General features: G+C 34.2%; 1 pseudogene; it reads left to right on the top strand.

The window, feature by feature from the left end:
• Positions 1-50,212: 50,212 nt before the first annotated feature.
• Positions 50,213-54,295, top strand: LOC123775911 (uncharacterized; annotated as a pseudogene).
• The last annotated feature ends 17,794 nt before the right edge of the window (positions 54,296-72,089 follow it).

Genomic DNA, 72,089 nt, shown 5'->3' with positions numbered 1-72,089 from the left:
TTTCTCTGAAGAATGAGAACGTATTAGTTTTTCTTCACATTTTGAAGTAGTTTAGGATGCACACTGGAGATTGTCAATGTTATGTTTTAGAGATTATGGATTCCACAATGCTCTGAAATACTTTTTTCCCCCATTTAGTCTACAGTTTACTTAATTGAAATCACACTGCAAAATCTGCCTTTGAATGGTAGCTCAATTCTTGGTTGAGTTATTTCATCTTCAGAGGAAATGCTTGGAGTCTACCTCATAAAGTCCTTGTTCAAGAAACCTGGATCATAGTTTATAACCTCAATTTGGATGTCCTCTCCCTTTCTTGCATTTTCTTGTACAGTATGTGCTCTCACTTACTAGCAAGTGTAGCTGTCCCAAACTCTTTCCTCTGGTCTGTCTTTCAAATCAGTAAGAAAATGCATTTTCTATTGAAGTTTTGGCTACCAGTCATGCAACTGTCTTGAGCTGCCTTCAGTCTAACAGCCAGAGTAAATGAGAAACGTTATTCATGTTATTTCATTCTTCCTACTGTAGACGACCCTTCAGAATCTGTCCATTTGGGGTCTTTGGGTAGTCTTTTTTTTTTTTTTCTCTCTCTCTCTCTCTCTTTCTCTTTTACATTTGGCCAAGAGTTTATATTTTCATCTGTAGTGGATCATTCAGAGAGGAGCTAGCTTGGACATTACCAGAAGTTAAATCTCTTTGGGAATTTAGGATTTTAGATGATGAATAATCTATTTAGATGGCCACGTTTTTGTTTTTTTTCCTTTTTAGTAAAAATTTCTGTATATGTCTTGGAAGTGACACTGCATAATCTGTATTACTGAGGTTTAAAATACATTCCAGTAAATCTTATTCTTAAAAAAGGTAGTTCAGTGGTTCTTACAAGCACTTGATACCCAATCCCACTGAAAAACCCATTAAAATGGCAGTACATGATTAAATTACATCATCATGCATAAATACAATTTCCTGTATACAATGTACTTAAAACTATTTATCAGTTTAAGTGTGGAAATTCTCTATCCTCTGCCTTATTCATCTAGCTAATCAAAGATTTTCCAAATGCCAGGACATTAGTCACAATGTATATAAAGAATAAAAGGTTGTAATGAAAAAGTAAAAGTTGGATTAAGCAAAAACCTACAGTCTAACAGGCAAGAATTCCAGCTTTCTTACCATTGTTAGCTCTCAGAATGCTAGATGTCAGGTGAGCTATCAGGATCAGATTGAAATCAGACTCATACAAATCACAGATCTTACCTAATATCAAGTTTTACTAAATAATTTGAATGATACAAGCAGTAAAAGAGCTCAGACATTAAAAAATCTCAGCAATAAAATAGGCAGTGAGATTTCTGGGGTATTAAGAGTAGCACCTAGAGTCCTTTTCCGTTTGGTCCACAACACTCAGGTGCAGAATAAATGAGACCACTATATGAGATTCACAGGCTCACCCACAGAGGGGTCATTAAAATTATCACAAATCTCCACATTTTGCCTCAAATTTATAACCCATGTGACATTCTCCAGAGAGCAACGCATCATAGACCCTTGGTTATTATTTATTCTAGGTAATATTTACCTGGAAACATCCTATGAAGGACATTTCACGGTTCTCTTATTCCTAGCAAATATCATTTGTCTGTTTACTCAGAGTTCAGATTAATAAGGATATGCACCAGGTCACTTGCCCCCTTTTCTTTCCTTCAGGGACATTCCTTTAGTAAAGGATGTCAAAAGATTGCAGGCCTGCTGCTTTTATAGGGTTTTCTCAGGAACTCGGCAAGAAGTCACATCTTCCATAGGGAAGCGACAAATTCACAAGCCCAACCTATGTCCATGAGCTTCTAACCAGATTCAAATAGATTTATCTTAAATATAAATAGAGGTTTTCAGATCATCAGACATTTGAGAGAAGTCTCTAATATAAGACAGCAGCAGCAGCAACAACTACAACAACAAGAAGTAAGACAGCAACACCAAAGCAATCAAAAAGAAAAATTGAACTGAATGTAAACAGACACTATCAAGGGAGTCAGAAAAAAAAGGCTTAGAAAAATACTCAGAGATGAATGGAGATGTTTCAACTGAGAACCAATGCCAGAAGGAAATGAAAAGGAAATATTCAGAAAATAAGAAATGTCTATTAAAAATAAAAATGTTATTATTGTAACTAAAAATATCAATAGAAAAATTTGAAGATAAGGTTTAGGAAATTATTCAAAAGACAGAAGAAAAAAAATATTGGACAATATTACATGAAGTGTACTGATCCAACTCAATAAGCTGCCCTGAAATTAAGATCACAAGAAAAGGAGGGGCGCCTGGGTGGCTCAGTCGTTAAGCGTCTGCCTTCGCCTCAGGGCATGATCCCGGCGTTATGGGATCGAGCCCCACATCAGTCTCTTCCGCTATGAGCCTGCTTCTTCCTCTCCCACTCCCCCTGCTTGTGTTCCCTCTCTCGCTGGCTGTCTCTATCTCTGTTGAATAAATAAATAAAATCTTAAAAAAAAACCACACACACACGAGAAAAGGAAGGTGATGATTAAATAAATAACCCACCAAAAAATTTCCCCAAATAATATAAATCACCTAGAGAACAAAGAAAATGAATGAAAAGAATCCTTAATCGGTATTCCTTAAACATTTTCTTAAATGTTTAGAATATTAAGATTAATAAATAGACCTTAACAACTCTCCAGAAGATAAAGATAGGACAAACATAAAGGGTCAGTGTCATAGAACATTAATAAGGCATTGGGTAGAATAATCACATTTCAATTACTAATGCATAAAAACCAACTTTAACAAGTTACATAACTAGAGTATATATAATCTACATAAAGAAAGGTGTGAACTGGGGCACCTGGCTGGCTTAGTTGGTGGAACATGCCATTCTTGATCTTGCGGTCGTGAGTTCAAACCCACACTGGGCCTAGAGCTTACTTAAAAAAAAAAAAAATAAAGCAACATCAGATAAGACTGTTAAATACCATGTTTATGTAAAAATCCAACGTTCTCTAAAAAAAAAGGGGGGCATTAACCAAAACTTAAAAATGTGGAACCCAGAAACTTTGTGTCCAGTCAGGATAGAGATGAAAGAATTTCAAGGACAATGATGAGGGAGGTTCCAGGATAAAAATGAGTAGTAAACAGTAGTAGACATAGGTAGTAGAAACTCTAGTATAAACTGAAATAAGATGTGAAATATTTCAGTGTTTGGGTGAGGGTTCTGTGGAGATCTGAAGAAATGACCCTATAAAAAACAATTGGGTAAGAAATAATGATAAGTAGGTAGAAATTAAGAAGCAAAGAGAAAAGCAGCAAATAACTTCAGAAGAAACAAAACATTGTAAAAGGATGAAATGAAAGCATAGTACGATATGTAGCTATTATTTGAATTAATATTTATACATAGTCATTATATTTTTTCACACTCCTGTTCTTAACACAATGTCTATAGAATCTCAGGGACAAGATGCAACAATCCAATCTTCAATGATTGCCTCAATCAATTAGTATTTCTTTTTTTTTAAATTTCAATATAAATAACATATGGTGTTATATTAGTTTCAGGTGTACAATATAGCGATTCAACAATTCTGTACATTACTCAGTGTTCATCAAGATAAGTGTACTCTTAGTCCCTTTCTATTTCTATTTCTATTTCTATTTCTATTTCTATTTCTATTTCTATTTCTATTTCTATTTCTCCCCACCTACTTCCCCTCTGGTAACCACCAGTTTGTTCTTTATATTTAAGAGTCTGTTTTTTGGTCTCCTTTTTTCTTTGTTGTTTTGTTTTGTTTCTTAGGTTCTGCATATCAGTGAAATCATATGGTGTTTGTCTTTCTCTGACTGGCTTATTCCATTTAACATTATACTCTCTAGATCTATCCATGTTGTTGCAAATGATAAGATTTCATTCTTTCTTTTTTTGTGGCTGATTAATATTCCATTCTGTGTGTGTGTGTGTGTGTGTGTGTGTGTGTGTGTGTGTGTGTATACCACTTCTCCCTTATCCATTCATCTATCAGCGGGCACTTGTGTTGCTTCTGTAATTTGGCTATTGTAAATAATGCTACAATAAACATAGGGGAGCATGTATCTTTTAAAATTAACATTTTTGTATTCTTTGGGTAAATACCCAGTAGTGGAATTATGGAATCATATGGTAATTCTATTTTTAGTTTTTTGAGGAACCTCCGTACTGTCTTCCGGTGGCTGTATCAGTTTGCATTTCCACCAACAATGCACAAGGGTTCCTTTTTCTCCTCATTCTTGTCAACACTTACTTGTTTCTTCTGCTTTTGATTTTAGCCATTTTGACATGTGTGAGGTGATATCTCACTGTGGATTTGATTTGCATTTCCCTGATGATTAGTGATTTTGAGCATGTTTTCATGTGCCAGTTGGATATCTGTGTCTTCTTTGGAGAAATGTCTGTTCATATCTGCTGCCCATTTTTTAATTGGATTTTTTGGTTTTTTGGTGTTGAGTTGTATAAGTTCTTTATATATATATAAATTTAATTTAAATCCAATTTATTATTAATTTCAAGGGAAAGGTCAGTGATTCATCATTCTTATGTAATACCCAGTACTCATTACATCATGTGCCCTCCTTTATGTGCATCACCCAGTTACCCCATCCACCCACACCCCAACCCTCAGTTTGTTTCCTGTGATTAAGAGTCTCTTATGGTTTGTCTCCCTCTCTGATTTTGTCTTGTTTTATTTTTCCTTCCTTTCCCCTATGATCCTCTGTTTTGTTTCTTAAATTCCACATATGAGTGAGAGCATATGATAATTGCCTTTCTCTGATTGACTTATTTCACTTAGCATAGTACCCTCTAGTTCCGTCCACATCATTGCAAATGGCAAGATCTCATTTTTTTTTGATGGCTGAGTAGTATTCCATTGTGTGTTGGACATTTGAGCTCTTTTCGTAGTTTGGATAGTGTGGACATTGCTGCTATAAACATTGGGGTGCAGGTGCCCTTTCGGATCACTACATTTGTATCTTTGGGGTAAGTCCCTAGTAGTGCAATTGCTGGGTCTTAGGGTAGCTTTATTTTCAACTTTTTGAGGAACCTCCATACTGTTTTCCAGAGTGGCTGTACCAGCTTGCATTCCCACCAACAGTGTAGGAGGGTTCCCCTTTCTCCACATCCTCGCCAACATCTGTTGTTTCCTGACTTGTTAATTTTAGCCATTCTAACTGGTGTGAGGTTGTAGGTATCCATAATGATTTGGTTCTGATTTATATTTCCCTGATTTTGAGTAACGTTGAGCGTTTTTTCATGTGTCTGTTGCCCATTTGTATGTCTTCTTTGGAGAAATGTCTGTTCGTGTCTTCTGCCCATTTCTTAATTGGATTATTTGTTCTTTGGGTGTTGAGTTTGGAAAGTTCTTTATAGATTTTGGATACTAGCCCTTTATCTGATAAAACATTTGCAGATATCTTCTCCAATTCTGTTGGTTTTCTTTTGGTTTTGTTGACTGTTTCCTTTGCTGTGCAAAAGCTTTTTATCTTGATTAAGTCCCAATAGTTCATTTTTGCCTTTATTTCCTTTGCCTTGGAGACCTGTCTAGCAAGATGTTACTGTGGCTGAGGTCACAGAGATTGTTGCCTGTGTTTTCCTCTAGAATTTTGATGGATTCTGTCTCACATTTAGGTCTTTCATCCATTTTGAGTCTATTTTTGTGTATGCTGTAATAAAATAGTCCAGTTTCATTCTTTCCTTGTTCTCTGGTTGAGTTAGCATGTGGTCAGAATGATTTGATTGCTATCCATCTGAATTCTTGGGACCAGACAAAACTAAGGTCTCCTACTCCTCTGCCATCTTTGACTGAAAGCAGTTCTTTATATATTTTTGATGCTAAATCCTTATCAGATATATCATTTGCAAATATCTTCTCCCAATCAGTAGGTTGTCTTTTTGTTTTGTTGATTGTTTCCTTTGCTGTGCAGAAGCTTTTTATCTTGATATAATGATATAGGCCCAATAGTTGGGTTTTTGTTTGTTTGTTTGTTTATTTACTTTGCTTTTGTTTCCCTTGCCTCAGGAGACAAAAAAAATGTGCTACAGTTGATATCAAAGAAATTACTTCCTGTGCTTTCATCTAGGATTTTTGTGGCTTCAGATCTCACATTTAACTCTTTAATATAGAGTCATAAAATTAGAATGTCCATCTTTCTCACCATATTGACTAAACAGAAATTAGAATATGATTAGACAATCATGGTATTGCAAATTGGAAAGAATATATGTGTGTGTTGCTTCCATCCCCATCTTGACTCATAGAAGTCTGATTTAATTGTTCCTTAAAGTACATGATTTTCTTCACCACAGTTTCTGTATCAGCAGTTGTTACACCCAACTATAGGTACATATTTATGGGTCTATATTCCTTAGGAAGTTATAAGCCCTTTGAAAGGCATATTGTTAATTATCTTTGTGTCTGCCCTGTGTACAGGATTACCTTTGGTACAATGGACCTGGATAAATACCTAAAGAATCTGTAAGTGAATGAATATATTAATGTTTTCTAATAAGGTTTGCTTCTTTATTATTTTTTCAAAACAAAAATGGAATTATATTCTGAAATTTAAAAATATTCTATAATGAAATACATATAATTAACGTTCACTTCTAAACAGTGTCATGAATTTGTACATATGTAAAAATAACAATCATTTGGGCAATTAAAAAACCCTGAATAAAACTGACCATGCAATTAAAAATAGAAAATTAAATTTTTTCTTTTTCTTTTAAAACGATTTTAATGTTATCTTCCCTCTTCCGTCCCTAACAGAAAGATATATAGATGATAAATGGGTAGATGATTTGATAGATAGATGATAGAGAGATCATATATAGATAGAAAAAAAATAAAGCAAATTTGGGAAAGTTTGAAAGCACATTGCTTCTAACTTTTGTTCCATAGCTCCACCTATTCCAACATATCCACATTCTGATCTCATTCTTTCATTTTTACTGAGAAAATGAATTGATATAGTGGAGCCAGTCAATGAGCTGCTCAGGAAGACATATTATTAATTTTCTTAAATGAAGCTGCTAAAGCTAATAAGATCAATCATTTTATATAAAGTAACTTTATACTTTCTGTGAGTCATTAAAATTGTATCAAGAAAGAAAAATGGAATGGGATAAATTAATAGAACAAATACTGTTTAGAAGAAAGTGCTAGAAAATGAATTTTATCTGATTTACAGATGGAATATTGTCACAAGTTGGTTTCTTCAGAAGCAGACGTTGAGGTGGAGCATGAGGTGCAGAAATATTTTATAGAATCCAATACCGTGAAAGGAAGCTGGACAGATTACTGAAAAAAATAAACAAATAGTAAAATCATTCAAAAGCAAAGTGGAGAAAATAATTTAAATTTTGAATTATAATAAAAAATAAAATTTGACTTATTTTATTAATTCCACGCTATATTCTTTTTGAAAGCTTATAGTTTTGAAATTAAATATCAAAATGTTTTGGTGAAAACCTAACTTACCTTACTATTGAATATTAACTAATTAATAGAAATAATTAATTAATTAATATTCATTCCAAAGAAATGCACTGTTTATAGCTTACACTAACCATTTACCAACATAATTTTGTCATTATAATTAACAACATGTAATTTAGTTTAGAGGATTAATAAATTATAAATCTTTTTAAGTAGGCATTTCTTAATACATGTATCAAAAAGTAAATAGTTTTACTTTATATATGAAAATGATAAGTGGAATTGAGTTCAATAGATATATATAATTAAAATAGCAACAATAAAAAAACCTCTGAAGAACACTGTAACATAATTAAACTTTTTAGTGTAAAAATAGGAGCTCAAACTTCTCAATTATGTTCACAGATAATTTACTTCCTACGCTGTGTCAGTGTTTTCACTTCAGGACCCGAGGGCTGTGACTAATTCTTGTTAATACATAAGAAGTAGCACACAAGAGACACCTTTAAACTCATCTTTGCATAAGTTATACTTTAGTTGGCTTGATTCCTTACATTTTGTTTTTCTCTTCCTGAAATCATGTCTTCCTTTGCTCCTGGGTTATTTCCAACTGTGTTCTGCAGCTGTTGGTTCAATTCATGATAAACAATTGATTACACAGATCATAGAACAAGTTAATCAGTCTGGGACTTTGGTAATGAAAAATAAAGCTTCAGCAAGTTAATATATCAGTCTTAAGTAGAGACAATATCTAAAACTAATTAAACACTGGTCCCAGTGACAGTGATTTAAGCTCTACTCCTGAAACCTTTATATGCCTTAGAACCACAGCTTTCATAATAGTAGTGTCAAATTACAATTTCATCTTTAGAATCAGTATAATTGATCAGTATGAGACAACCAACTTATAAAAATGACCTTGAAATCAAAGTTTATAAAAAGTATAGAATATCATATAAGGACCCACAATATCTGACTCAATACTTCCCTTTGTCCTAGGATTGCTAATTACTAATAATTTCCTTGGGAAGATAAGTTCTTTTCTTAAAAAGATTTATTTATTTATTTTAGAGAGAGAGAGCACGAGCAGGGGAAGTAGCAGAGGGAGAGAGAGAATCTCAAGCAGATTCCCCAGTAAACTGGACGTGGGGCCCGATTCCAGGACCCCAGTCCCTGGACCCTGAGTTCATGACCTGAGCCAGAAATAAGAGTCGGACACTTAACCAACTGAGCCACTCAGGCACCCCAGGAAGATAAGTTCTAAGAAATATTCAACTCAGTTCTAGGGAATGTTTGGTACCAGTTTTATCTGTCATTTTTATGAGAAAAACAAAACTTTTATAGAAGCCTCAGGTAGATTTTGACTTCTGTAATGCATAACTTCCAGGAGAACTGAAGAGGTAAATATTTAACTCTTCCTACAGTAGAGACAAACAAGGAAGAAAGAACATGGAAATTTGTGTTAACTAAATTTGTATCTGCTATAGGCAGAATTATTTCTATAATAAATTATTTGTTTTGAGATACCTATATCTAACTTAAGTACTCTATAGGTACAAGAAATCCAAAGTTATAAATTCAGCTCAAACTAAACCTTGAACTCAGCCACAAAAAGTCTTCCAATGTATTATTTATGCTCTGATTTGATTATTTTCATTCTTCTCCATACATTTCATATTTTTCTAATCTTCCTAACAGAAGGTCAAATATTGTATAGTGTCTAAGATACATGGAGATAGTGAATATCTAAGTCCAAATTTTAAATTCTGAAAAAATGGAATCTGATAAATCCACTTATGTGTCAAAATATTTAGCTCTGGTTATTCAGTTGTGGTTAGAGTCAAGAAAATATGTTAACATGGGTGAAAGGTTACAAGCCTATTAGATTGGGTGTTATTTTCCTGTTAGGGTTTACTAGGATAATTTCCCATACCCCTATATCTCCTTTAAGTTCAAAATCAATTGAGAAATCAAACACTGGGAGCAAAGAGAAGTGTTATCAAAGTGTTGTTATTAATGCCAATAAAGACTGGATTGGAAATTGTGGATTAGAGATAGGTCATAGTCAAATATTCTTATAATCTCCATAAGTAATTAACTAATTGAAACTTGGGCAATCCAACCCAAAGAGATTTTACATCCAAAGAGAAGATACACTCATTATTATTATTGTGCAGTCTTCTCTTCCATTACTCAGAATAGATTGGAAAATGGACTTCCAGATTTACCTCTAGAAGGGACCAGAATGTGGCATGCAAGTCTTGTAGAAGAAATAACAGAGTAGATCCACCAGTTTTTCAGATGCGAGGATACACAGAGAACAGAGAAAGAGCAAGAGGGGCGAAAAAGAAGAGAGGGAGAAATTTTCTAAATCTTAATCAGGCAACACATTCTTTCTTTGGAGCAGACTCAGTAAGACAATGTAAAAAATCATTCTTTCTAACACCAGTGTTGGGCCAGAAGACTAACCAAACTACACCAATTAAAATAAAATTAGATAAGGCCAAGTTTAAACTGACTCAGGCCAGTAAACTTGCCTGTCAAGAATTGTGTGAGTCATAGGAGGAGGGATTATGTAAAAAGTAACTATTCAACTTTAATAGTGTTTGTGAAGGGAGGACAGCTTTCTTTGTAAACTCATAGGATGCCAGTCAAGGTGTTCAGCACATTCTTTTACTCAAATCAATGAGGTTAAATATTATTGTCCCCTTGAAATAAAGTTTCTATAGCACTTTTAGTGATATGTTGAAAACAAGAGCATGTTTAAGGTTGGGAAGTTGTAGTAACAGTGAAACCAGAAATGAAAGAGTAGCTTTAAGAGATAAGAAGAAAATTTTAAAACAAATGTAAACCTATACTAATCTTCCAAATTTGAAACAAAAATTTTTCATAATCACCTGCAAAATCCTCCAGAAAATATTTTCAAAATAACATTTACTAATATTAATCATTTTTAATTTGCTTATTTGCCAGGGACTTATTCAGATCATTAAATTACCAAATTCCTCAGGACTTTTAGATTTCTAGGAATTGCCCTTGAATTATTGAAACTAGAAATTTTAGAAATTCGAACTTTGGAACAGTGAAGATAATTTAAAAATAGAAGAAGGAAGGGGAAGAGGTTTTTCTCCTTGTAAATCATTTGGACATTAATGAATGAATGGTTATTAGTACAAGAACCAGGATCAATCATGTCACATTCATCTAGTGACTGCCAATCTGCATTAAGGATGTCTCCAATATAGTTTGTTATCTTGAATGTTGATTCAGCATTTATATGTAGTCCTGATCCCAAATCAATTTTGTTAAAGCAGAATTGATTTTGGATTTGCCTTTATATAAAAGAAACATGAGATTAGTTTCAGTGAATAATCCTGCCTTTCCACATGTCATTCTGAACTGGAGGCAGGTCTCTTATTAAAACCAAGCCAAATCTTAGAGCAGCCAATGTTTAATTTTTAAGGTTTTACTTTAACCAAAGTTGAAAATAAGATTTTATTATTTTATTTTCTTTTTTTAAAGATATGTTTGTTTGATTGTTTATTCCTAACAGCATCGTTTAATTTATTTCAGCTTTTCTTACTTTGAACCTCTAAATTCTCCAGTCAAGATTACACCTGAAAACATACAGATTTACCTATTAGCTAAATATAATGTGCGTTCAGTCCTACCATATTTTAAATATCCGAGTAACACAATGTATGAAGTTAAAATGATAAACCAGAAAAATGCAACATATGTAACAAAGATTAACAACTTTAACATAGATATGGATTTAATAAGTAGTAAAAAAGAATAAACACATTAATTGAAAATTGGAAAAAGGGACCAAACAGAAAATTCACTAGAGAAATAATAATTGCAACAAAGTATTGAGCTCTTACTACGCGACAGAAGCTGTACTAATTACTTAATCTGAATTGTTTCATGTAGTCCTCAAATAATCTATTATTAGTATTAGTAATAATATGATACATTGTTGATATTATTACTGTCACTGGTATTCATAATAGTATAAATCATATGAATACAAATAGGTAATATATTTTGATCCTCATGAGTTAATTTTAAAAGGGACACAAATATTTTAAAATAAGGCTCAATTTTTTTCACACGTCCAATTGACAAAACACAAAAGTACCAAATCTCATTTACAGGTAAATTCCACATATGAGGAAAATAGCCCTTCATAATTATTGTTTCTGAAAATATACAAACTTTCTGGAGTCCAATTTGAATAAATAGCAAAAGATGGGCAGAGAGTGTGCATATAATACTCATAAAATATTTGTCAAAGCAAGGGACTATATTTGCAGGCAAAAGTATAGTACCTATGAAAATGTTAAAGCTGAGATATTTACATATTTTAACATGAAAAATATGAAACTTGAGATATCCTCTACTTAGTAGAATCTTCTCTGAGCTTACCAAGGAGTTTACCAAGAGCTTACCAGGAGAGATGTTATCCATCTTTATACAGAGAATATTTAATTGATTAAAATATCATGATCTACAGAGAAGAGTCAATTACCCATAAAATGAAAGTTTGAAGACTATTGCTGCCAATTTTATAAAGAAATAATTAGACTATGTAATAGACTAATAAAATATAGAGACCAATAATAATTAGACCACATTAAAAAAAAAGCATTTTTCAGAGAAATAACTGTGACATAATTTTAAAGACATCTATGGCTAAGGAAATGCTTCAAGTGAATTACTATGTGCCAAGAATAATTATTTTGCTTGTATTTTTTTGATGATCAGAAAATAAATATAAAGAATCATTACAAATTTGTTTCACCAAACATATGGATGCATGATATTACTATTTTTGAGAAGAATTTAAAAAAAGTAAAAACTCAAAAACGAATTTGAGTAGGAATATTATATAAGTACACTAGAATGAGAAGACAATCATTGATAACTAAAATAAATATCTAAAATATAATTTATGTTTAATGCTATCTTTCACTCTCAGAAGTATTTTGGGTTGGATAATTAGTTATAGTTATAGTTACCATTTCACCCAATAATGGTGATATGCTTCTGTCAGTCTGGGGTAAATTAGATGGGAGGGTTGATACACGCAACATGGCATGAGGAGTACATAATGAACCTTTGTAAGATTATACAAACTATCATCATAGTTCTTTTACAAGTGTGTTTAAAAAACATGTTCATATGTAAACTAGTTATTGGATAGCACACTGTAAAATTGTTTTATTTTTGGGTTGAGTCAACCTATTCTAGGAGAACAACTGATGTTCATTGACCAATAGAAAACATTAATTATTCATGTTTTCTAAATTACAGTAATTATCCTAGAAACAGATTGAGGTCAGGTATGTTATATATAACAATAATAACTTGTATCTGTAGGACATTTTACAGTTTACACATTTTACATTCACACTCTTTGATTTGATTCTTACAATTCTGTAGAAGGCAGAATATGTTTGATTCATCTTCCTTTACAAAAAGGGAAATTGACATGGAGTTTAAGTGACTTCGTCAAAATCAGCCTTGAACTGTATTTTAGCTTAGGTCTTTTTCCAAATTCATTGCTTATGTCTTTATAACACATAATTTCTCATTGTTCCCTAACAGTTAAATAGAGGAAGTTTTCAAAATTTCTAACACCTAAGTTATAGTCTTTGAATTTGTGATTGATGGTTTCATCATGCAGGCAGTAATTTCCCATTAGAACATGGATGGGTAACAACTACAATTAAAATTCTTTTTCTGGTCTCTTGAGATTCCCTGGGTGTCTCATTTCATTAGTATATTTACAGCTACCTAAAACACTTACAACAATGGAATTTTGAGTTATACATCACTGGGATTGACATAAAAATATGTTTTCACAGTTTGACATTTATAACATAATTTCTTTAATGATATTGCCATTATATTTAAGAATAAATTAATGAATGTCACAACTATTGTTATCAAGATGAATTATTGTTTCAAAAGCCCTGTCCTTTATTTATCCTTTGTCTATCTTTAGGAAAACTTGAACTATACCTGCAGGGTCAGCCCAGTCATGGTCTCCAGGACCAACTTCATGAACTGCAGAAGAGATTTAGCAATGTACAACATTCTGGAACTTGATTTTAAAACATTATTTTTAGCATCATAATGCCCTGCTTATAGTTTGCCTTGAATTGCATGACTTAGGTCTGATTATGTGGTTTTCACTGCATTTGACTGTTCTGGATCTAGAAGTTGTTGTTTCTGTTGACTTTTCTCCTTTGTAACCTAATTTTTCAGAATTCTCTTGTTATTTAAGTTACCCTGCTAGAGGGTTATATTAAGTTCTGGGAGAGAATATCTCTTCAGACTATACAGATAAAGATATAGATATAGATGATATAGATAGATGAATAAAACTGACATGTGCTTGTGTGAAGTATGTGTAATATAAACCATTTAAATGATATAGATAATGGCAGAACGCTCCATTTCAAGGATGAGAGTGGTAAATTGTTCATCATCTGACTTGCCGCCTTACATGGCAGGTATTGTTCTACATACTTCACACGGAGCAGATATTTTAGTATTCCCAGTAACCTGACAAAGATAAGTGCTATGATTCTGAATTTACAGAAAAGAAAATGGAGGTTAAGTATACCAGCGGTGTTACATTTCTAGTAAGTTGCAGAGCTGTGATTTGGAGTCAAGCAGTCTGACTCAGAGTCAATGAGCTCTTAATTCCTATTCTATATAAATTCTAACCTGAAAGCAGCTGTTTATTTTCTCTGTAAAGTGTTTCCTATCAATAAGGATCAAAATTAGTACTCATTATCATAGAGTCTAGTTGTGCCTACCATGTTCTATAGGTTGCCTTTCCTTTCTTCAGTTAGGAGATTATTGATTCATTCATTTATTTATTAATTTGTATCTTCCCAAACTGAAACCTGCAAGTAATCAGATTTACCTTCCTTTTAAAAAAATACTGGTATGTTTACATTTATTAAATGACATTTTTTAAAGTGTCATACTCCTTTTATTAACACAACCCAAATTAAACCTAACAAAACCACGTGATAGACAAATTAGAAACTAATCTATGCATTCATCCTGATTCAGGTTTAAGTGTAAATTATGACTTTCCCCCCTTTATTGCTGTGTTTAAACAATATTATTTTACAAATTTATGGGTACATTCTATCTTATTACACATGGAATAACTTTTCTAACATCTTTTCTTTTTTTCTGGCTTCTATCATGACTACCTTGAATGATGATTTATGAACATTGAGAAATTCTACACCATGCATATAGAAGTCATGTTCTCTCCATAGCACATCATTGCAATCTATAATTATTCATTATGACACCTTCATTATCCAGAATTATTTCAGTGAAGAGTGTTGTGTTATGGATACTTGACATCCTCAGTCGACTTTGAAGGTCAATCTCCTTTGTTTTTGATAGGACACTTTATAACAAGTATTACAAAGTTTACTAAACATAATTTTATCTTTCTGTGATAACTAAGAATCAATAACAGTAGTATCTGATATTATCCATGATGCTATGTTGTGATGTCTTCAGATATACTGAGTGGCTGGCTCTGTGATCAGCTTTGCATTTCATTCAAAGCCTCAGGTCATTTGAGTAACTTTAACAGTGGTTTCTCCTTGGGACTCCTTGAGATCTCTAGTGTTTTCTGCCCTTCTTGGCACTGTGGTTTGGTCTTCTGTTCAAGAACCCTGATTATTCTAATAGTCAGCACCCTTCACTTTTTCTTCTCTATTGTATTCTCTTTTCTTTTTACTAATTTCCAAGTCCTTCTGTACTAAATGTGAATCTAATGGACAAATTTTGAGTCTGCGTGTCTAACTCGACATTTAATAAAGGTGAAATGATGAGCAGGTTTTGAAGTTTCAGAGCTTTGAGCTACATAAAATTACTAAGTAGTGATTCAGCTGCTTTCCCTGCTGCCCCCCACCCCGGCCCCCTCTTCTTACTTTACTACAAATAGCATCTAACCCACTGCCTTGATTTGGAAACTTTTTTCTCCAAACCACTAGTTTTTCTCTGTAAGTGTGGAGACAACATAGGGCGATGTTTAGATCCATAAACTCTGGAGCAACAAGTGCCTTGAGTTTGAAGCTCAATTTTCCCACTCATTGTGTGGCTTCAGAAAAAATGTCCTTTGTCCCAGTTTCCCAAGTCTATAAATGAGATGATGATTAGGATAATGTTAACTAACTTATATTGTGGCTGGGTTTAAAATAGTTTAATAATGGTAAGGAATTTTAAGAATCATTAGCACAATTAAGGACTATGAGTATTGTGGATTATTGATAGTTCTGTATTCATTCCTCATTCTCCTTTGCTGCATATTCTCTGTCCTTCATCTAAATGTTTATAGTATTTCAGAGTTACATTGGTGGATTCTTTTCTCTTAATTTGTACACTCTTCCCTAGAAGACTTCATTAAGTCTGATGAGTTTAAATCACATCTATGTATTTATGACTCTCAATGTTATTTTTAATACTTGGTAACACAGTTTATGGCAATTGTTATCTTTGTCTGTTCAAGGATCTTTTTCCTTCTCTACCCCATTTCCCTCCCCAACAATAAGCAATCATACAATTGTGTTTAATACGCATTTTTATATTTTACAAAATGTTTATATACATGTATTTCTAAATAAATTGTATTATGTTATACATCTCATTGTTTCTTATTTTTCCTTTTTCCCCCCGACAAATACTGTGCTTAAGAGCTATGCTTATTACTCTGTGTACATCTAGTTTGTTACTTCACATTGCTCCAATGTGTGTATCTACCACTTGCATCTACCACGTTTTTACTTATTTTTTTCTCCCTGTGATGAACATTCACATCACCTCTAATTCACTGAACCACTGAATAAAGATGCAGTCAACATGCATGCATATATCTCTATGGATCTCTGAAATAATTTATTTGGAATATGTAGGAGAAGAATTTCTGAGACATCACTTTGCAAATATGACTATATCATTTACATTCCCAAGATTAACATATGTTCGGAACAGCATCTGGCAATAGCCAGCTTTTCAACTTTTGCCAGTCTAATAGCTATAAAGTGATATTTAGTCTTAATTTACATTCTCTAGTTGTTAAAGAGTTTGAGAATCTCTACATATGCTTCTGTGTCTTCTTTTAAGATGTAATAGAAGTGTTAAAATATAAAATTATCTATTAAGGAAAAGGACAGTGTTCCAACTTAGTAGATGATTTGAACATCAATACTAAACATTTAATAATACCATATGTATGTAAATGTAATATTAAGGGGTGCTGGGTGGCTTAGTCGGCCTTGGGCTCGGGTCATGATCTCAGGGTCCCAGGATCCAGCCTGGTGTCAGACTCTCTGCTCAGGAGGGAGTCTGCTTCTCCCTCTCCCTTTCCCTTTCACTTCTCTCTCTCTCTGTTTCTCTCAAATAAATAAATAAATCTTTAAAAAATAAGTGTAATATTAGCTGTAAAAATTCTGCAAGCCTATCATTCTCAAAAAAATGCTCAGAAAAAGACTCCTTGCCATAGGTCTCAGTTACCAGTAGGAAAATGTGACTATTTCAGTGAAAACTGATGCATGTCTAGATATTCTCTGCAAATTACTTTCTATCACTCTTCTTCTTCCTCCATGGCTCAATAGTGCAGTTATAGAAGTATATATTGCATCCAACTTAACAAGTTAGATAACATTTCTAACTTCTACTGTAAAACATAATTCATTTTCCAGTAACTTTTTCATTCTTGTTATTACAAAATGAGAAGGAACCCCTAAACACTGTTCATCTTTACATCAAAATATTTCATGAGTTATTTGCAAAAAGAAAATAATAAAGGAAACTGTGATCTGCAAGAAACTAAGTGCTTGAGGTACTCACTGAAATGCAAATGAGTAGGTAAATAAATTGGTCCCATAAATTCCTTCTGTTTTTTTTCCCCTTACCACCAGTTCTGCACTGATTCTTATTTTCTTTTTTTCTTCCAATTTTATTTTCCAGCTCTAAAATAGTTCCCATTCTATGCCATGAGGTTTAGCAATAAGAGACACACATGAAATAAAATTAACTTTCAATTCAGTTTCAAGTTATCAACAAATCAATTTTTCTTAAAATGTATTGTCTTAATAAATGTATAGCATATTGAGTACTGTCTCAAAGGATAATGAAAAAAAAAGTTTTCTTTATCAATTTTAACTCCCCAGGTTATTTCATTAAAGCCTCATGACTTTATATATCATCCATATGCTGAATAATCCCAAATTTTTGTGCCAGTCCCGATGGGTTCCCAGACCTTCACATTCATACACTCAGCTGCCAAGTCCACATACTTTCTTTCCATAGTGACTGCCTTCTCAAACATAAGACATAAAAAAGAAATCTTGGTTTCTTCTCTGCAGCTCTGAACATCTTCCAGTCTTTAGCATTTCAGGAATTGACATTATCATCACCAATTTACTCAGGTAAAAAATTCTAAGAGCCATCCTGGATTTTCCTCATCCGTTCACCCACTTCATCCTGTCTTTAGGAAGTCTGTCCTCCAGTAGTGTATGGAGTGAAGGAGTGAGCCATGCCAAGACCCCAGGAAGAGCAAGTGCATAGTCAAGGCTTATTTTTTTATATATATTATGTTTACATAATGTAGTATAGTAAGTGTCAAACAATATCGAACAATAAGTAATTGTTGAATGAATGAATTAGTTGATCAAACAAAATGTGAAAATATTTTCTTAGCTTATTTAAAGCTGGGCCTTTGAAGATTGCTTTGCTCTCATGTAAAAAATATACAAAATATTTTAAAAATTAATTTAGTGATTAGTATAGTTCTGATTTAGACTGAATGAATACTCTCTAGTTATACTATCTAACTATATTTAGGCTTCGTCATGACACTAACTGGGTTGCTCATTCTGCTCTATACTCAAGAGAATATCTGCCATTAACATGTTACATGTTTAATAGATGTTTATTGAATAAATTAATGGGCCAATGAATTATACTAGGTTTATTTAAAGGCTTTGTTCACAATCACACTTTTGTTTAAATTATACTTTTATTTGGATAAGTAATTATAATAAATAGAATCATGGAATTATAGAACACAAAAGAATTTTAGGACTACATAATTCAACATCCTTACTTTAGGGATAAGAAAACAGAGTTTCCTAAAATTTGTTTCATTCTTAAGGCTTCATATTTAGTTATTATCAGACCAGAAGAAAAGTGAGGCCTCCTGATTTCTAGACAAGAGTTCTTGCCAATATTTTGCAAATTTTTACAAAGCTAAAAACAAAGATGTATGAATATTCAGGAATCTCTTCTGAATATTTGAAAATAGAGATCGGTGGTAACATGTAAACTGCAGTGGGGGTGATTTGTTTGAAGCTGCTAAGAGATGCTAATTGTCTGAAATTATTATTGCCTGTATTCATTATATTGAAAATGAATGCAGAAGATAAAAATGGATATAAAATTGAGCATCTGGGAGGATAGTAATGGATGTTAGGCAGCTGAAAATAAATGAGTGCTTCAATGACCAAACTGATTCATTTTCATAGCGTGTACTAGAAAATAAAATGTTAGCAATTTAAAAGCATAACCAGTATATAACAAGAGAGTTTAAATGGTTAAATGTGGGAAGCAGTTAGAATGTAGGAATTGTAGGATATACCATTTTGAATTTGTCATTGTTCTTCATGCCATAGCTCTGGAAATGGGGAACAGGAAGAAGCCACAGTAGTGCACCATAATGCACTCAAAATGGTTTTCTTCTTGTTAACCTTCTTGTTAGCCTTCTTCTTAGAAGTGATTTCTTCCAGAACTTTTCATCTAACTTTTCCTTCTCAAAACAATGGTTCCAGCATATGTAGCACCAGCTCTTGTTCTGAGGAAAAACGAAATAATTTTCTGGAATGTAATCATTCAGACATAAACCTATGACTGTCGAAATAAGGAAGTCTAATCAGTGTTAAGTGAGACTGTTGGCCAACCATGGTGGTCCTGAATTTAAATCCAGAAAACTAAGATATAATAAATAATTAGTTGCAAGTAGGGTAATAATTAGAGATACAGTGACATCCTTTCTCATTTGCATTTTTCCTGAAGGTGACATTTTTCATAGTCAAAGTAAGATACAGAGCTAAGTTTGAAATGATGGGGGATTTGGATCATCACCATAGAAGTATAAAATGAAAAATATATTAATAATATTCAAGTTCTGACGTTCTATATAAGATTTTGCTGTAAGGCAATGTGGTTGAAAGATAGACTGTGTAGAGAACAAGAGAAAGCAAAGATTTTCTAAGTTGCTTTAAACAGTAGGAATCAGGGCAGGAGAACTCAAATAGCATCGGTGATAGATATAGATGATACATAGAGAGATAGAGAGATAGACATATAGATGATACACTTTTAGCATATGAAGGTGTTTGAAAGTTGAAACATAAAGCCTGACTCTTCTGTTCCTCGTGCATTGTTGGGAAAGGAGTTGAGGACAAAAGCATAGAGTCTGATCTCCCTTTCTTGTCTTCATCTGTATGAGAGGAAATGTGTTAGGTAGGTTAAGTACAACCCAGAAATAAAGGGTTCTTGTTCATGTTTGCATGTGGATTCTATGATGAGATTACCGCACAAACTTCTGCTACTCCAGCATGGGGCAGTGGCCATGCCAAAGTCAACAAAGAAATACAGCATGCTTGAGCAGAAAGAGAGCTGAAATTTCACTTTCCAGTGCTTAAATGGGATTTGATGGGATGGTACTTAGTTGAGTTAATGGGCTTGCCTTGGGGTCCATGTAGCAAGGCACACAGTAAATCTGTAGCAGAGGCTTGGAAAACCAGCTAAACCGAGAGCTCAGTGCAATGTATAGTAAATTCTCAAATGGCCTAAATTGCTATCAAGACCTGTTTAAACAAATTGGACAATAATATCCATACCTACCAGTTGGGGGCAATTCTCCATGGTATTTTAATAGGTTTTGTTCATGGATGTTTGTGCAGCAAACAGCTTTGGAGGTTGGAGATAGTGTCTCCTTTTTGTGGCAGACAGTAAAATTGTTTCCTAATCAGCATAATAAAGATAGAGAATGCCTCCCTGCCTGCTTTGCTCACATTCCAGAGTTGTAAAAATATCTCTCTTTGGATGGAAGGAGGACAAGTTTGCTGGCAATTCTCCTACAAGATTGGAGGTTTTCTGATCTCAGAGATCCTCAGCTATGAAACAGAGTCCCAAGTGCACAGATATGATTGAGACCACATCTGTATCACACCCATGTGACTTGAGGAAGGAAAAGAACAGACACAGACATGAAGCTCAAGCTGCTTACTGTGCTTTGAGTAATGCATGTCTAAATCCATTTGAGATCATTGTTTCTTTACTGACTGAAGTTATGGAAGTGGTGAGTCGACCTAACAGCTACCTGTGTCTTAGGGACTATTTAACTGTTTGACACCCAAGCCAAAAGACCAAGCCTAGAAATATAGAAGCTGCAAAATTTATCTACAAATATTAATTCAACTAGTACCAATCATGCAGATATGGCATATTATCATGGAGACAAAGAGTTAGCAGAAGTTTTACAGATCTCAGGATCCCCTTTTCTGCTACCTTGAGCTCTGCTACTGTCACATCCTTCTCTAATCATGCTGTCACTGTGTAGTTTAGTAAAAGGTTGTTGAGAAGGCATGAATTTTTGGGGGTGCCTGGGTGGTGCAGTCGTTAAGCGTCTGCCTTCGGCTCAGGGCGTGATCCCGGCGTTATGGGATCGAGCCCCACATCAGGCTCTTCTGCTAGGAGCCTGCTTCTTCCTCTCCCACTCCTCCTGCTTGTGTTCCCTCTCTTGCTGTCTCTCTCTCTCTGTCAAATAAATAAATAAAATCTTTAAAAAAAAAAGAGAGAAGGCATGAATCGTTGTATCTGAAAGACATGGATTCAGAGGTCAGTTCTGGACTCTAATTACATTGGCAAGTTGTTTGATTTCTTGGAGACTCACTTTTTTCATGTGTAAAATGGGGTTAAATAATACATAGCTCACAGCATTATTGTGAAGACCAGATTTTTAAAAAGATTTTGTTTATTTATTTGAGAGAGAAAGGGGGTGTGGAGAGAGAGAGAGAAAGAGAGAGAGAGAGAATGAGCTGGGGGAAGGGAGAGGGAGAAGCAGACTGAGAGGGGAGCCAGCCCATCCTGGGGCTCAATCCCAGGGCCCTGAGATCATGACCTGAGCAGAAGACAGCCACTTAACCAACTGAGCCTCTCAGGTGCCCTGTGAAGAGCAAATTTTTAAAAACAGCTGTGGTCTTCACTAGTAGCCTTAGAGATGTTCTCTAAAGTACGTTTCAATTTTTTAAAAGTGATTTGCTTTTTTAAATGAATTTTTAACTTATTGTTAATTTAGCTACCATTCTGCCGTATATGCTAAATTAAAGAGTTTTCAAAATTATATCATTGGTCTTCACTGTAATTCTATGAGATTGGTGTTCTTAACTCCTATTTTACAGATTCAAGAAAATTGAATTTTTAAAAGGTTAACTAGCTTGTCAAATATCATCCAGTTAATAACCCTTGGAGTTGAGTTTAAACACAAGTCTCTGTTATTGTGAAATCTATGCTTTCTCCACAAAATGATAAAGAAAAATCACCCAAAATCGCACCAAATGATCACAGTAATCACATCCTTTTGGCAACTATTGTGTCATTTAATTATATTAAATACTTCTTTGATTTTTTTTTTTTAGTCATCAAAATATCTATCCAGTTAGAAATGTTTTGGACTACATCATTTTTATTGCTATGGAACTCTTATTTAATTATATTTAAGTTAAAAAATAGTATTCATTTTTCCCCACTATGGAAAAGAACCTCAGGGCATTGGTTTCTGGCATTTATTCAGGAAAATTCAACTTTGATTTGCTAATTAAAATAAAATCAAAAGAAATTTATCTACAATGAATACTTAACCTTTTCTTTAGTGATTTAAGAAAGGAAGCAACGTCATTAGCTGAGAGTAAATGAGAATAAAGAAAGAAATAATACACACTCTGACATTAAAAAAATCCTCTTATTCTATGAAGATAAAATGAGTTCGTTATAAGTAATAATTTTAAAAGGCAGCTCATCTTAAAGAAGGAAAAAGAATAAAGCCTACCTTTCTAGAGAATTTTTAAAATCAATCCCCAAAGTTATGAGGTTCTTCTCTCAAAATATAAACCAATCCCTGTTAAACACCAGAACAAATATTTTGAGAAGAATGACTTCATATATTCAATAGAACCCTCGAAGGGGAAGATATATTGCTATAAATTAATTTATCGAACCTCTTGTTATGGCAGATGTTATGTAAAATTATTCCCAGCCTGTTCACATTTAAAGGTAACTAAACTTCACAGCCTGAAGATTTGAGGCTAAGGACAGGCTATCTCAGGAGAACAATAAAACCGAGAGGCCAATTTGTGAAGGGCATTGGCTTCTACAGGCCATTGTAAAATAGACTGCAGTAGAAAAATTATTCGACATGACTTTTTGTATTTCATTTATCTTTCCAGGGATTTAGATGAAAAAGCAATTTTGGAAACTTTCACATTTAAGATACTCCTTAGTCTTGTCATTATTTATGTTTAATATAGACATCCATTTTTTGCTCTGCATCTGATTAAACATTAATATGTTCCATCATTTTTAACCACTTACAACTGTCTTTTGTGAGACTTTTCAATGTCGTATCATTTAAACATTAATACAGGTGATCAGTCTCAGAAAATACACTGATGTAAACTTTCATCTCAATCAGAGATTATAGATTGAAAATTGTAATAAGCGGAAGGCCCCACTTTAGCACAGCTCACTCTAGAGTGGAACTTGTTTTAGGTTTGTGACATCATGTCCATCACACAACAGAGGAAAATATCTCAATAATTTCATCGTTTGAAATTTTTACCATAAGGTATTTTTCAAAAGTAATTTATTCAGTAGATATTTAATGAGTACATTCTCTATGCCAGGAATTTTTGTAGGGATTTTAGCATTAAAACTGGTAAAATGTCTCCCAACAATGAACAAATAAGGAAGTAATTATATAACACATCAGAGAATGAGAAATCCTACAAGAAAAATAAGGCCAAGAAGGAGTACAGTGTTATGATGATCTTATATAACCTGACCAAGAATGCCCAGATGATAAAATAACATGTGGGCAGAGATGTGAAAGAAGTATGGGAAAAATCATGTGGAACTCTGGGAAAAGAGTATTTCAGGAAAAGAAACTCTAACACCGGAGGCCAAAGTAGTTTGAAAAGAGAAAGTAAAAAAGAAAGTTAAGACGAAAACAAGATAGGGAATAGGGGAAGGTGATGGTGTTTGCATCATGTAAATATTGTAGGCCATATGAGGATTTGGATTTCACTTTGAATGAAGCACATTTTTAGCAGAGGAATGATATGTTGAGATTTATCTTTCAAAATGAGCCCCTTAACTGTTTTGTGGTATAGCCTATAAAGAAAAGGACTAGTTCTGGAAAACCAGAACTAGTCTTTGCAAAACTGTATGTCTTTGCAGAAATCCTATTGAGATATGGAGCTTTCTTGAACCAAGATGATATGGACTTATAAACTAAAGCCAGTAAGATTGCTGGTTGATTTTCCGTGGGGCATTGTGAGTAGCGACAATAATTTAAGAGATCTGTGATAAAGATGGGGATAATAAATGGAGGATGGTTGAGGCTAAGGAAGTTTTTCTTTTTTTTTTTTTTTCTTCCTTAAAACAAGAGGTGTCAGAGATCATTTGTATGGTCTTGGGGAATGATCCAGTAGACAAGGGGGAAAAATGATGATTCAGAGAAAGCAGTGACAGTGTAATATCCTGTGGAGGGAAGATGGGATAGAAGTGCATTGCTGACCTTATATAGGCACAAAGACAGTCCCTCCATTGTCCTAACAGTGAAACCTATGGATTCAGAGGCAGATGGTAGTTTTAGTATGAGTTTATGGGTGACTTTCTAACAGTTTCTATTTTCCAGAAGAAAAAAGAACTAATGTCATTTGCTGAGAATAAACGATAGATGTTGTATCAGAAGTACGATGAGAGGAAAAGTATGAAATGGTCATGCAGAGAGAAGGAAATTTATCAATTAGGGAATGGGATCAAACTGGTAGGCAGCACTAACATTCTACTTACAAACCCTGATCCTGGAAAATGAGATGAGTTGGCATTATTGCAAGTTTTTCTCCAGCTATGTTTAGCTTTAGAGTTCAAGAGCAAATCACATAGAGAGCTGGTTAGGGCCAGTCAGAGATTTTTCTGATAGGTGAAGGGAAGGAAAGAAGAAATAGGAATAAAATTCTCTGAAAGGAGGTAATTATACTAATGAGCTATGGAATCTAAGCCAAGTAAACATGAAGGTGAACATGAGGGAGTGAAGGACATGAAAACATTGTTAAGATAATGGCTGGAACATTCCAGTAGAGACAAAGAAAAGTTGGAATTGAAGTCCAAGGAGAAGGTATAAACATTACAGAGATATCTCAAGAATAAAATGCTTGCAAATAAGATATAGAGGGAACAGTTATTTGTAATGACAAGATTATAATATAGGTGTAAATTGAAATTATTAATAATTATCATAGGAATAGCATTGGAGAGAGTGAGGGTAAACTAGGTTTTAAAATAGTCAAAGACAGAGACCAAGTGCCTTGGGGACCTGTGGTTATATCTATAGTGAGCAATAGGGGATAATATGAACTTATGGCCTATGCTTCAAGGCTGGCATTGTTACGTATGCGAGAGGGAGTAATATCTAGAAGCAATACTGACTCATATTGAAGATGACCACATCATCTCCAGGCCCAGTGACATAGATGATGTGCGATGAGAGTTGTATTTGAAAGGATCAAAGAGAAATTAATGTCTCCGAGAGAAAAGTAGATCAAAAAGAGGAAGTGAGGGAATGTTTGGTAAGGAAGTTGGAGATATAAGGACTTTTATTGATGTCAGATCCTGAGTTCCACAGAACAGAGAATAAGGTTTTGTGGACTTAGGCATGAGTGGGGGGATCCAGTTAGATTGGGCATATCAGAGTCTGGTAGAGCTGAGAGCCTAGCTGGTGAGGATTGAGCAAGTAGTTGATTTAAGTTGTCTTGTGAGGGCTGGTGGAAAGAGGACTGGAGGTTATGATGAAATTTATCCTGAGAGTCCCTGGGGAAATTTGTGATGTTGAGGCTTTGAGTACTAAGAAGAAGGAATGAGTGGGAATTTTTCTAGTGGCCAGACGCACTCTGAAAAAGGCTGCTTTTTCACTTCTGTTGTTTGCAGGCATGAAGCTTTTCTGGAAGTCTAGACAACTTCTTAAAGGTAGGAAACTGGTCTTGTATTTCTTCAATATGTCCTCAGTGCACTAACTTCAGCAGACGCGGTACAGAACTGGGTAGATGAAAGCATGTGATATGATAGATAATTTCAGTGGCAATATGTTTTCTTTATCCTAAAATAAAAATGCTTTGGAACTCATACATGCATTTTACAAAACAGGATATTGATGACCTGCATAAACTGGAAACCAAGCCATCATGTAATCATTATCAGAGGAGCCACATCATCTGAACATACTATAAATGGTCCCTGACTTATGCTGTTTCAACTAACAAACTTTTTACTTTATGATGGAGCAAAAATGATATGCATTTATTAGAAACCGTGCTTCAGGTTGAATTTTGATCTTTTCCCAGGCTAGTGAAATGTGGTATGATCTTCTCATACAGTGGCAGCAAGCCGCAGCTCCCAGTCAGCCATGCAATGTGAAGGTAAATAACTAACTCACGTACAACCAATCTGCACTCTTACAACAATTCTGTGTTTCCCTTTCAGTACAGTATTCAGTAAACTGCATAAGCTATTCAACATTATTATAAAGTAGGCTTTGTGTTACATGATTGTGCCCAAGTGGAGGTTAATGTAAGTGTTCACAGCATGTTGAAGGTAGGCTAGGCTAAACTACGATGTTCAGTAGGTTAGGTGTGCTAACTGCATTTCTGACTTAGGATATTTTCACTTTGCAGTGGGTTTATTGGGCTGTAAACCCATCATGAGTTGAGGAATTTTTGTATATTGGTATAAAAACAATTTTTCCAGGTGAAAAAATAAGTCTAAGGCATTGTACCTAAAAATACTATCAGTCTCTTCTAGAAATGACCTATCTTCTAGATATTCGAGAAAATAAGTATAGAAAATAGATATTTTTACCCTCTGGGCACAGAATTCTTTCATTCCAAAGAAAGACTTGATGTCTCTACATCCATGCCCTGTAACACCACACATCTTCCCCAGCTTTTCCATGAACAGAGTTGAAAAGATAAAGAAGAACCACAAGGTGGTTCTTTGGAAGATGAAGAGTAGGACTTGAGTGTTGCCCTTAAAGGGACTAAGAAAAAGGAAAAGAGAAAAGAGAAATGCACATCTATATATAATTAAAGCAAGAGTGACAGTAGCCGATTGATTTTCAAGTCCATTAACACTCATGCCTATAAAGACTAGAACAAATGTCTATTAACTCAGCGTTGCCCAAAACCCATCTGGTCATGAAACTTCCCTTTCACTTAATGTAGTTTGAAGGATGATATACAAAAAATAATGGTAGAGAGTACCCTTCCATATAAATCAAATATTGTTCACTTTATTATATATATTAGCTGCAACAGTTTCATTCATTTAAATATGAACATATGGCAAGAAAACCAAAAGGTAAATAAAATGAAATACACTATCTACATGACCATATTTCAATTATTGCTCATTTTTCTCTGTCCCTTTTAAACAATGTCCAACTGAGGCACCAACAAGCAGGCTCCCGGCTTTGCCAGCCTCCCTCCTAATTGACCTCTAATTGCTAACCTCTCTCTAATTCATTCTCTGTCCCTAGGACCTTATTGATAATGAAGTTACAGATTTGTAGAGTGTACAAATGTTTGCGTTTCTTGTTTTTTACCCAGAGTAAACAAACACATCTGCGTGAATTATTATAAATCAATTATACTTTCTACTTGCCAGAAAAGGTAGAAAAGGTCAAGCTCTTTTAAATAAGACCTAATTGACATTTTCTTGCTGGATAAATGTGTTATCAAAGGTTAAAATTAATTTTTCTAAACAGTGGGGCAAGTAACTATAAACAATATGAGTTGTTTTACTTGGGAAATTACAATGACATTTCAATAAACATCTTTCTCCTATTAGTGGAGGAGGTGGTGGAGGGAGAATCAGTAGTAGCATTTTTGGATAGCTTAAACAAAGACATTTTAAACTACATGAAACTAAACAATAAAAAATGTTCAAAGCCCTTTGTAATATTTAATCGAAATGTAGGACAACCATAGCTATCACAGGTATTAACCTTGTGAAGATAAATTTCAGGTGACAAGACTTGATATATACAAGGTTATGTAAAAATGTCTCTTATTAAAATTAGCTTCTCTGAATACAGAAAAAGCATTGATCTAATTGGTGAAATTAGTGATTTGAATTGGTTATGAGCCTTAATCAAAGAAATTTAAAAATGTATCAGGTAATTAATTAGTAATCTAACCTTCTAATTAATTATTTTCTAATAAAAGTTTTAATTAGTGGATAGGAAAAGTTCTGATGATTACAATTGCCTTTGTAAATAGGTAACTCTAAAATGCTTGAAACTTCTCAATCATGCTTAATCCCAGCCCCCACTCTTATTATAATGTTTAAATTATACACTTTTTTTTGCCAACTCAAGATATTCTGTAAAAGCATATTCTTGAACACTGTGAGAAAGTTAGGCTAGCCTTCCCTGTTTCATAATGCTTGGGCTTCTGCAGCTGTTGTTAGTGTAAAATATCCAAAATGTACCCTTTTACATTCCACGATCATTTCCTCGGGTCCTCTATGCCATTTTTTCTGGGCATTCTCTTTCCTTTGATTCTTGTGTTTCTGTGTAGTTACGTATAGATTATTTTCAGCAGATCTTCTTTAGAACAGGAATTGGTCTTAGAAGAAAGCTTTATTTAATTTCTGCAGTTTTCTTGCACTCATGTGATTGTAGCCTGAGGAACTCTGCATCCCATTTTCAGCTTTTCCTGAATTTTGTTTTCTGATTGGAGAATCCTTCAATTGTGACTTTTTACCTCTGGAAGCTTGATTTACTGGTCCTCCAGCTCTGAAGCTCAGCAGAAGACCTCTACACAACCTTCTGCTTCATCTCACACACTTAGCGATACCATGTTTTTTTTCAGTTTTACCAAACATGCCTGTTTATAGTTGGGGGCTCATGAAGACATATTATCATTTAATGTCATTGATTATGAGGGTTTTTTAAAATCTTTTTTTCTTCCTGTCATGGTTGCTAGTTGTGGCGGATTCTGTTTTTTTATTTCTTTTTTCAAAAATGGTCACAAGAATATCTACCAGCCTGCATGCACTTTCAGAACCTTGTCATTTGCCATCAAAAGGTAGAGTTTATTATAATCCTGTCCCTTACAGTAAACTTCAATAAGGCATCGTGACTGTCTTATTGAACAGCATGTGGTCTAAGAGATGCTGTGTAACTTCCAAGTCAAGATTATCAAAGCTAATAAGAGTTCTTCCTTGTTCATGTTTTTTCCTCTCTCTTAACATCCCCCCATGACACACATGGTCTTGGTAGCCAGCATGTTGTTGAAAACCCCACAAAAAAGAGCATGAGAAAGTATTAGTAGGTGTTACAATTGACACCCCCATTGAAGTCTCAGCTTACAGCCAATAACAACCACTAAACATGTGAGTGAAGTGAGCAAACTTTCAGATGATCCCAGCTCCTAGTGTTGAACAGCCCAGCAGACACTTGGGGAAGCAGAAATGTGTTTTCCCTGACAGTCCCTGCCCAAGTTGTAGATTTGTGAGGGGGGAAAATAAAAATACAAACACACACACACACACACACACACACACACACACACACGTGCGCATACACACATATATAATACATGATATATATATCTATATATCTATATATCTATATATCTATATATCTATATATATATATACCTATCTAAGCCATTAAGGGCTGGGGAGGTTTGTTACACAGCACTAAATAACTGAAATACTTTTTGTTGGTGGTGGTCATGGTTTTGGATTAAAATACTCCAGTAAACTCAGAAATACTCAATGTCCAATTTATAGGTCTTTTTTAATAGTACCTTCTATGTTTCATCTAACTTTCATGCAATCTTGTTAATGATCCAATGCTAGAAAGTTCATTTTATATTGATATGAAGTTCATGAAAAATCTATTAGTGTGAACCGAATCACAGAATACAAAATATCAAATACTTGGATATCGTAGGCACACAGTAACAGAATTTGCAGGATTAAGTAATAATGAGATGTTCTCAGAGACATATGGTTGCATTACTAGTAAATATGCAAGTTTTATTATATTCAATTCAAGTTTCAACCAAGTGATTTAGAAATTCAGATTTGAAACAGGGTATAAATTGTTATTGAATGGATTAATTGGCAAGATTCCACATTCAAATTGGACCAGATCAGACTAAGAATATAAAAAGAACATGATAATCTTAAACTAGTATTTCCATTTTGGCAAAAATATAACTTAAATAAAGAAGTTTTTGTAAAATGCATGTGTTAAGAATGCAATATATTGCATGTGAAACTATTAACATGTTATTTTTATATTTAAAAGTGCAAGCTTAAAAAATATTCTGGGGAATTAGAAAAATATTTTTTCAATTAGAAATGAATGTAATAAAGGATAATAGTTTGGAATAAAGGATAATATTTTAGAATGTAAATGAAAATGTTTAAATTGTTTTGGTTTCTTTGAAATTGACAACTAGAAAATACTTTTCATTAGATTTTTGAGAATGTTCCAATTTCTATTTTGGTACATAGAAAAATTAAGTAAAAGAAAATAATGAAGAAATATTAGGAATTAGGTGATAAAGAATTTTTGTGTTAGATTGAACTGTCTTTTTTCTATTCTAATGTTCTTAAAGAAAAGATGTAATTCAGTGTAAGGAAGGGAAGGAGGGAGGGAAAGAAAGAAAGAGAGAGAGAGATGGAGAGAAAGAGAGACAGAGGCTGAAAGAAAAAAGTAATTTATGTTGAACAGGCCAAACAAATGTAAACAGTGTTACAGAATCATAGAAAAACAAAGAAAAGAAACTGCTCTCCATTGAGCAAAGTTTTACCACTTAAATCTAAAGAAAATAGTTGTATGGGTAAAATACATGTGGACTACACAAACATTAAGAAGCCAAGAAGTTAAAGCACAGCTCTAGTTACGAGACCCCTGCGGAAAATCTTGTGAGGGACAATGGAGTTTATAAAGCCACTGTTTGGTTTTAACTATTCATAAATTAATCCGAGTGACATAATATATATTTTTTCTTCTATTAAGAATTAGGAGGTGGAATTGTGAATATCATTTTCAGGTCATGTGTGACTCACAAAAACTTAAAGAAATATAAACCCAAGTTTGAACTTGTCATATTCTATATTAGGGCGGCTTTCTAAAAAAGGAATTTCCTAATATCTAACACCAGAATATAAAAGCCACTGGAAAGTTTAAGTTGAAATTTTAAACATATTTTCACCTTTGTCATTTATCTTAGCCAAAGTACCCTAGAACAGAAAGCCTGATTGGAAGAGTTATATGTAGATATCCTTTATAATGCCATATAAGAAAGCAGGAAGAAGGGGAAAGTGATATGAGGCAAAGAAAGAGGAGGAAAAGATAGGAAAGTGTACATTAATGATATGGCCACAGCTTCTTATCAAATGTAATCGCTATTCTTTTTCTGTATTCTCAGAAGCCATAAGATTTACTGTTGGAGGAAAGGAGAATATATAATCTGTTGGCTCCTTCTCAGGTCCCTACTTATCACTGGTCAAATCCTCCCCATGGGGGGATAGCTTCCCATACTTCTCATTGTGTTACTATGACAATGGATAGGTCCTAGTAGATAATCGTGCCTTTTCAGTTGATTACACATGCAGGGTTCCTGCTCTTCAGTGACTTGGCACTACAAACATAGGAATGGCATTAGCTGCTCCTAGGACGACACCAGATATTAATTCAATGTCCTTATCTTACCAAGTGAAACAGGTTTGGCCACACACACACACACACCATGTGGAAGAAGAAGGAGAAGAAGGAGAAGAAGGGGAAGAAAAGTCTCTGTTAATTAAAGTAAGATGCTTTTATCTATTTCCTTCACTTAAAGGAGTACATTCCGAATCTATTTTCAACTTTCTCATAATTTTCACTTTCTCTTCTCCCAAATAAGTTCATCATGAATATTTTTGAAGATATTCCCCTTTGATTAAAAGTAATCCCTGCTCAAAACATAAAATTTAGAATTATGACGTTCTGTGGCAAAAAAAAAAAAAATTGAAATGGATTTGGCATGAAACAGCCATCACATTTTGCTTCCTAGTGATTTCAAGCATTCCTCCTTGAGGAAAAAAAAAAAAGGCAGGCACTTTAAGGATTCATGATTAGTAAAATTGGCTTCCAATGTGTTATTTGCAGCTGTCATGTCATTTCTTTTTAAACTGATAATTCATGCCTTTCCCCATAAATATTAAAATTTCTCAAAGTTCTTTATTTATAAAGCCAAATTCCTACTTTCTGAATGACAAACCTAAGGTTGGTTTATGATTGTAAGGAATATTCTCACAACAGCTCATCATGACATTTGTGATATTTAACTAAAGAAATTAAGAGCTATAAACCCCTAGAAACTAACTCTCTCCAAATTTATGTAAAGTTTTTGTTGATATTTTTTGAGCCTGTAACATATTGTCTTATAGAAGTGATAGAAGTAATGTTATTAATGGTCACCAATACACAAACTAGCTGACTGAAGTCTAAAGAAGATACAAACAAATGGAGAAGGATACAATGTTCATGGGTCACAGAGGATATTGTTATATATCAATTCTTCCCAAACTGATCTATAGACTTAAAGCAAACTCAATCAAAATCCTATCAAACTCATAGTATAGATAAGCAAGATCATTTTAAAATGTATATGTAAAAGAAAATTACCTCTAATAACCAAAATATTTTGAATAGTAGAACAATTTGAATGACAGTGTTAGTAGGCTTATAATAATGTTGTAGTAACCAAGCCAACTCAGGATATGCGAATAGATCACGTAAACATACAGAACTGAATAGGAAGTCCAGAAATAGGTAAGGTTACATTATCATTTGGTTTTTAACAAAAGTAACAAAGTAATTCAGTGGGAAAAAGACTGTTTTCTCAACATTTTATTTTTCTGAAATAATTGAAAATCCATATAAAAGAAATGTGTCTTCTTCACATTATATGTACATATATATATATGAAAAATTATTCAAAATGGATATTGACCTAAATGTAATTGTTAAAACTATTTTTTAAAGCTAGAATATACAAAAAGAATTTTGTCACTTTGTAATCACACTACTGGATATTTACACCAAAAATACAAAGACACAAATTCAAAGGGACACATGCAAACCTGTTTATAGCAGCATTATTTACAATAGCCAAATTATGGAAGGAGCCCAAGTGTCCATTGATAGATGAATGGACAAAGAAGATTTGGCTTATATATGTGGTAATGCCTATATGTCTATATAGGTATTATATATATGTATATATATAAATATATGTATATATAAATATATGTATATATAAATATATATGGGCATATATATGCATATATAAATGTATACATATAATGGAATATTATTCAGCCATGAAAAGGAATGAAACCTTGCCATTTGCAGCTACATAGATGGAGCTAGAGAGTATAATGCTAAGCAAAATAAGTCAGAGAAAGACAAATACTATATAATCTCATTCATGTGTAAAGAGAATTTAAGAAACAAAACAAACAAAGGGGGGGAAAGGAGGGAGAGACCAATCAAGACGCATACTCAACTACAGAGAACAAACTGATGGTTACCAGAGGGCAGGTGGGTGTAGGGGGAATGGGTGAAATAGGTGATAGGATTTAAGGAGTACACTTCTCCTCATGAGCACAGGGTAATGTATGGAATTACTGAATCACTATATTGTACACCTGAAACTAATATAACACTGAATGTTAACTATACCGGAGTTAAAGTCAAAACAAAACAAAACATAACAAATGTTTCCTGAATATTACACAAAAACCTGAACCAAAAAAGAAAAAAAAAAAAGTTGCAATTTTGCAAGATTTAAATCTTCTGTTCTAAGAAATAGACTGTTAAGGAAATGAAAATTCAATCAAAAACTAGAAAAAAAATTTGCAAAATATGTATGTGATAATCAATATATATAAAGTTACATGAAGATTTATTACATTTTTATAATAAAATGACAAGCAATCCAATAAAAAGTGTACTAAAATATTGAGCCTACACTTCACCAAAAAGATATAAAAATGTTCAAAAAGCACATGAAAGTTTGCACATTATTACTTATTAGGGATGTACATATTAAAACCACAGTGTGCTACTATTAGGTACTCTTTGTAATGGCTAAAATTAAGAGACTGACAATAACAAATGTAGATGAGGGTATTAAGGAGACTGAACTCTTGTATTTTGCTGTTGGGATTGCAAAATGGCACAGTCACTCTGAACCATTATTTCAATTATTATTATCAAGTTAAATATACACTTGGTAATTATTAAATATATACATGAATAATATGCACTTGATAATTATTACATACACTTGATAATTATTATTATCCAGTTAAACATATACTTACAATACAACATAGCAACCAATTACCAGGTATTTACCTTTGAAAAATGAAAACATTGTACCACATAAAGATTTGTATGTGAATGTTCTTAGCAACTTTATTCATCATAGCTTCAAACTGAAAACAACCCAAACGTCTATGAACTGGTGAATGGATGGATACATGTTTTATGGTATCTATATAATTGAATACAGTATTAGCAATAAAAAGTATCTACTGATAGTCACATCACTGTAGATGAATCTCAAAAGCATTATGCTAAGTGAGAGAAGTCAGATATAAAAGACCGCATACCTTATGATCTCACTTATGAGAAATTATAGAAATGGAAAACACCATCATGACAGAAAGCAAATCTGTGGTTGCTAGGTGACAGGGATAAGGGAAGGCGTTCTACTAAAAAAATACATATGGACACTTTTTTGGGCAATGGAAATATTTAATATCATGATTATGGTAATAATTAGCATAACTACACGTATTTGTTATAATATATAAAATTACTGATTTTGTTATATGTAAATTAAACCTCAATAAAGTTGTTTTTAAAAATCTATAAAAGTAGCCAATTCTGGAGGGGGAATATAATTTGGACCAAGAATCTCTGAATTAGACATACTGAAATTGAGTTTGTAAACTAGATTAATCATTTTCATCATATTTTAAAATATTTATTTCTATCTTCTATATATAAATTTATCAATTCTCTAAATAGTATTGTCCGGACATATCCTTTTCATACTTCAGTTGGTACAGAAGTAATTTTACATGGAATGTAAATTCTTACAGTTTGATAGTTATGTATCTGCCTTAATTAATTATGGCAAGTGACACAATTTTCCATTGATGGTGGTTACAACATTTCCCTTTGTTTAAATAAAATCAGAAGAGTCAGGCTCTGGGATAAAATCTGATGTGCTATTTTTCATGTGATTACCTGGCAGGTGGAAAAGCTACTTTTTCAATACCAGACGTGTTGCATAGTCAGTGCATTGCAATCTCTGAAAGGTGTTGCAGACAGACTTGGCCCCCATCTGCTAGCTTGCCATACTTTTATGCGTCTGTATTCCTGGCCTAATGCCTCCATTTGGAGGCCCACCTCTAAGAGGACCCTTAATGGAGGCCTTTCTCAGGAGCTCCTGCAGAGACCTCCTTATTAGATGTCCATAAAGATAATTTTCTTCACTACTGAGTACTTTTCCATGCTAGTTTTTCCCCCCTCCCTATTCTTGACCCCTGGGTCTGTAAAACATCAGGAGTCTTTTGTTAGGGTCTGTCCAGAATGAGATGACTCCTCCCACTCTATTGTTTCTGGTGGTCTACAATCCTTGCCCAGTGCCTTTGCAGGAGGGGAAAAACAAACAAACAAATAAACAGAACCATTGAGGGAGCTGGCATCTTTGTTTGGGCCTCTTGGTTACCCTATTGCAGTAAGTGAATAAAGGCTTGGCTGTTATTCACTTTGGCTTACTGACTAATAGACCAGCTCAACATCTGGCAGCTCAGTACTTGTGTGCTCTCCCTTTCTCTCCCTCTCCGTTTCTCTCTCTCTCCCCCTCACTACCTCTCTTTTCTTGACAAAACCCAATTTAACAGAAATAAAAAATAGATAAATACCATTAAAGGACACATGCAGATACCCAAATAATGTAGATATATTAACCAAATGGTTGAATATGGGAACGATGCTTTAGCTTTATTTTTCCGTCACAAAAATCCCCATCATACTTCTGGTGGTATCATGGTAATAGAATAGGAGTAATAGTCATTTATACACCTCCTTAAAGTGTAATTTCAACAGTTAGAATTCCAACCTAAAGAATTATAGATTAAAAAATGAATTTTTCAATAAATAGAAAAAGTACCATTATAAAAAGTGAATATGCTTGGATTAGACTGCCTTTCCCCCTAACCATGTTTGTAAGGAAGTGCAAATATATTTTTGTTACTACTCTTATTAATCCTGTTCTAGGGTTTTCTAAACATTTGTCCAAATGATTTCAAAGTTTATTATAGGACTTACTGAAATTCTTCCCAATAACGTTGCAGAAAAGCAGTTAACAGGTATTTTAACCACCTCCCTTCTATAGATAACTTAGATATTTTAAAAGAAACCATTACTATTGATTGTAAGAACGTCCTAACCCCATTTAGGAATATGTGAATAAGAAAAGTATCAAAATATAACTATTAGAATGATTCTTTTTAATTGAAAGACCCGCAAATTCCTGCTGATCCTGAAACAGTTGCTGAATGGTCAGCAATTTTCTCAAATTGCCAAGTATTATGAGAAGTAATTCATGCTATGACAACTACTTTGTATTAAGAAGACCTTTAAAAAAAAAACAACAATAAAAGAGAGCACAAATTCACATAGATTTCTATTTCTCCAGCTGTGCAATTGCTTAAAAAAATGTAATAACAGATTAAGTAGTTAAATATCCAATAAATTTGAGCCAAGAAACCATCTTGTAATTATGGTTATTATATATTTTCATATAGGACACCTCTGAAGGGTTCAGCACTATTTGAATTTCTTTCAGAACCGTTATGAAAAAAGTTTCTACTGCTTGAAAATGTAAGATAAAAACTGTCTCATCAATATTATAGTTTCATATTTCTTGATAGATTTGTTGTTCCTGAGTTATTTTACTTCTAGCAGCAATTCTAGTATTTATTTTCTAATTAAATTCTGATTTCAGAAATGATTTACCCAGATTTAATGCAATAATAAAGCACTTCAGGGTTTTGCAACTGTTCAAAATCTTTCCATTCAGTGGAAGATTTGTCATTTAACTCCTAGAGCAAAATTTTAAGAATTGTATAATTGGAAAAATTCTGATTACTCCATGAAATATGGATGTCAAGTTTTTAAAAATGTCGAAAGCTTGGTTTATTAACAGAACATGGGAAAATATGTTGGTTTGCATGGAGAGTGTTTAAAATGTTCTTTGAGATAAGCTATCTGGGTGTATTTCATAGCCATGAGCTTGAAATTATTTTTAAAGTATCAATCTTGCCTGACAACTCTGAGGAAGCTGAAGACATTTAGAAGCAAGGTACTATTATATAATAATTATATAATATAATTATATAATTAAGGCCATAGGACAACATCAAGCAACCAGAATGAGAAGGGGACTTGATAAGAGCAAAAAGGTTCTGAAAGTCGTGAGTGGATAGTGGCTGGGAAAGGTGGTATGGTCCTGCCTTCTATTTTAGTTAGACAGACTTGGAGAGGAGGCTTCATTCCCTAGTGCTTGAGTATAAATAGCCATCCTTCAGTAATAAATAAAGGTTTAATTGTAATCAACCATGAGATTCAAGGCTTAGATCATGGTGGTGATTTAGAGAATCTTTGTTCAGTTTGCATACCTTCTATAAAAAATCCTGTATATGTGTTTGTAAAATATGTTTAAATCAGATTGCCCAACACAACTTATATTGTAGGCTCTTCATCAACAAATATCAAACAGAGAAAACTTTATGAAAATCTGGACCTGTGTCCCGTGACTTCATCCTATGAAGTCCTATGTGACATCCTATGTGACACAAAGGAAAAAGACTGAGAACTTTCTTCCTGCTCTTTTTGTTTATATTATTTCTTTTATTTTTATAGCAAGTGACTTCCTTCTTCATCTAACTATTCCTCGAGTGTTTTCTCACGTTTTCAAATATTTTTTCCACACGTAACTAGTCAAGAAGATATAATTATCTTTCCACTTGTTATATTTATCCCTCAAAAAAATTTCCAGGCATCAAACAAATGTATAAGAAAGAAAGGAATGTATCCGTTAACTCTATTAATCCCATCACCTAATTTCCATAACAACAAGGGTCACTAACATACTAACCATTGCTGAATATCTTTCAAATTCCATACGTGCCTTAATATATATACTTGGATTGGAGAATAGGTACTTCTCCGTCTGTGGACCTGTTGTCTAATCCAAGTTCTAAATTTGTTACCTAGGTCATCTGTGATTGAGTTCCCTATAAAATGAGGGTCTTTATCTTGTCTTTACTCTTTATTCTAGATTTAAAATTATGAGTCTTCCAATACTAGTTTTTATAATGACCCTAAAACTTCCTCTGTAAAATGTGGTTAAGATAATTTGTTTATCTGAAGGCAATTCTCTGGATTTACGTGGATAACAAACAGATTTCTGTTTGTATCAACAAATCTATAAAATGTATAAAATAGTGTTTCTGTAAGTAGATTTCAAGCCGGAATCTCAACGTTATAAAAACTCTCAGAAGTTTTTAAGTATTGCACCATCAAATCTACTCGACTGTTTCTTTCTTGAAAAGATAGTACTTCAGACACTTTTCTTGAGTTTTACTTAAATACTTCATAAGTGAAAAGGAGAGAGAGAAAAACACTGTTAGCTGAATCTCAACAAAGATTCTCAGTGTGCTCTTGGATTTCCTGACAACCTCAAGTAAGGTTAAAATCTATTCAGTGAGCTAAAAGAGTGCAAAGAGGGAATGGTATCCAGCTCTAGGTTAAAAGCTCATAGAAAAGGACAGACTTACCAAAATGATAGGCATGTGCCTCTGCTAAGATCAATAGTAAAATTTTATAAATCCCCGTTAGTGTTATACACAACTGATGAATTACTGAACACTATATCTGAAACTAACGATGTACTATATATTGGCTAATTGAATTTAAGTTAAAAAACCCAGTTAGTAAAATAATATTTCATAACATGGCATGCTTATTAGTTTCTTGAGTATAAAACTACCAAGAATATTTAGAACTTGAACTTTTGTTTTGACAAAAGAGGGTATTGCCTGAACATCTACTGTCTTATTGGCTTTCAAAATAAGAAATTTATTAGCAGTGTTTAAATCTATATCCAGGATTCAAAACTGAGCAAGAATTCACCTGGGTAATAGATAGCTAACATTTAAGTCAAATAAACTTTTATTTTATACAAATATATACCAGAAGAAATTTTAATTGCTGGAAAATACAGCACTGTCACTCCAGGTTTCATTTAGTTCCTTTTACTTTAAGAATAAAAACTTGACTAACTTGGCAAAAAGTTCTTCGACACTAAAGAATGAAGTTTTCAAAAAAATATTTTGTCAAGGTGAAAATGTTTTTGCATCAGATGGTATAAACCTACCAGGGCATACTCAAAGAATACGTAAAGAAAGGGAAGATCTCTCCGCCCAAACTTGCTTCAAGCCTATGCACTCTCTGCTCCCTCAAACTGGAAGACAACACTTTTTCCTGATTTAACAACACATATACTCTCTCTCACACACAAACATAGACTTGTCTTGATCCAAAATACAATGACACTTTGGAGACTAAAAGTGGAGAAAAGGGACAAGTTATTCAAAACAGAACACAGAAATAAGGATCAGCAGAAGCAGGAACACAGGGGCAGAGGTAACTGGAACTCTCTAGCAATTGGCAGAGTGCTTGGTTGTCTACCATGTGATTTAAGGGTGTACAAAAAGGGAAGTGAGTCCAGCCGAGAATTGGATTACACAAGCTATTTATAAGTGGGAAAGAGTACCGTATATGAAACACACATAAAGACACACACAGATGCACCTTTATACACACACACTGTGATATATACTTTTTCTATATCAAAAGGGATACAAATCCATTGTGCTGTTGTTGTTCTTGATCTGACTCAAATCAGCTTGTGAGAGCCAATTTTAGATTTTCAAGAATTTTGCCATCTGGTTGTTAAATTCAGTTATTCTTTAAAGTTAAATTATATAAATTGACAACAAAATAAATTATAGTGAAAATAGTAACATAATTTCAGAAGTCATAGTTTCTTAATTATATTATTACATTTTACTATATCTATATTCTTTATCTTAATTACAATTATTATCTTTGCATGATTGGGATACTATAAAATATATGCTACTATGCATATCTTCTGAAATCTGTATAAAGTGGTATCATATCTGTAGCCTGAACTTGGAAATGGTAGGATTATTGACAAAATAAAAGTGAGCAAACACTAAAAATTAGGGATTTGTTTTGCTTTGTTTTTGTTTTTTGTTTTTTGAGAACCAGTTGGTAAACATTCCTGGTCCATCATTGTGTGATACCCTAAAATTAAATTTTTAAAAAAGGTAATTTTTCAGCACAAAAAGACAATATTTTTTTAGTTTAGTTAACTTTTACTTTTATAATGAAAATTGTGGCAAATTTTAATGTTTACTTTCCTTATTTCTGATAGACAAATATCTCCGATAATAATACTAGAAATCAATTAGTAGACCAATATGATAATTCTCAAATCTTTATACCTAATAACAACCCCACCTAATTGATTTGTATCCATCTGGAATCCACGTGTGTGACTACAGTGACGATAGATGTTCAATTTCTGTTCTGTAATAGAGAAGTCACAATTTAATCACACAGGGGAATAAGAATCTGTACCGTATTTGTAGATACCTGTAAAAGAAACTGGTTCCATATGCATTTTATATATACCATATTCACAACTATCTCTGAAAGTATAAATATAATGTATTGTGGAAAAGAGGAATTTCTTAAACTGCCTACCAGCTAAATCATTCCTGTTCTTAAAGTTTGGTATGAAGAAGAATCATTTAATTTTACTAAAATATTATTGGCTAAGCTTAGATCTAAATTTCTGCATCAGTAGGTATATGCTAAACCAACGTCCTAAGCAGTATAGGTGGTCTATTGACCACACATTTATAAACACTTTTATAGGAGGTAGTAATATTTAATTTCTGCAGAAAACAATAAATGTAATGGGAATCACATTTTATAATAGCCTATTTAGGAATCACATCTAGTGTACAGTTCCAAGTTATTTGATATCTTTAGTCAAAAATTAAAATAAAATGTGATTTACATAAGTATTAAGCAACTTGGAATGTTTATGTTTACATTCAGATAAGAATTACACATCACTTTTTTAAAGGTGTCTTTCCAAATTTTACCAACCTAAGACAGTACTGTAAATGGAGGAGAGAAAAAAATCCAAGTAAAAATTGTTTCAATATTAAAGCTGTCAGGGAAGCATAAGGGCAGTCAGAGAGCTTGATTAATTAATACCTGCAACTGGGATCAAATCGTACAGGTCAGCTTCTCCAAATATTTCAGGGTTGATGAGAAATTAGGACCACTAATAAATGAAGAGTGAGTGACATTAAATTAATGATGACTTTAAAGCTGCTGGGGTATTGAACTCATCAGTTGAGTTTATCCTTAATAAGAAAAACAGCAAAGAGAAATCTATGCAATTAGAAGCAGCATGCTTGTAATAAAACGAACTATTGACAAAAACAAGCATAGAATATTTTATTTAAATTTAGGCACCTTGCTAGAGAAATTAAAGTACTATTATTTTAAAAATACAGATAATTAGTATGGCAAAACTACAAAAAAGATATATTTAAAATATTTTAATATAGTTTCTGTTTTGGAAAATCACCAGAATCATTTGGAAACAAAGTGCATGTGAAACAAAAGGAGATACTAATTTGATTAAAGAGAACATTGGACTAAATGAAGGTTGTTGAGGATAAGAATTCTGATTGAATCTGAACCCTTTGGTATTGCTTACCAGTCATTTCATGGTCTGATGACATCTTCCCACATGGGTCACATTTCTCATCTTCATCCCTCCTTGTTGCTCCCCAGCACTACATACATCATGCTTCAGGATGTCTAATCATTCTGTTCCCTAGACTGGCTGATAGTGCATGATCATTTTCCCCCTCTCTTTTCTTTTCCTCCAACTGCATCTTACTAATCTTTGGTTCTTAGCTTAGATGGCACTTCCTCTGAGAAGACTTCCCTGAATTTCCTTCTGGATGAAGAATATTTCTATGTGCTTCCATACCACCATGTACGTCCCATTATAGTCCTCGCAGTGTTGCCTGACCTGTCTAGCTATGCTAGATTCTTGGGGGAAATGAACCCTTCTGTGCTGTGTACTACCATCCTGTCACTAGCACAGCAGAGTTCTCTGTAAACATTTACTCAGTGCATGAATGGACTCAGTGGTCCATGAAAGGTCTATTAAGCTTCTTGACTGAAATATCAAGAAATTTCGTCTAGGAACTTATACAGGAACAAGTCGTAGGAGATTTACCTGTATGCATTCTTATTTCTCAATATCTGTTGCAAAGCAGTTTCACAAAACAAAGCTTATGGACTACCTACGTCAAAATCATTCGAGACATTGTTAAAATAGCTAAGTCCTTAGATCCCACCCAATAACTTCTAACATAGAATTTCTGGACATGCACTCATGAGATTCCTAGGCACACTAAAATTAAGGAACCCCGATGAAAGGAAGGTATGTCAAGGATGGGTCTTTATGGATTCTTAGATACAGAATTTTATCTATACCATTATCTTACAAAAGTATAGGATATAAAATTCTTAACTCATAGATCCATAGCAGATTTATACAGGAAAAAAAAGAGGCACGTATAAACAACATGACCAACAAATTCTGTCAAGTTGCATAAATTAATACTTTAGAAGGCGGCAGAAACAGCAACATCGAACAAATGGACAGATACACTAATCCAAATGGATCCTGCATTGTCAGGCATAATTTGCTTACTTTTATACCAATCTGAAAGTTAGTGGAGTAAGATATTCTACTAGTGAGCTAGTTAAGAAGGATAAACTTATTATTAGCTTCAGATCCAATTTTTATAGGACACTGTGATGAGAGACTGTCAGATATGAAAACAATCCAGACTTGGGCAGGCTAAGGTCCAGGTTTAACACCTGTAGCAGTACCAGTGTAATTGGTGAGAGAGGAAAACTATCCCCTTCTCCCGGGCTCACTTTAAAATACCACAGGCTTTTTGTTTTTCAGTTTTTCTTTAAAAACACCTCATTTAAACCGTCATATATAAGCAATTCTTAGAATTATTTCACAAGTCTTAACTACTGACACAAGCAAATTATTTGAAGGAAAAAATAGCTGACAAATATTCTTATAATCAGGGTGCCTGTATACCCTAGTTTGCCTGAGATGGTCTCATCTAATCCTATATCCCTACTGTAATTATTAATAACACTTTCATTCTCAAAAGTGTCTCAGTTTGAACAATAAGTTGTATGACATCCAAATTTTAAACAGCATTGGTAAGTGGCTTGAGTCCTATAAAAGTTTTTGGAAAGAGATGCTTTTTTTTTTTTAATCACCTTTTCATTGATGAAGTTCTTGGTTTGTATCAAAATTCTGGAACAAAATAATTACATTACTAAATTGCGAACGAAATAATTTATGAACAACTGTAATCTCCAAGGACATCTGGAAATAATTACAAAAGCAGGTAACAGAAAATTAACAAAATCCTATCTTAGTCTGGCCATCAATCCCACTCAAAATCATTTGACATGCCCTTTGTCAAAGCTCTTTCTCACTCCCCTCGGTCATACAGATTGTATCTGGAGCAGTATATGGACTATCAGATTAAACAGTAAATTTCTAACTTGTGCCCGTGTTGAAATGAAATTACTTTTTACCTCAGGTTTTAATATTAAGGAAAATTTAATAGTGAGAAACAGAAAGCAAAATTAAAAAAAAGAATTCCAAGTAATGAAAGAAATTTCTAGGTAACACTCAGTCCAGTTGCCTTTTCTGGGCTAAGGCTAGTGAGAATTATAAAGTCCCTCTCACGGTAGCCCAGGAAGATAGTTTTAAATGTCATTTGCTACTATTTTGAAGATTTCACTTGCAGTTTCTGCCAGCACTCAAGGAAAGTCACTCCTTAAGCATTGGCACAGATATAGAGATTGGGAGGCAACTTCAATAATCTCACAAGTTAAATTCAAGACTCTACCTGGTGAAGAATGGGATTTAAGAGCTTCATTTGAAATACACTTCTTTTTGTTAAAGCACAAAATACAAGTAACTTATTCTTAGATGCAACCGTGTATAAATATTGAAAATTTATCATCCATCAATTGTGCAACATCGGCCTAATAACAATCAAACACTTGTCATCTTATTTATTTATTGTGAAGTTGTACACTTCAAATTTTACTTTGTAAATACATTAGCTGAGAAGGGTTGATACTTAAACATAACACTGAATATTGCCTATTAATGTCCAACCTTCATATATCTATACAAACAACTAATATTTATTGAGTCCTTTTAATTTGCCTGGCATTGTTCAAGGTACTCGATAATAATTTTATCTCAATAATCCTCAAAACACAAAGAAGTAAGTGTTATTCTACTTCCTACTTTAAAGGTTTGTAAATTGAGATACTGCGAGATTAATTAAATATCCCAGATCAGTCTAGCTATATCAGAGTTAGAATCAACACCACAGCCTCCATACCCAGCCACTATACTATGTTGCTTTCCGTTGATGTTTCTTTAACATATGGTCAGTCAGTTTTGTACTTTCCAATGATTATACCACGGTTTGAATCAATCCATTTTGACATCTTGTAGTCCAGGAATTAAAATGGTGTTTGTGTTAGGAATGGGGTATGTATGATTACTTATATTGTATTAGTATATGTGTGAAATAAAGAAGACTTTCATCTTTATAAATAAAGGCATTGCAATAAACCTTTATGCACTGCACCTTACTCCCACTCCATCACTGTAAATTTCCTGATATTTTTCTTTTAAAAAGAATACATCCTGAGCAGAAAGAAGACATATGGCATATACCTTCTTATTATATTAGAAAGCTAAGCACCAGATTTCATCTTAAGGGGAAATATTTGTAGCAGGGATTCCAAACCCCCAAGGTGAAGAGGACCAAGACCATAGTGGGCATTATGTTGCTGGTTATAGGCTGATAAATGTCAACAGTTTTGTAGCTTTTGTGGCCAGGAGACAATAGCAGATTGTGAGAAGTGTGGCAAATCAGAATATATATGCCCTGTCTAAAGGGTCGAGAATGATGAAATGCAAGGACAATAGTGTGACTGTTTTTAAATGAAAACCAGATATCCAGTTTATTATATGAAATAATATTTTTTTAAATATTAGCAAAGGATTCTGTTTAAAACATTTGCAAGTCGGGGCGCCTGGGTGGCTCAGTTGTTAAGTATCTGCCTTCAGCTCAGGGCGTGATCCCGGCATTCTGGGATGGAGCCCCACATCAAGCTCCTCCGCTGGGAGCCTGCTTCTCCCTCTCCCACTTCCCCTGCTTGTGTTCCCTCTCTTGCTGGCTGTCTCTATCTCTGTCGAATAAATAAATTAAAAAAAAAAAAAACATTTGCAAGTCAAACAAACAAAACAGTCTGTGGCCCAGATTCAGTATATTCTACCGGTTTAATTCTGGTCTATGGCACATACATATCTTCCTCAACTTATTGCGGGGTTACATCCGGATAAACCCATTGCAAACTGAAAGCACTGTAAATTGAACATCATAGCTTAGCGTTGCCTAACTTAAACATGCTCAGAACACTTATAGTAGCCCACGGTTGGGCCAAATCATCCAACACAAAGCCTATTTTAAAATAAAGTGTTGAATATCTCCTGTAATTTCGTTCAATAAATTAAGTACTGTCCTGAAAGTGAAAAACAGAATGGTTGCATGGGCACGGGATGGTGGTAAGTGCATTGGTTGTTAGCCCTTGTGATGATGGGGCCTCCTGGGAGCTGTGGCTCACTGCCACCGCCCAGCATCATGAGAGTATCGTACCACATAACACTAGCCTGGGAAAAGATCTAGATAGAAATTCACAGTATGGTTTCTACTGAACGCATATTGCTTTAACACCATCATGTGGTTGAAAAATTGTCAGTCGAGCCGTTGTAAGCCGGGGCATCTGCACCATACACAGATATGGAGGAGAATCACTGCCGCTGCCATAGGACACGGTTCTTCTACGACCCCTGGTCATATGCCCTTCAATACATGTGCAAGGTGAAAGGCTAATGTTCACTAAACAACACATAATAAATGCCTACTCGAATGAATGTTTCTGAGACTGGGAAAGGTATAGGGGGTTCAAAAACATAGATACATCTTCTGACTTGTAATCCTCAAAATCTAAGTAGCAACACAGAAACGTAGGAATAATTACAGTTCAGTGGGCATACTTCTTTTACAGCACTTAGGAGAGTGCTAAAGGAACAGAAAGGAAGAATAACTATATTTGTTTATCAGAGGGCTGTATTTCGGTCTTGATTGAATCAGGAAGAGGGGTTTTTGTTTGTTTGTTTGTTTTGTTTTAAGACAGAGAATGTGGATAGGAATAGAATTATTGCCTAAGATAATCAATGTGTAGTGACATTAGGGTTTAAAATGCCTGGAATCTTCAAACCAAGTCATTTATTTTTCAGTGAGATTGTGGAACAATCAGAGAGAAATGCCAAAATACCACGCTAAATAATATTAGAACCAAACTTGTTCGGGGAATTTTAATTACTAATTTGCCTTAAAACATTAGACATAAATACTACCTTCTCTTTCCTTTAAATTTGAGTAATTACCATTAACCCCTATAAAGGTTATCATGATAACATCAGGAAAGGGTTAGTAAAATTTAATGGTCAGAAAGAGCCTTATTTGTTGATCTAGTTCAAACTCCAATTAGTGCAGAAATATCTTCTATAGTTGCTCAAGAATAGCTATATCTCCTTACACAATTCTAACGAAGAAAAAGTGTTTGCTTGTCTGCAATTGAGCTTTATTGTTGGATAATGAATCTTCAGAAAGCTTCACATTGCATTGAGTTCCAATCTGCCTCCATGTAAGTCATATCTTAGAATAACAGAAAATAAGGTTTAAAATTTTTATGTGGCAACTCTTAAAATGTTTGAATACAGCTATCATTTTTTTTCTTTTCATATTCTCTCCCTGGGCTAGCCGGCTCCTTCAAATATTATTTATTTATTGTGGGTTCCAGAATTCAATGAATCAGTTATTTTTACTCAATCCCATTCCTCCAAGTAGGACCTCTATGTCTTGTTAATATTTATGACATGATCATGAATGGAGAGGATAAGCAAATGTGAATACATCGTTGGACAATTGTCTCAATGCTGAAAAAATAACACAAACTATATGTCTTTCATATTAGAGATCTAGGATATCAACTAAGTATATTAGTCTGCATATTTGGTTTAAATTTGGAATCCATATCTAGAAAAATCCCGTTATTTCCATTGCCCTTGTGTCCTCTATGTGTTGAGAGTACTATCTCTATGAAAATTTGTATGAAAACAAAAAATACATTTTCTTGAATTCTTAGCTATATAGAGTAGTTCAAGACTAAGTGGGCCAATCTGTTTGCGGATTCCAATGTTGATACCCTGTTTGCCATAACATGTGCTTTATTAAGGCTACCCTCCCCCCTTTTTTAACCCTGCCTGTTTTGCAATTATTCTTTCTTTTCTTTCTTTCTTTCTTTCTTTCTTTCTTTCTTTCTTTCTTTCTTTCTTTCTTTCTTTCCTTCCTTCTTTCCTTGTTTCTTTCTTTCTTTCTTTCTTTCTTTCTTTCTTTCTTTCTTTCTTTCTTTCTTCTTTCTTTCTTTCTTTCTTTCCTTCTTTCTTTCTTTCTTTCCTTCTTTCTTTCTTTTTCTTTTTGCATTTCATGCCATTCTTCTTAATCCAAACAAAACAGCACTCCTCAATATTGTATTACTTATGTTCTTATAAGTGACTCTTGAAGAAAAGCAGTGTGCCAGAAGGATTACATTAAAGTGGAACTTGATAGATTGCATTTGAATAAAATGATGAAGCATTTTGTTAAATCTCTCACACATGAACATAACATGGTATTAGCAAGTTTAAAACATGACAACTGTAGAAATATAAAGAAATAATAATAAATATTTGGTGAAAAAACCACTCCTTAATGAAGTAGAACTTATACTTACTGTGGAAAGGACAGCCACCATGAAAGAAATATAAACAGGAACTCCTGGGTGGTTCAGTCAGTTAAGCCTCAGGCTCTTGACCTCAGCTCAGATCTCAATCTCAGAGTAGTGAATTCAAGCCCCTCACTGGGCTCCATGCTAGGCATAGAGCTTACTTAAAAAAAAAAAAAAAAAGACATACACATATTATTGAGAAATAGGGAATATTTAAGGGAAAAAAATAGTACCAAGGAAAGAAGCTTGGAAAGAATGTCAGTGTTTCCAGACCCTAATAAATGGTAATCTTCTTCCTCGCTCAAGTTCAGAACCAATTGAAAGGTAGACAACAGGTAGATTGAGGTAGATTGTCCTGTGGTAGTTCCCAGCGAAAAACATATCTTCGTATTCGCACCCATGTATAACCCCTTACATTGACCTCAGACTTGGTAATATGACTTGTTTTGAACTTGCTTTGAGTACAGCAGACATGAGCGACCTTAGCTAAGCCATATACAGAAGAAAAACTAACAAACTAAACCCAGTCAATCCACAAAATTATAAGAAAAATAAATTTTTGTTTTAAGCCACTAAATTTTGGGCTGGTTTGCTACATAGCAGTAATTGAAACACGGATGTAGATCAAATGAGAGAGCTATAAATTTTTGTTTTAAGCCACTAAATTTTGGGCTGGTTTGCTACATAGCAGTAATTGAAACACGGATGTAGATCAAATGAGAGAGCTATTGAAGAGCATAGCTTAGGTTTGTAACCTAATGGGCTTCCTAAAACTGAACCCCCAAAATTAGATAGTCTTATATCCACCCATTCATAGAAAATGCCTAACAACTGCAAGTTCCTCCCCATAGGTGCTGCATTTGTCTTGTATAAAATTTGCAGCACAAAGGAGCAGAACTGAATATGCCCTGTGCAGACAGGAACATCCTAAAAAGAAAAAGAAGAGGGATTTGGCTATGCAAATGCAATTTTATCTGTCTAACTTATTCAGATAATTCACTCCTTTTTTTCCCCAGAGGATTCAGGGAACAGGGAGTAATGGAAGAAATCGAAACTACAGATGTCATCTTTGCTGTCTCCACACTTGAAAATGTGGAATAAGTGGAGAGGGTATTTCTAATCCTCATCCGCACCATTAGCACCAACAGATGCTATATTTTACCCTGTTACTCTATTAGAAGACCTCATCTGACAACCAGTTTCTGGTGAAATTTTACGATCCTTACTTTTAGGATGTGTCTTATATATGTCGTTTCTCCCTCTGGATTCAACTCAATGCCTGACTTAGGGTAAACGTGTTGAATTGAATGAATGAATGAATGAATGAAAGCAAACCCATCTAACATAAGTATACTCACAGAATTACTGATAATAGGTTTAAATATAAAGAAAATTCTCTATTGTGAATTTTAATGTATTTTTAGCTTGGATAGATAAATGAAAAAACAAAAATGCATATTGTTTATAATTTCTGCTTAAGTCCTAGATAAATTTATTCTTAAAATTACTTCCAACCTCTGTTCTCTATGATGGGCTACAATGGATTTAATTACTATTAATTACTGTTATTATTTCCTGATGTTCCTTATCAGAATATTTCATTTTTATGCCAATTAGAGTATAATTATTAGGATAATGGACTCTACAAAAAACCAATTATGCAATGAGACTAGATGGGATTTATCTCTAGTAATTGAGTCTCACAATTTAAGATCAAAATAAGTGAATCAAAATGAAAATGTAGAATCATTAATCCCCCAGGCATCAACAATAAGGTTGGATTTGTTCTTCTACCCCAAATTAAGCTGATATTTTACAGTGTCACATCAATTGATATATTGCCCAGTTTGGCAGAGTAAAACTACGTTCATGCACTTACAATTCAGCCCCAGGCCACACATGTTCTACATTTTTTTTTTTAATCAGAGTTTTACATTTGATCCAGAACAATCATGTAAATATGTGGTAAATTCTCAGAAAGTTTACTTGGAACTTATTGAATACCTTTGAAAAACCTATCATGAATAGTATGAATTTCCCTTTCAAGTAATTCAGAATAGACAACCACTCACTTGGTATTAGAGGGTTGCTCTGGCAATGTCCCACTGCCTAATTGTCGATGACGATGAAAAAAAGGGGTGCCAGATTGGCGCAGTGGATTGGACGTCAGACTCTTGGTTTCAGCTCAGGTCATGATCTCAGGGGTCATGAGATCTAGCCCTGCTCAGCACAGAGTCTGCTTAAGGATTCTTTCTCTCTCTCCCTCTGCCTCTCTCATCCCCCTATGCTCTCTCTCTCTAATAAATAAATCTTAAAAACAAAACAAAACAAAACAAAACAATGATGATGGGGTGCCTGGGTGGCTCAGTCGTTAATCGTCTGCCTTCGGCTCAGGGCCTGATCCTAGCATCCTGGGATCCAGCCTGGCATTGGCCTCCCTGCTCCATTGGGGGCCTGCTTCTTCCTCTCCCACTCCCCCTGCTTGTGTTCCCTCTCTTGCTGGCTGTCTCTCTCTGTCAAATAAATAAATAAAATCTTAAAAAAACAGAACAAAACAACGATGGTAAAATCTGAATTGTAAAGATGCATTATCTTAGCTAAATTCTCTCTAAAATACCTGATAAAACAACACTTTGAACTCTGTGTATGTATTTGAAAAAGACCTGATGTTAAGTTCCATGACAGGAAGAAGAGAACATGAGGACAAAGCATGACTGGGAGCACAACAGAAGTAGACAATATCTAAAGGGAGTATATATGTGATTAATACATATACATATATACACACATGTATATGTATAAAGAAAACATTTATTTTATACACACATGCACATACATGCATCCATATATTTCTTTGAAGAACAGATTTTGATACTGAGAGTGGTCCTAGAGAAACAGAATCTTCAGAATGTGTTTTCTAAATTAGCTGAGCTATTTTTGGAGTTGGCTCTCTAATCAGTTTTAGAGGTACTGATGACTATTTTCAGTAACAAAGAGAGCACGGATTAATTCATGATATGATATGGAATACAGACAGGCAAAGTATCACCTTTGGGTAACTCCCAATGAAATACTTAAAAGAAACAAAGCTCTAGATGACCAAATACTTGTTAGCTTAGAACATTTTTATCAAACTGAAAAGTGTAATGAAAGTAGCTACTTGTTCCTAATTGAATTTGACAAAATGTAGAGGGAAAAGAAAAAAAAAAACATGAACTCAAAGCTTCCAATTCCCTACTCAAGCATCATATAAATGATGTAAAAGTTTCTATGTCTTCTCTGAAAAGCCAAACCAAAAATACATTAGCTCCTGTAGTCTTAGAGATGAGATTGCTAAAACCCAAATCTAGATTAACTGCAAGTGGCTGAATCGTGTGCAAATTGAATCGCCGGCCTTGTAGGGTGTCTACTGCTAAGGTGAGGAAATTGCCTGGGAAAGTTTGGAAAATGAAAACTGAAATGGAACTTTGGGAATATCTTGATGAAGCTGGGAACATTGAACCCCTAAGTTCTGATGAGGTGTTTTTTTTTTTTTTTTTTTTTTTTTTTTTTAGCAGCAGAAGCTGTCCTACCACCCTTGTCTGAGGAAGTTAACCCTGCTTTGCCTGAGGAACCTATAATGGTCTCCACTGAGGTAATTTCCTTGTAAAATCCTGCTGACTTATATCAGAACCCATTTCTAGCACCTCTCATTGCTTCTACACCTGTAACTACACTCAATCCAGCAGGACCTGAATGTGAGGTAAATGTATGAAACATGAAGTGGTGTGCTCCATTCCAAAAGAATTGCATGAGTTTCCAACTTACATGGACAGACAGAAGTCTGAGGGATTTGCATGGGACTGACAATGAGGATATAGGATAATGGTGGAAGAAACATTAAGTTGGATCAGGTTGAAATCATTGACATAACCCATTGAACAGAGATTCTGGATTCAATGTTTAGCTCAGGGGTAGAAGAAGGGATCCAAAGGCTTAAGGGGACTGGAATGTTAGAGTTGGTTTTCATATAAGACTTGCTTACTCACCCTGGTAAAAAGCCAGGGAAGGTCCCAGGAATACACCTTTTACCACAACTTTGAGGAATAAATTTGTGAGAAGAGTCTTAATATCCTTGGAGAACTTTCTGGTTGATCATTTCTGTAGGACAGAAATTTCAGGGGGAAACTGCTGCCACTGAACTGAGATCCATAAATGCAATGAGGATAGTTGGATCCTGGGGTAGCAGGGTCAAGTAGTGGCACTTCATCACCAAGGTAAACATGGTTACCATAATGGGCAACAGAGTCAAAGCAGTAATCAGAATAGCCTGAGTCACTAGACCTATGATGTTGTCTAGCTGATCATGGTATCCTTAGAAGTGAAATAGAGGAGTAGTCTACTAAATTCATATGTAGTTTGTATAAGTGGAAGAGTTCTAGGTCAAGTGAACAGAAGTAAAACTGGAATCATAAAAAGAAAGTCACAACCTCTAAGTCAGTTCCCAGATATGAACTAGTTTACAGATCCAGAACCACTTGAATAAGGAGGTAGGGAATACTTAAGTTGGACTCCACTACTGCCAAACTTCCACACTGTCAGTCTATCTCCCAGACTTGCCCAAAGGGACATGCATCCTATTACCAGGATGCCTGTGCACTGAGGAGGAAGAAATAATAATACTTTTCAGGGAATATTGGGCACTTGTTCTGAACTGACACTAATTCCAGGAGGCCCAAAATGTCACTGCGGTCCACTAATCAGGCTAGGGGCTTATAGAAGTCAAGTGATTAATGGAATTTTATCTCAGATCCATCTCAGAGTAGATCCAGTGGGTCCCAAAATCCTGTGATTGTTTTCCCAGTTTTGGAATATGTACTTGGAATAGACATAAGAGCAACTGGCAGAATTTCCACGTGGGTTCCCTGATCTGTGGAGTGACGGCAATTCTGGTAGGTAAGTTCAAGTAGAAGCCACTAGAACTGCCTTTACCTAAGAAAATAGTAAACCAAAAGCAATACCACTTGCCTGGAGGTTTACAGAAATAAAGTGCCACAATCAGGGTCTTGAAGGATGCAGAGTGGTAATTCCTACCACATCCCCACTCAATTTGCCTGTTTGGCCCTTGCAGCAAACAGACAGATCTTGGAGAATGACAGTGGATTAGGACATAAACATAACCATGTGGTGATTCTAATTGCAGGTGCTGTACCAGATGTGGTTACCTTGCTTGAGAAAATTAACACATACCCTGGTGCCTGGTTTACAGCAATTGATCTGACAAATGCTTTTATCTTGATGCCTGTCAGTGAAACCACTAGAAGCAGTTTGCTTTCAGCTGGCAAGACTAGCAATACACCTTCACTGTCCTACCTCAGAGATATATGCACTCTCCAGCCCTATATCATAATTCAGTCCATGGGAGATTTAATTGCCTTTCCTTCCACAAGACATCACAACGATCCATTACATTGCATTGATCACATTATGCTGATTGGACCTAGTGAACAACAAGTAGCAACTCCTCTAGACTTATTGGTAAGACGTCTGCCTGTCAGAGGATGGGAAATAAATCTGAAAAAAATTCAGGGGCCTTTCATCCCAGTGATTTCCACAGTGTCTGTAGTGTGGGGCATGTCAAGATATTGCTTCTAAGGTAAAGTATAAGTTGTTGCATCTGGTCCTTCCTACAACCAAAAAAGCAGGACAGAGCCTAGGGGATGTCTTTAGATTTTGGAGGCAATACAGTCCTTCTGTGGTTGTACTACTCTGGGTACCAAGTGATTCAAATACCTGTTAGTTTTCAGGGGGCTTAGAATACGAGAAAGCTCTGCAGTAGGTCCAGTCTGCTGTGCAAGCTGCTTTGTCATGTTGGCCGTATTATTCAGCAGACTCAATGGTGCTTGAAGTGTCAGTGTCAGAAAGAGATGCTGTTTTTCACCTTTGGCAGCCTCTTATATGTGCCGACCCTTAGGATTTTGGAACGAAGCCTTGCCACCCTGGGCAGGGAGCTCCTTTCCTTTTGCACTTGCTAGAGGGCCTTAGTGACAAAATGTTTAGCCATGGGCCACGAAGTTACCATGCACCCTGAGCTGCTCAACATGAACTGGGTGTTGTCTGACCCACCAAACCATAAAATTGGGTTGCACAATAGCACTCCATCATCCAGTGGAAGTGGTATATGCACAATCAGGCTCAAGTAGGCCCTGAAGAGACATATTAGTTTACTGGGAGGATTTTTGCTCAGCAGTCTTTGATGGATATCTCAGAAAGGAGCTGGAGTGGGGCAGCTACCCGCTTTTAGGTGGTGGTGGTATACTGCACAGAACAATTTGTAGCTAGGCCTGTTCTCTCCTTTGTAGCTAACTGATTGTAGAAAGCTCCTTAATAAGACCATAGATGCAGGCTCAGAGAGACCAGGGACTGTAGCAGGGGTGCCGCATGAGGAAATGGCCCAAATAACCAGGGGCCTCACTCCTGTTGAAGGACAATGGTGAACAGAGATCCTCTCAGTGGGCAGAACTCTGAGCAGTGAATCTGGTTGTTTATTTTGCTTGGAATGGGAAACAGCCAGAGATTCAACTGTATACCAATTCATAGGATGTGGCTGGTGGTTTGGGTAGGTGGTTAAGTCCTTGGCCTAAAGATTGGGCCAGTTCAAGTCTTCCAGTTGATAAGCAAGAAGTAGTGGCAGACTGAAGCAAAAGTCAAAAGACTACCAAATAGTCAAACAAAATAAAAGAAAACAACAGTAATAAAATATCTATAATTGCTATTATAAACATATGCTATATACTTAGTATATACTAAACACTTCTCTAATTTCTTTAGCTGCATTAACTCAATGCCTTCTCACAGTTCCATGAGTTAGGCCATCATTGAGTCTTCTGAAACAGCAGGTCTGTCTGTTCTTTTTAATTATAGGGAGACAGGCCTCATAAATCATCTGTTTTCCTCACAGATGGGTGAAACTTGCTTACATATCAAAATGTTTTATGCTTTCTCCCATCATTCTGCCTCCAAATCACATATTACAAATGTTCACATGGTAGAAAGGCCAACTAATTATGTTGTGGCCCCACACTCCATCAAAACTCACTCATAAGCAAAAGGAAAGAGAATTGTGATGACATCTGTAGTGATTCTTATTTCTTTTTTTCCTCCTTCTCTAAATATGTACCGTATTTGTAGCTTAGCTTTGATTACCGGTGATTAGTGATTATCCACTCACTTTCACATTAAGTGCAATTAATTGTTAGCAAAAAGTTTATGACTCTCTGTAGAACAACGAAAAATGAAAATAAAAGAGAGAGAAAGCAAGAGAAACTGATTTAGTTCCCTAAATGGTTGAAATCTGAAAAATGGATTTCCTTATGTCTTTTTGGCAGAAATTGAAACTAAATAGAAATGGACTTTGTTCTGAGATACTGTCAACTCCCCAAAATTATATATTGATTGATCTTAGAATTTTTTTTTGTTATAGGTAATACATTTTCTGTAGAATGAATGTCTAGACTAGATATTTTTGATCATCTTTAGTAGGGACAATTGTGTAAATTTAAATTTTCAAAATTAAAATTTAGGAAGAGAGAAAATAATATTCCTATAACTAATATACTCTCTCATGGCGTTGTGGCACGAAGAAATGTGTAAATACACACATAGCTCTTCCGTCTATGGTCCTGCTTTCTTCTAAGGAAATACAAATTCAAATGCCATAATTTTCATATATATTTAAATTTTATAGTGAGTTTTTACCATTTTCCATAAAAAGTAAAACTGCATTTTGTGATAGTCACTTTGTGCGGATAATCATATCTCAGGGTTTCATTTTCAATTGCCTCCAAAGATTACCACATGAAGTGATAAAAATTTATTGAATTTCATTATCTCTATACCCAACTATACTTAAAAAAATTCTGTACTTTTGAATTTTTTGAATAATCCATTCAACCATTTTTTATTTTTTATTTGCTATGTGCCAGACTTAAAAAAAATAAGGTACAATTTCTCTCAAGAGGCTCATAAATGTAAAGAATTCGTTCCATTCTACCATATACTATATATTTTTTATTCAAATCCTATATATATATCTTTATTCAAATCCTCAAATTTCACTTCAGAGGCTAAAACTTTATACAGCTGGGGAGGGAACCAATTGGAGTATCCAACCTGCAATGTACAAGAATTAATGTTGAATGGTCAAAGTGAAATATAATTCTGCAAGTTTTTGTTGGAACAGAATTGTTGCAAGAGAGTGTCAATGAGTTCTCTCAGGTGAATTGGATTATGCATTATTGTTTACTTTAAGATCAGAAAGGAAAAAACATAGCCTTAATTCTATCTAATGATGTAGGATTTTACTAAGGCAGCTTCTTAAGCATATATATGAAATTGAAATTACCATGTGAGTGATAATTAGAAGTAACAGGTAGGGGTGCCTGGGTGGCTCAGTCTGTTAAGCATCCAACTCTTGGTTTCAGCTCTGGTCATGATTTCAGGGCCATGATTTCCGGGTCATGATCTCAGCTCCTGAGAGCTAGCCCTGCATGTGAGTCTGCTTGGGATTCTTTCCTTTGTCCTCTCCCTCCCCCTCCACCCCTCTTCCTAGGCACTGGAGTGTGTACACGCTCACTCTATCTCTCTCTAAAATAAAATCATGAAAAGAAGAAGAAGTGGGACACCTGGGTGGCTCAGTCACTTAAACATCTGACTTCAGCTAAGGTCATGATCTTAGGGTCCTGGGATGGAGCCCCACATTGAACTCCCTGCTCAGCAGGGAGTAGGCTTCTCTCTCTGCCCATCCACGCCCTTGTGTGCTGTCTCTCTCAAATAAATAAAAAAATCTTTTAAAAAATAATAAAAATTAAAAAATTAAAGAAGTGAACAGGTAATTTGACATTTTGCTCAATAAAGGTGATCTATTGATATGTCATCTACTTTAATGACGTAACATCAGTGATGTAGTTTGATTTACCAAAAATAATTAGTTGTTTTTTTCCTGAAGTATATGTTGTTATTTCATGTGCCATTGAAAATCAAAATGAGAATTTGAACTACCATTTAATGAGCAATTAGAGTATGACAGGTCCCGGACTAAGCACTATACATGAATGATCTCTTTTAAGCCTTGCAACACCACCATGAGGTGGGCATATGCTATTTTTATTTCCTTTGTTGAGATCAGGAAATCTAAGTTTAGCAAAGTTAAGTACCTAGATCTAGATCATAGAATTGCAGTGCTGGGATAAATACCAGAGTCGGTGTTGTTCTCCCATAATTTATTTGCTTTATAAACACCAGAAAGTATGTAGAAGCATTTAAACAAAATATCTTATCTTTAATTCACAGTCCATTCTTCTATCAATGAGCACTGATTTGATGGAATTTAGTTCATGGATCTACTGTTAATCTTAACACTTCAGTCCAGGCATTCCTCTATAATTGTAGCAGTGGAGCCTATTGATTGAGATATCAGGTTTGGAAGACAGATTTCCTGGATTCAAACCCAGCTCTCATACTTAATAGTGTTATTTTGGGCAAATTATGAAAATGTTCTACATTTCAGTTTCTTCCCTAATAAATGGGAATAACATAGAACCTACCTCATGGATTAGAGATGATGATTTATTAAGTAGGGCATGACACAAGTAATAAGCATTAAGGAAATATTAACTTTTACAATTTTGTGTAGAAAGAAGAAAAATGAAAATATATTCACATTTGCTTGCATGTTCATGTAGAAACAGTAACACAATGAAAACTAATAAAAATATCTACCTACACGGAGAGTAAAAACAAGACTCTTGGTTATAAACTTTTATATCGTTTTGACTATACATGGTTATTTGAGTCGTTAGTGAATGTATTGCCCTGATATAATTAAATCTAATTTTTCTAAGACACTGTGATATATTTTCCCTAATCAAGACAAACTTTTACATTAACTATTGAGTTTTATGTATAACATTTATTACAGTAAAAAGTGTTTTTAATAGAGAGGTAAATGGTTGGATCATGTGATACATATAGTTCGAAACAACAAATAATAAAGTGGAGAAAAAAAGAAGTCAAGTACAACAAAAACGGAAAGGGATATGAAATTTATAGTTCATTAAAAGTTTACTAAGACCTAGCAAAATCATATTATTAACTGAAAAAGTCCAAACTACTACAAAAGTCAGTGCAAAGTATTAAAAAGGAATTTTGTGAGTACGATCAAGGAAAATATAACTACTGTACTGGGGTAGTAAAGATTCATATGTAATATACTATTGTAATGTTTTATCTAGTCCTTCCCATTAGGTTGATTTATTCAAAGACTGTATAAGAAATTTTCAGTGCATTGAGAAATGGCAAACTTCCTTAAGGGAGAGCTAAATTCTTCTGTAAAGTAAGATCCTGACTTTTTGAGAAGTAAGAAACCTCAATTAGGTGGCTAAGTAATAAACAAATAAAAACAATAAAATTAAATGCCTTTGAAAAGGAGGTAGCCAAAATCAATCTCAATTGCCTTGATGTGTGTCTCTGCATGTGTGGAGGGAAAAGAATGCTGACAAGTTCTCCCTATCTCAAAGGAACAAATCAAAGTAAATCATCTTAAAGGAAGAGAGACTTTAGCTAGACAGAGAAATAACAAATTAAAACATATTTTTGACTATCATGATAATAAGACATTGTCCCTGCAAGTCTTTGAGATGGCAACATGCAAAACTACAAATTTAATCAAGATTGCTTAACCACCAACAAGCTTCAGAGCTACAGATGAGGTTTTATGATTTTCAGGGTTTCTACGGATACTGCTATTCTGTGATCCTGAAAATCAATAGTAAATAACAAGTCACTACAGTATTCCAAGAGTTTATCCTGTCACACACACACACCAACACACATGTACCTACTATATAAGACTATGTCTAAGAGTTTTATATATACTTTTTCCCAATAGCACCATCTTTCCAATTAATTTGCGTCATTTATTACGCATGTTATTTGACAATAAAAAATAAAATATCATTATATAAATCAAATTTGACAATTAGAATTTTTATTTTCACCATTTATAGGTAGTTAATTTTTTTTGTATAGAACTAGTTTTTAAAGGACAAAATGTCTGATTTGATTTTAAGCTTATTACAATTCCTCAACCAAAATAAAATTCTAGTATTCAACTTTAAGAAGTTCCAAAACCTCTCATATACCAAGGGATATTTTCTAATATTTGTTTCTCAGTATGATTAGCCTTGTTAAGTTAAATTCCTCTAGTTTGCAACAGTGTCTTTTAGACCTAACGTAACTTTATTTTAATGAATGGTGTCTTAAAATGTTTAAATTCTAACTTCCACCTTGTTTATCTGGAATTTCTGAGGTCTCAAATCATCTTAAATGAAATCTAAGGTTCTAAATTCTTAATTTAGTTTTAATAAAATTCTGCAAATCACAAAGAACACTTAGGAGCTTTACTCTCCAATCAAATGAGATATAATAATGAGCCCCCAAGCGCTCTCAGAGACATAAAAACCATTCATAGTTTTCTTTCCTCACCCTCAACACATCCAGACAGAGCTCTGAAAGTCAAATGATCCTGTTACTCTTATGTTTAGTTTTCTTCTATTTCTGCCATACCTCAGCTTGCTAGTAGCAATTACTGGCAAGAAAATAAAACTATTAAAATGATATTCCTGTCAAAACAGCTTCAGAAAATTGCCACAGAACAATGCAGCAATCTTTCAAATTTACCCACTTCCTCCATGCTCTGGTTCTCCGAATGATCTGCCAACAATTGTACTTTAATAAATACATCATAAGACCAACAATAAACCTATTAGGATACATGGCATATAACATGGACTTTTTTTCTTTCCGAAATGTTTGACATCCTAATTTTGCTTTGGAAGGAAGAAAATAAGAAATAGAAACCAAGAATGAATGCAATACTGATTAAAAAGTCTCATTTTTCCCTCCGAGTTACAATACAATATTTGCTCTGATTTATTCTTATCCACCTAATCACAGAAAAAAAAAACTGATTTTATAAAATGTTTACTTTTTATGAGCATTTCTGCTTTACCAATGGTTGTTCCCTTTGTTGACCATACTGCCACATTTTACAATTCCAGGAGGCACATCTTGCATTGTGTTTTAGGGCATGTAGTGCATATTCTTCTTAAAAGGATAAAGGTTAATTTTGATAGACAACTGATTTTATTCTAAGTAGCATGCTATTGTTGTACTGACAGTACCATATGTTCTCATTAGTCAAAATTCTCAACTGCCAACTATATAAAGGTATGAAGTTTTAGAAAGCAGTACGTGGGGGAAGTTTCAGCAACATGTCAAGCACAGGTGAAGCACACCTTGCCCTTACCTGTTAGGACAAATAGAAATGGTAGGTAAAACAATTAAAATAAAACCTTAATTCAAAAGAAATGGGTAGCCTCAAGTACTAAATTAAGGGAGCACACTAAGACAAAGTCCTAAGACAAAGGACAAAGGTGACTTTGTGGTCCGCTATGAAGGCTTCAGATCAAGACAGAATATAAGAGGAGAGATCTGGATCTACAATGCCCACTGAAAAAAGGAAAAACCTGTTATTGAGCCCACATGAGGTGCACCACCAAAACCCAAGCAACCCAGTGCTCCCTTAACTCAGATTTTTTTTTTTAATGATTTTTTATTATATTATGTTAGTCACCATACAGTACATCCCCGGTTTCCGATGTAAGGCTCGATGATTCATTAGTTGCGTATAACACCCAGTGCACCATGCAATACATGCCCTCCTTACTACCCATCACCAGTCTATCCCATTCCCCCACCCCCCTCCCCTCTGAGGCCCTCAGTTTGTTTCTTATAGTCCATAGTCTCTCATGCTTCATTCCCCCTTCTGATTACCCCCCCTTTCTTTATCCCTTTCTTCCCCTACTGATCATCCTAGTTCTTATGTTCCATAGATGAGAGAAATCATATGTCTCTCATCAGCATGGACCAAGTGTAAGGAAGTTTGCAGTGTGACTGGAATTCCAGATGAAAAGTAATTTTTAGGAAATCAAGGCTCCCATCAGGACCCATATGTGTGCTGGGGTCCAAACTTTCATGGATATTTCTAGTAAAAGAGAGTTTTAGGGAAATTGAAAGTTCACCTCTAGGAGAATAGCTAACTAGCATTTATTATGTGTACTTTGGAATAGTATCTTAGAAAGAAAAACTAGTTTGTGTAGGGCAACATGAGGAGATACTAAAATATACTTTATTTTTTAATTTAATTTAAAATCAATTAGCCAACACATGGTACATCATTAGTTTCAGACATCTAAAAATATACTTTAAGTGAAAAAGTCAAGAAACAAAGACATTTATAACATGATACAATTTATAAAAATAAAACTCCTGTATTCAAAATGTTACATATAGATCTTACAAAGATGAGTTCACAGCAAAGGATGTGTATCAGATCCATTAACATGACTGCTTGTGGTAAGGAAGAAATGTGAGTTTGGATTTGGAATGTTAGGGGGAAATAAAATAATAACAATTCTCCCAAAATAAGTGAGGGGCTATTAAGAGACTCTACTATGATGGAAGGCAACAAATAACTCAACTCCATAAAATTACAGCCTATTAAATAATACAATAAAATAAAACATAAACTTCTTAATAGTTAGGGGGTAAGAATGAATATCGTGGCAATTATAAATGTATGTGTTATGTAATTTAAACTTTATATTATGGATTTATTATTAATTTATATTATATAATGTAAAATAATATATTATATATACTTACATCATTAAAGAACAACTAAAACACTACCTATCAGACTTGTGGGATTCTACCTAAGTGCTAACAGAGACGTTCTACTTCCTAAATGACAGCACGAAGTACTCTGCAGACCCATTCTTCTCAACAAAACTGGTCAAGTTTATTTTTTTAAATACATATTTAACATCTCTGGGGCACCTGGGTGGCTCAATGGTTAAGCATCTGCCTTTGGCCCAGGGCATGGGGATTGAGCCCTGCATCAGGCTCCCTGCTCTGCTGGGAGCCTGCTTCTTCCTCTCCCACCTCCCCTGCTTGTGTTCCCTCGCTCGCTGGCTGTCTCTTTCTCTCTCTGTCAAAAAAAATGAATAAAATCTTTTAAAAAATCTCTGAAAATGGTCCTAAAGGCATGCAACAAATGAAGAAATATTTATTCAAAAGAATTCACTTTTTTTTATATAATAAAAAATCATAATTAAAAAAAAAAGAATTCAAATAAAAAATTTTAATAAAATCAAGACTGTGTGTTCTTCGAACCAAGATGTGCTCTCTCCCTCCCTGCTCCAGCTCCGTGAGATGGAAACTGCTCCAGGCTGGGGCAGCCTGGAACACAAGACTCCTTCCCACTCCTGGCTCAGAGGTGGAGGGCTGTCCTCTGGGGAGGAGCAGGCCGTCAACATTTCTCATCCTACCCCCAGCCACCTGTTGCTGGAACGAAGTTCCAAATGAGAGGGACCAAGAGGTGAGGGGTCCTTTTCACCCATTTATTCATTAACATATGTAATTTGGGTTTACTTTAAAAAGCTCTAAAACTCCATGATGTGATTATACTACAGTTTAATCATTCTGTTTTTGGTGGACATTTGAGAACTTTCCACTATGCTGCTATCAAAAGAACTGTTTCAATCAACAGTCACTTACATGACTCCTTTGCACATGTGAATAAGATTTTCCGTGGTTTCTTTTTTTTTTTATTTATATTCAATTAGCCAACATATAGTACATCATTAGTTTCAGATGTAGTGTTCAATAATTCATCAGTTGCATAGAACACCCACTGCTCATCACATCCTTTTCCCCCCTTTCTACCCGTGTATGGAATTGTTCGTGTTGAATATGTGCATGTTAAACTTTACTATATACTGACAAGTTTCTCTCAAAAAGTACCCACTTACATTCCATCCAGTAGTTTGTAAGAGTTTTCAGTGGTGGAAACTTAATGAGTCACGTTAAACAATGTGTTTGGACTCCACAGGATTCACTTTTGAGTCAGTTTTGTTAATTTTGCTAAAACTCATACTCTGAAACAAAACTAGGAATTTACAGATGATCTATCTATCATCTATCTATCTATTAATCATCTATCTATCTATCTATCATCTATCTATCTATCTATCTATCTATCTATCTATCTATCTATCTATCTATCATCTATCTATCTATCATCTATCTATCTATCTATCATCTATCTATCTATCATCTATCTATCTATCTATCTATCTATCTATCTATCTATCATCTATCTATCCATCCATTTATATTTACAGATTATACATACACAGATCACCATAGATAGATATCAAAAGATGAAAATAAAAACTTTATATAGTCTATGGATTCATACATTTATCATAGTTATAAAAAATTAATGAAAATAAGAAGCAAAGAGTTAGAGATCATGTTTTCCTTGGTGTAAAGTAGTGTGGAGTGGAACTGGCAGATATGCAGAAGGCTCCAACTCTATCTTAGATGTTGTATTTCTTAAGAACAAAGTAAGTGAAAAGAAATCATAATAACTAATGAAATTCTAAAAGAGTAGGAATCAGAAACCTGGCTTTCGATGTAATTTAATGAACATTGTTTTTCTTTTATAAACATGTTTAACATTCTCCGTGAATTGTAAAGTGATTGTGGAGGCAATACCTAGAATGAGAAAATGGTATAGTTGTTCTTCACCCATCGCTTTACATAATATATTTATTATATAGATGCTTAAATACACATCTAATTCCAATTAAAGTGGATGAATACAAATCAGGAAATGACACTTTACCACTGTTCATTTTGTAAATCTCTATCATTCAAGTATTTGGGAAAAAGAAAGTTTTTTTTGTTTTGTTTTTTTAATTTTACTTTTTACTTCCAGAAATATTCCAACCTACATTTATGATAATTTAAAAAAATGGGATCTTTCACTTTTAGGACAAATCACTATATAAATAGGGGATTTTATATTAACCTCTGTCCAGCTAATTTTATTACTATTAGATGTGGTTGAATGTATCTATTGACTTTGACACTGTCAGTCAGAGTTGTAAATAGGACAGCAGCAAAGCTTCTGTGGGTCAATCAGTCTCTACAGTGATTTAAAAAATGCCAGTTTAGTGTGAAGATTAAGTGTATATTTTGGATAGTGCATAGCAACTGCTACATCAACAATCATGTTCTCTTCCCAGCCTCCTCCAATCTAGCATACTCCTTTGGAAACAGACCAGAAAATATGGAGTTCACCGAAAATTTCAAGAATAAAAAATCACTAGAATTCACAGCACTGAGTAGAACGACAGAGGGTGAAGTGATAATGAGTATAGATTTTAGCGGGGTGACAAAACAGGACTGCAGGATTTTTCTCATGATATTAAAGCTCTCAGGAAGACCTGGGGATCTGCTTTGTGAATAAAAACATTGAGGTACATTAATTAGGATTTTGACTGACAGAGAGTGTAAGGAAAGCAACTATGAGATACTATAAGGTGACTTTTCTTGGTTGGTATAATATTTTTCCTAATAGGATTAAAGCATATCTCTAGGTTCAAATCAAGGTGTGGATTACAAAGGGATAAATATGTTTAGGGACCTTTATTATGTTTTCCTTACATTTTTGTTCCATTGCATTTGCTAGTTAGACTGAAGTGAAAGTAATCAATCAGGCAGGTATCATTGTTTAGAAACATCCATAGATTGTTGTCCTATATATATTTTTTAATTTTAATGTTTTTTTATTATATTATGTTAGTCACTATACAGTACATCCCTGGTTTCTGATGTAAAGTTCGATGATTCATTAGTTGCGTATAACACCCAGTGCACCATGCAATACGTGCCCTCCTTACTACCCATCACCGGTCTATCCCATTCCCCCACCCCCCTCCCCTCTGAAGCCCTCAGTTTGTTTCTCATAGTCCATAGTCTCTCATGCTTCATTCCCCCTTCTGATTACCCCCCTTTCTTTATCCCTATATTTTTAAGTAAGCTTATTTTCAAAACCTAACTTTACATATGTATTTTAAGCAGATGATTGATGGAATAGATCCTGAACTTTAATATACTTTCATTCTAATCAGAAGAGATTCCGTGATATTGTAAAAAGAGAAAAACTAACACATCCCCGATTTTGCTTCAACATATAGTGCTCAGTTATCATGATCCAGTCTCCGTAAGGACAAGATTTTGAATAAGCAGGTGTTACCCATGGGTATTAAATATAAGCATTTGTTAATTTCACCAACTACTCAATTGTATGGACACACTTCTTGTTACTTTAAGAAGCCATATTGTCAAATGATAATTTTATTTTTTGTTTGTAGGCTAACACATACAGTTATACACATATGAAGACTTTTCTTGCACTTTTTCTTAGCTTCTCCATTTAACATATATTTAAATGCCCCACCTCAACTTCTTTGGTTTATCTCTTGTGTCTCTGACACTATAACAATTTAAGCCTTCTTCATACCCACACTTTGGCAATTGTAGCCACTCCTAAAACTTAATTTTTATCACTTATCTGATGCTTCTCAAGCATATTCATATATTACAAAAATAAAACATATATAGAAGTTGATGTAGATATCACATAGAGATACAGACATGTAGATATAAATATAGACAAGCATAGATGTATTTTGTATTTCAAACTGTCAATATGGTATATTTATTGGATATATCAACAGTAACCCATCTAAAACTGAATTAACTCATGCTCCTCTCCTATTCCCGTCTAACTCCACAGACCTGCTTCTCTCCCAATTGCTGACTCTGCTTTGTGCACGACCGCCTGCCCCAACGAGGAACCCGATTTTCCCTATCCTCACCATGACCATGAATCCAGGCCACCATAATCTCTTGCCGGACTTTGTGCCATGTCTCTCCTTGTTTTGCCTCCCTCCAGTTTCATCTATTCAGTATAATATCTGCCAATGAGAGTGAGAGACTTCGAAAATGAAACGTGAATCATGTTACTCCCTGTTTATGTTTCATTGTTTTCGAGTTTCCTTGGGAGTAATGTTCAAACTCTTCACTATAACTTGTAGGACTGTTTTGTCATTGGCATATGTCTCCAGATTCATGTCTCCTCACTTCACCTCTCCACTTTAAACTCCAACAAGTCTTACCTTTTAGTTTTTTAATCTAACTAGTTCTTAGCCTCCAAGACCTTTATATGCCAATAACTAACCGTATTTGGAATATTTTCCCATTTCTCTGCTTTGCCTAGGTAACACTCAGGCGTTTTTCAGGCCCAATTTAATGACCATTTCCTCTAGGATGATTTCTCTGTCTTTCTAGGCTCAGTTAGGTCCTGTTGTGCTCACCCATGCTATCTATCCCATATTTGTCCTCTCAGAGCACTTAGGCTTTTGAAATTGTCTTCTTGACTGAGATTTATTTTTGGTAAAAGCAGGAGCTATATTTATCTTTCTCAGGGTTCTACACCCAGTACCTTAAACATTGTGTGGTCCGCAGATGATACCGAATAACTATGTTTTTGAATGTGCAAGCACATGATTAGCTGAAGGAATATACTGAGTCATACACTTCTGGATATTTAGGCTAAAGTGAAACATTTGTCTATTAAAAATCATAAATGAGCACTCGGTATTATGTAAGACTGATGAATCACGTATCTGTACCCCTGATCCAAGTAAAACGTTATATGTTAATTAATTAAATTTAAATTTTAAAAAATCAGAAATGATTAAAATGACTGGATATATGCATTTGTATTTCACTTCATTCAAATATTTTTCATAAATTGTTGACAGATAAATGAGATAATTTTTCCCCAAAGTACTTCATAAAATTGGAATTTGGAGTCATGTTTCTATGCTTTTTTCAGTTTAATTTTCTCTCTTCTTTATATTTCTAACAGCTTCTTTTGCTCAATTAGGTTTCATTTCATAAAACTGACATGCTGAAGGATGAAAATTTAGATAAATAATACAGAGTAACAAGGATAATTCTTTAATATGTAGTAGCTATGCAATAAATATAAGTGGAATGGACTAATGAACTTGACCTCTCAATATTAAACACAATTATTGGAGCTAGCCAGTGGATTTCAATTTGCATGCCATTCCTGGTCAGTTGTTAGAGGATGTCTTATACTCAGTTAGGAGGTGGATAAATACAATAACATGTGATGATTAGCAAGGAAACTATCATGATTAATTATTGATGTCAAGCAGAGAGGTGGGAAAGAGGATTGATGGCACGTCTGCCACATATTTGCCATTATGAAATTATGCAATTGTTCAATAGAGAAATAAAAACTAAAGCGAAAAAACATGGGTAGCTAGCATAGAAGGGTAAAAATTTGGGCTCAATAGTGCTTATGTATATATAACAAAATGAGAAAATTGTGGGATTATACACACAATGAATGAGTGTTGATGCTTTTTAGAGAACAAAAGCATAATTTTCTTTCAGTAATTGAAAAACTGAGGTTGAGATAAAGATTAATATGTGGCGATATATTAAATATGGCAGATGCAGCCCTTGAATTCTGATATTTTTTTGTTCTCTGAGTAAAATGTACTTCACAGCATACAATAATTTTTCAAAAATAAATCTCTAATGAAATTGGCTGTATTTGGCTAATTCTTTGTATGGAATTCATTCATAAGTGATATAGTCTGCTACTACAATGAACCTGTTTATGTAGTTATAAATTGCCTACATAGCAGCTCTTACCTGAATCCTCAAGAGACCTTTTTGAGCCCTAGAGATGGCAACCAGCCAATGATGTTTATTTAACTGTTTTTCATGGAGTCATCACAAGAGGTGGCAGTGTAGCATTATTACAAATAATACCCTTCATGAATATTTATAATAAGTAAATAAGTTTTTTTTCACACACTTTGGTGAATTGTTTTGCTTCTTTCCCCCATATGAGAGATCTCGAGATTAGGCAAATTCTGAGTAAATATTAGACTTCATAAATTGTACAAACAAGACAAAATGAACTTCTTTTAGATGTCTGAATGATGCAGACTAACCAAGATTTATTAAATACCATGTCGATATTTCGGAGAGAAATCTAACTTTACTGAAATAGCAAGGAAACATCCTGTATGTATTATCAGGGCACTTAATGGGGTTTATTGCTTATTGTCTTACAAAAGCACACTATGTAGAAAGCGATGATTAATCAGAATCTATACTGGGCCAAACCACACTAGTGATCTGATTTTAAATTTTAGTTCCATATTTGTCTGCGTACTTTTGCTTATTATAAACAGGAAAAATCACTTATACTGACTGCAAGTTTAAATGATATCACCAGCAGATGCTTCTTTTTTTGAACTATAATCTTTTAAGGTCACTAGAGTTGTATAAAATCAGTAAATGAAAGGTTTTTTTTGTTTGTTTGCTTCATTTGTTCTAATTTCCAAGCATAATTTTGAGTTATAGGATTTAACCAATCTAAGTTGCAGATGTAATTCAATATGGGAAGCCAATCCACACAAGCGTCCAAAGTATATATCTTATCAATACTTGTGATCTGTGGTAGTTTCCACTCAGTGGCTATGGTCATGCTCAAGAGGCCACGATTTCAAAAGATTTGCCATTAAGTAGACGTGAGGATAGAGAAAGACACAAGCTGTGAAATTTTCAACACAGAAAGGTCATGATTTTAGCAGAGATATTTTATTCTGTCATCTTTCTTGTTTCTAAGTTAAAGTAGAGATATGTTTGAAGTCATATGTGCTATGCAAGAAAATGTTTATAGAGAAGCAACTTTATTTATTTCATATCTTCACAAAGCAATCTCCAACCTAGGGGCATCTAGGTATCTCAGTGGGTTATGTGTCTGCCTTCAGCTCAGGTCATGATCCAAGGGTCCTGGGATCAAGTCCCATCTAAGCAGGGAGTATGATTCTCCCTTTCCATCTACCCCCATCCTCTGCCCACTCATGCTATCTCTTGCTCTTTCTTTCTCAAATAAATAAATAAAATCTTTTTTTTAAAGCAATCTCCAATCTAATTAATACATGAGATAATATGAACAATTGTTAGGCATCTTCTTTCTTTGCTTCCTTATTTTTCTAAATCTCATTTTCTGCCTTAATCAATTATTTCCTGCTGAAAAAAACAGGGGAAGGGTTATGAAATGTGCAATATTAAGGTCTCCTGAATTTGCTTCTACCGTTCCAGAATTATTTTCATTTTATTATGGTAATACATACCCCTCATTTCTGTGAAAAATACTGTTTCTGTCCCCATGAAATGATACTTTCTTAAAGGACTTCCAGTCATAATGCTTTAACAGTCTAGTTCTGAAGTTGGGCCAATAGCCCCAGACCTTGTCAACTACATCACTTCAGTCCAATGGTCGGAAAAATTATGGATAGACTTATGACTCAATCCAGGCCAGTCACATTCTTCCATGGAATATGGTATACGGTATTAAAGCTTAGGAAGAAAGAGGTAGATAAAGTCTGACTGCAGTAGGAAATGATTTAGCCAAGCAATGTAAAGAAGAAAAAAAGATTGGGAGGGGTGGAGAATCTTAACGGCACTTGATAATTCCCATTTATCTCCTGTTAATTCTTTGAGTCACCGCAGCATCTTCCATGTGGAAGATGGAAAATGCCATTTTCCACTTCAGTTAGTTTATTTGGATTTCTGTCATTTGCAACCAAAAGTATTCTGACCAGAGCAGCTATTTTTCAAGATACTTCTTTATTAACACATAATATCCTTTAAACATTTGCAGATGATATTTTTAAAGAACGACTTTCCTTGATTATATAGAGAAATACAATAGATAAGTCACAAGAAGTAGAACAGTCTAACATACATAATAATCATGTTTTAGGTACTTTATAAATATCAGACTTGGAAGGAGAATTACAACTCAAAGGAAAGTATATTGCAAAATAAATAAATATGTTGAGTTGTAATTCAGATATAATTTTAACTTGATAAAACTCTGCGTCTTTCTTAATTCAATTTTCAACACCACATCTACCTTTCTCACATGCCATACTCTCCACCCAATCCCAACACAAATATGTAGTGAAAAAAAAGTCAGTTAGTGCAGAAGGAAAGAAATCAAAAGGAAAAAAGATGTTCAATGGTAGGGACTTGTAAAATCAAATTCAGAAGCCTGGTGGGGACGATCATCAGAGAAGTGCCAGGTTCTGTTTCTACATGGAATTGAAGAGAATGATCAAGTCAATGACCATGTAGAATAGAACTAAATGTATTAAGAGTCCACTGTGGAACGTAAGAAAGGATTCAAAAGTAGGAACCAGTTGAGATAAACAAATTATTAAAGTAATGAGAGTTTACTAAAGAAATTTGGGTGGTGTAACTTTATTATGGATGACATTTTCTTTGACTAAGGCACATTTGGGTTTATCATTCTTTGGTTTTGTTTTCACTTTGTTGCATTCGTTGTTTTGTTTGTCCTGACATATTTTTCAGAGTTGAAGTACATCTATTTGATTATATTTGAGGATTTGAAGTGTCACTAATTAAATGAGCAAGTAAAAAGAATAAACAAGATTTAGATGTTAATTTTGTGGAACAAGAAAACTATGTATTGTCTCTCACATCGAAAATTCTGTTAGTGGTGTGTAAAGCCAGTTTAAAGAAACATCTTTATTTTGTAATGAAGAAGATGCTAAAAGTAATTAAATGACTAGAGCAATGAAAGTTACTTGTATATTTTGAATTAGAAAGTTGGTGCTAGGGACACGTGGGTGGCTCAGTCAGTTAAGCGTCTGCCTTCAGCTCAGGTTATTACCCCAGAGTCCTGGGATCAAGTCTTGCTTCGAGCTCCGTACTCACGGGGAGCCTGCTCCTCCCTCTGCCTGCCGCTCCTCCTGCTTGTACTCTCTCTCTCTCTCTGACAAATAAATAAAAATCTCAAAAAAAAAAAAAAAAAAAGAAAATTGGTGCTATGTTCATAATAACAATTTTTTAAAATTTTAAAAAAGAAAGTTGATACTATTGATAAGAAGCAAACAAACAAAATAATGACTGTGATATTGTGATTATTTTTTCAGGAGAAACTGGTTCAGAAAAATAGTGTCAGAGAAATAGAACAGAAACTTCATCGAAGGAAAGCATTGTACTAGTGTTCAATTCTACATTTTCAGTGTTTCACTGCCAATTAGAAAAAAGCAATGAGATAAAAATTCCATCAAACTATGGGAGATTAGTTTTGCCGCCTGTGTGGAAGATAAATATTTTTAGGCCATATAGATGGGCATTCATAATGAATGAAAAACAGTTCTTGAACTTCCCCCCCCCATTTATTCTCTCTATTTTCCGTTAAACAAATTTATTGAGTCAGAAAACCTAGTTGATTTCTGCCTGATACACGTCCTACATAATGAATTTCAATTGTAATTATTCAGAAAACCTCAATTCTTTATTAGTCTTTCTTTTTTTGTGTTCAGTTTCACCCATTATCATATTTCCCATTCTTTATATTCTCTTTAGTGAGTATATATGATGATGATATTTCTTGATTCCATAGCATATATTTAAAAGATATTTATTCTGGAAAATTTAAAAACCAAATAAATGAACATTTTCTGTTGCAGTTTTTACTTTTTTCATTTTTGTTGTGTTTTTTGTTTTTTGTTTTTTCTCAATGTATAATTTTCCTAAGAATATAGCATAATTTTTTGGAATTCTAATATAGTATCCACATTTTACTTATGGAAAGAAAATAGAAAATAGTAAAACTTTTCTCAAGAAGGCTTATTATATTATATTCAGGTCACCATGCTAAATAAAATAAAATAAAGACCTCTAACAAGAGTTGCTATTGCCAAATGCATGTTTAACAATGGGGATATAGGTTGTAGCAGAAAATGAAAACAATGTAGAAATATTTTTGAGTAATGGGAGAGTGGGAAGGGGATGATAGAAAAGATTGTTATTCAGTCAACAATCAGCACACAGTATCTTTGTCACAGACAGAGAGAGGGACAATAAAGTCTTCCCCAAATAGACTCAGAAAG

The sequence above is a fragment of the Ursus americanus genome, chromosome 8 (genome assembly GCF_024610735.1).
Source record: "Ursus americanus isolate L20-20 chromosome 8, mUrsAme1.1.p, whole genome shotgun sequence".
Classification (NCBI taxonomy): Eukaryota; Metazoa; Chordata; class Mammalia; order Carnivora; family Ursidae; genus Ursus; species Ursus americanus.
This window is presented reverse-complemented; position numbering and strand designations above follow the sequence as displayed.